At 43.0% G+C, this 72,089-nt stretch overlaps 2 protein-coding genes across 4 annotated transcripts; both read right to left on the reverse strand.

Annotated features, from left to right (window-relative positions):
• Window positions 1–17,547: 17,547 nt before the first annotated feature.
• nup35 (nucleoporin 35) lies at window positions 17,548–39,977 on the reverse strand. 2 transcript variants are annotated; one of them, XM_078551911.1, is made up of 9 exons: window positions 39,902–39,977; window positions 33,708–33,875; window positions 32,936–33,063; window positions 31,447–31,507; window positions 30,184–30,325; window positions 25,016–25,085; window positions 22,541–22,669; window positions 21,599–21,760; window positions 17,548–21,510 (listed from the first exon to the last, which is right to left on the reverse strand). In XM_078551911.1, the coding sequence occupies exons 1-9, from the start codon at window positions 39,912–39,914 to the stop codon at window positions 21,433–21,435; spliced, it is 951 nt and encodes a 316-aa protein (XP_078408037.1). In that variant the 5' UTR covers window positions 39,915–39,977; the 3' UTR covers window positions 17,548–21,432. The 2 variants fall into 2 exon arrangements, with proteins under 2 accessions (XP_078408037.1, XP_078408038.1); XM_078551912.1 differs by lacking the exons at window positions 31,447–31,507; window positions 32,936–33,063.
• Window positions 39,978–56,050: 16,073 nt separating this feature from the next.
• On the reverse strand, window positions 56,051–65,855 carry dusp19a (dual specificity phosphatase 19a). Of its 2 annotated transcripts, XM_078551914.1 has the most exons (4): window positions 65,352–65,848; window positions 63,957–64,003; window positions 61,019–61,171; window positions 56,051–57,735 (listed from the first exon to the last, which is right to left on the reverse strand). In XM_078551914.1, exons 1-4 carry the CDS (start codon window positions 65,572–65,574, stop codon window positions 57,547–57,549), a joined length of 612 nt encoding a protein of 203 aa, XP_078408040.1. In that variant the 5' UTR covers window positions 65,575–65,848; the 3' UTR covers window positions 56,051–57,546. The 2 variants fall into 2 exon arrangements, with proteins under 2 accessions (XP_078408040.1, XP_078408041.1); XM_078551915.1 differs by lacking the exon at window positions 61,019–61,171 and having other exon boundaries at window positions 65,352–65,855.
• Window positions 65,856–72,089: the final 6,234 nt, after the last annotated feature.

The following is a 72,089-nucleotide window of genomic DNA, read 5'->3' on the forward strand; positions in this document are numbered from 1 at the left end:
CTCTCCACATTCCTTCGTCCAGCCTTACTCCCTCCCCTCGCTCCTTCCTCCCCCCAGACTCTCCCCCAACCTCCCCCTACACTCTTTCTTCCCCAGACTCCCTCCCCTCTCCAAACGCTTTCCCTTACACTTTCCACCCCCCCTCCCTTACACTTGCCTCCCCAGTTGCCGTCATCTCCCCCGTTACCCTCTCCTCCCCCCGTATTCCCTCCCCACCTCCCAACACCTTAATTCGCCCCTTCCCAACCTCACACCCCCGATACCATCATTCCACCATCACACCACCATACACGCCCAACACCAGCAGGAACGGAAAATCACGGCCTATGTAAATTTAAATACTGTTAATTTCCTTCAGGCATGCAAGGTTAATATTGGCCATGGCAATGTCTAAGTTCCATTCATAAGTACGTTTCAGAATACTTAAAATGAAGAATAATACTAAAAAAACAGGTGTACAAATATAACAGAGCTGTGTGAAGCGGAAAGGCTCAATTTAATGTGTGAAGTTTACTGAAAACGAGCAACAGATTTAGCAATTTGTAAAGATGGTGCAGGTGTGCCATCTGGTGGGCAAAATATATGGCTGGCTAAGTAACTTCCTGGATTAAAATAACACCCAGGATCCAGTGTCAATCCTCAGTCTAAACCTTGCTGAAACATATGGAATAATTCTGCAATCCTGCTCTCCCAGGAAGCCCAAGTCAGAGATTAAAAACTACATATATTTTTAAATCAAACCTTTGTGGAGTTTTGCATTAGTCACTTGCTATATATCGGCCTCCAACAACTGCAAACTTCTTTGGTATCAGGTCAGCAGCTATTGAAAGATTTTCCCTTTGATCCCTGTTGGCCTCATTGTTCTTTTCTAAGGCTCCATGGTTCCTGTAGGAGGATGTATATAGTTGAGATAAAGGCTTAGGAGGAGGAGTAAAGGGTTAACATCAGAAGCCACCTGATGCTGATGTAACTATGATGTAATAGCATGACTGAGTAACAGAAGGAGGGAGGGAGAAGTTCCAACATCGTACAAACTTCAAGCAACAGCTACACACCTGACAAGCCAACAGACTCTTGAAAGAAGGACGAAAAAAGTTCATCAGCTGATTCCAGTGACTCTGTTCAGTAGCCACCCTCCTTGGGCAGAATTTTAGATCTGGCGTGCAGGTGCATGCCCGACACACCGGAATGTAAAACGACAGGCGATATTTCGTTTGGCGTGTGCGCGCCGGAGTCAGCTGCGCGCCTGCTGGTAATTGAAAGGTCTATTAAGGCCATTAACTAAGTAATTAAGTTGCATTTTACACTGCCGTCCAAACTTACCATTGGCGGGCAGGCGAAAAGGCCAAGCGGCCTTTACATTTTTTAGGAAACCTCATCCACGAGCGGGATGGTGTTTCCTAAAGCTAATACAAATTAAATAAAACCGTCATTTTCAAAATAAAAACATGTCCCATCTCGTGCGACACAGTCATATAAGGGGACATGTTTCATTAAATTTTTCATGGTCTTTAATTTTTTTTTAAAAAGCGCTTCAATCTACGAGGCAGCTCTGTGCCTCAGGGAGAGTGAAGTGCTCTTTCGCGCACATGCGCAAACAGCGCACTAGACCCAGTTCTCCCTCCTCCCCCCCTCTGCCCGCACAGGCAGCGCTGAGCACTACCGCTTATGATCCATGCTGGGCGGGCCTTAATTGGCCCATCCGCATGAAATCGCGGTGCGGAGCCAATCGCGGGCAGCGGTCAGCCCTTCGACCACCCCCACCCACTCCCGCCGAGCCCACCCCACGACTGGAAAACCCTGGCCCTTGTTTCTAAACAGAAAATAAAAATTAGGATCTATCAAGCCGGGTTCCACCCCGGGTTTGACTTGTCTAGTAGCAACATTAGCTGGGATCATAACATTCACAACAACTTGTCCAGCTTGATAGAAAAAGCGCAACTCGTGCTCAAAAAATGAATCATTTTGCAAAAGTGGGCATGTTGTCGAAAAAGACGTCTTCAGTTCTACATAAGGAGGAATCAATTCCCAGAGTGAAATATGGCGTGTGTACATCATCATGGATGGTAAAGCATGAGGTCATTATGAGGGTTACGCAGTAGAGATCGCAGCCATCTCAGTGCTGCCCCTTACTGATGTTGGTATGAAAGCATCTACATTGAGTGACAAACTTTACCATCGTTATTTCCCACAACTTTCTCAATCCTGCGACATTCTTCAAAGGCTCTACTACTCTTTTTGGTTTTGGGAATGATCACAGCTCCGGTGCGCTATAAAAACATCACTCTAGACAAGTTCACGTTCTATGTAGCCAAAGGAAGAAACCTTATGGGGTTAAACCTGTTTGATAAGCTTGGCTTCAAACTTGAAGACCCCACCGGGTACACGTTAATGTGATCGATGACATTGTCTGTGCACAACAGTATCCTTCCTTATTTATCAGATTTGGGGAGACTAAAGGTTACCATTATCTTCAGGTCAACATATCAATTCCGCCAGTTTTGCAAAATTTGAAATGGTCATCATTTGGGATCCATACCAAAGTGTTACAGGAGCAGAAATGACTAGTAGCAGACATTATCATGGAGAAAATTGACTCATTGCCGTGGATATCGAATCTGGTCATTGAATGGCTCAAAAATGGCAAATTTATACTATGGGCAGAATCATCCCAGATTTGCACTAAGCGCAGTAGCGGTGGGAAAAAGGACATTTTACTCGTCGGCCGCATTAATTATGCAGCCACAGGAAACACGCCATCTTGCTGGCAGGTGGCCTCCGATTTGCCCACCATGCCGCTACCTTGTCGCTTCCTCACCATATTTAAACTGCACACTTCTCAACGTTTGCAGGCCTGGGCTGCTCCAGTGAAGACATGGCCCCAAAAACCAAGAAGAGTGCAGCCCCCTGATTGAGTGACGCATCCCTGGGATGCCTTCTGGACACCGTGGAGACCCAGTGCTGGCCACAGGAGGCCCATCAATGTCACCCCTCCAGCTTGAGAGGTGGCGGCAGAGGTGTTCAGTGCCAATGCTGCACACAAGAGGTCAATCATCCAGTGCACAAAACGGGTGAATGATCTCATCTGTTCCGCCAGGGTGAGGAAACATCTCATCACTCCAAACTCACAAGCCTATCACACATTCACTGGCATCTCACTTACCACTCACTCTCTCACAAACACCCTCACATCTCCATCTGGCCTCATCTCCTCTGGAGACTGCCTCCTCAGCCCTCAACATCTTGAGGCCACTTGCACAGATCAACATGTGCCCCTACACGCACCCTGGGATATCCCCCCTTCCCAGTACAGCCCTTGCCCTGCAGCCTCTTCCCTTGCCTGAGGACATTTCTCCACCTTCCCCAAGCAAGCCCTAGCCCTGCAGCAATTGAAAATCCACCGTGCCTTACAGCTGGTCTGGTAGTAGAGACCTGCCTGTGATTCCCCCTAAAAGCGATGTGGTGCTGCCTGTGAAGCCTGGTGCTGGTGACTGCAAGTGCTGCCTGAAGCAAAGTAGGCAAACAAACCTCAAAGTCCCGAGTGAAGTGCGGCTCACCAGGTGCATGTCGCCTATGTACAGTTGTGAGAACATGGGTGTGCAATCACGCCGATGTGCCCGCATGATCCAGCGTGGTGGGGGGATGATTCCGGTGAGCTGGGCTTGTAAAGTATTGGAATGAGGCTCCTGGGGTGGGGCGGCAGGAAACACGGCCCACCATCGACAGGTGGAGTAGATGTTCACAAGCTGGTTTCGCAACGGCGTGAAACCAATTTTTGGCCTTCTCACCAGATTCTCCCCACCCCGCTCGCCATGGTGCCCAACGCCAACGGGGCTGGAAAATTCCAGCCTATGTGTCGACCATAAGGCAGTCAACAAAGCAATCATTCCAAACAAGTATCCACTTCCTATGTTGCAAGAATCATCGGCATCATTTCATGACTCCAGTCTTCACAAAGCTTGATAAGCAATGGAGCTATCTCCAGATACCATTAGCAGAGCAAAGCTGATATTTTACGGCTTTTGGTACTCAAAGTGTGTTTCAGTACCTGCAGAATGGCCTATGGACTAAGTTCAGCACCTAGCTCAGTCCAGAAGATTGTGTCTTCATTCTTGTCAGATATCAAGGGGATGCTCAACCTACTCAATGACATTGGTATCCATGGAAGGGACAAAGCAGAACACAATCAGTGTTCGTACTCGACTCGCACAGCACAATTTTATACTCAACAAGGGAAAATGAACACTGATGGCATCCGAAATTTACTTTCTAGGGTACAGAGTGAACGGCAGCTGGAGTAAAGCCTACACACATCAAAGCCATTCATGCGCCTCTGACCCCATCTAACATGAAAAAGTTGGTATCGTTCCTCTGTACTGCTAACTTTTATATATTCGTTTCTCAGTATGCAGAGATCGGGCAGCCTCTTCGGAAGCTGTGCAAAGATGCACAATGGGGATGGACAATTGCACAGCAAACAATGTTTGATACGTTAAAGGTGAAGATAGCGTCGCTGCCATTCCTTACGCAACACACATGCAGAAATATATGTCACAACAAATGCATCAGGAAATGTGACTGGAGTACTCTCACACTACATTGAAGGAAGCAAATGATCAACCGCTATGCGTCATGCCTATTGAAAACTGAATGCAAATACTCCAATGGAGAGCAGGAAGCACTAGCCTGCATCTATACTTGTCAACATTGGCATGTGTGTCTCTACAGTTGAAGTTAACTCTTTGCATCGGTCGCCAAGCACTGACTACATTAGCTACGTCAGGATCACATCATCGACCTCTACCCCTCTACAGATGGTCAGATCTTCTTCATCAGCACAGCTTCGAGGTCGAGTATCTCGCAGGTTCATGCAACCGAGTAGCTGGCATGCTTAGCCATACTACCATCACAGAGCAATAGTGATAGCAAAGCAACTTGCAACATTGAACACTACATAATTGCAGTGATTTCATAAGAGACATTCATGGGAGATGGGCGTCACTGGCTTGTTCTCGGTCCTTCCACCAATCGGAACGGTTTTTCTCTATCTACTCTGTCCAGATCCATCATGATTTTGAATGCCTCCTCTAAATTAAATCTCCTCTCAACCTTCTCTTTTTCATGGAAAACAATACCAACTTCTCCAATCCATCTCAATAACTGAAGTTCTTCATCCCTGGGACCATTCTCATGAATGGTTTCTGTACTCTGTCTAAAGTCTTCACATCTATCCCAAAATGTGGCACCCAGAACCGGATGCAATACTCCAGCTGAGGCTGAACCAGTGTTCTACACGCGTTTAACATAACTCCCTTGCTTTTACATTCTATGCTTGAAAAAACTTGAATTAGAAAAAGAGAAAGAGAAAAAGCAAAAAATTAGAAAGGGAGAAGTTAGAAAAGGAAAGTGAAAGAGAATGGCAAAAACTTGAATTAGAATTGAAAAAGCTTACACAAACAACTATCTCCATCCATGCCTATGTTTACTTGCAGCTGAAACCCTTCCCCATGCTTTTGTTAACTCTACACTTTGCTATTCCAATGCTTTTCTGCCCAGCCTCCCAACCTCTATCCTACATAAGGTGCTCATCCAAAACTCTCCTGTCGTGTCCTTACTCACACCAAGTCCCCTATTGCTCCTGTGCAACGCTTCAATTTTAAAATGATCATTCTTAGTATCAAATCCCTCCATGACCTCACCCCTACCTATTTCTGTAACTTGCTCCAATCCGACAAGTCTTCAAGATTTCTACGCTCCTGATTCTTGCATCTTGCACATCCCCAATTTTAATCACTCCACTACTGGCAGTTGTTGGCTTATAAGCTCGAATTTCTTCCCTAAACCATCCACCTCTCATCCTTTCGCATGCTTCTTAAATTTACCTCTGACCAAGCATTTGATCATCTGTCCCGTTATCCCCTGGCTCAGTGCCAATTCTTTTTCAAATCAATAATGCTTTTGTTAAGCATTTGGCTGCATTAAAGGAGCCTGTCGTTTTTCTCACACTGTCATGATTGATGATGTAGAGGAAAGGTCACACTTCCACTATTATTGCAGCATTTACATGGGCACTTGTGCCTTCATCAACCTTGACCAGTATGGTGGAGTCATTATAACATTTTTGGCGCTGAATTGCCACTTGTAGGTGGTTGAGGTTGCACTGACCATCCTAGCCACATCCTATCAAACTGACTCAGCCTCCCTTTTCCTGCCTTATCTCTGCCAACAAGACCTCCACTGCAGCTTCACAAAATATTGGGGTTTCATCCAGCAGTGGAAGACCAATCAATAGATATCAAGATTTCCACTCTCAATCCCATGCCCCCAGAACAAGTAGGCTAATACTAGCGGGGTCATGGGGGCCAGTGGCAGAAATCCCATTATTTCTCTGATGGGCTTCAGGAAATTCTTGGCCTAGAGTTTTCAGCTACTGAGAAAGAAAAAAAATTGAATTAAAAAAATTCTGATCAACTTTAACAAATTATCTCAAAGCACCACCTGGTGGCTAAAACTTTGCAACCATATGCAGACTTGATCAAGTGTTTTTAATGGGGGGATTCAATGCACTTAATGAGAAAACCCTGTCAACGGCCAGGCCTAGAGGCAATTGCAAATGTGAGAGGGTGTGGAAAATATTGACAGTGAACACTTCATATAAACTTTTCAAAGAAAACAGGACATACTGTTTTAAATTGTATACTAGTTTATCTTCTATGCCATTGCACATGGGAATTTAAAATAAACATTATTATTCAGGTGAAGCTAACTTAGGGTTGAATTATTTTTGGTGGTGATTGAGGAGGGGATAAAGGTCACCTGCCACCCTTATCTGCTGACTCCAATCTCACAATGATTAACTCAATTCCCTCAGAGTACTAGGAGATGAGTAATAAATACTGGCTTACCAATGCTACCCATGGATTTTCCCCAAAAAGCATTCCTAGGTAGGGAAACCATTCTTTCCACAAGGAGAGATATCCAAAGCCAGACAAAAGAACTAGCAAAAGGCACATTTTAAGTGCCAATTAACACCTGCATGTAGACAGAAAACTATTCCTAAAGTATAGGAGTATCATGGGAAAATCCTATTTAAAAATTGACTGGGCATGCAAAATAAAATGTAACATAGGAATGGGGACAACTCCCATTGAAATGTTCATAAAGAATGCTGGCATGGCAGGACATACAAATGTTAATATACTATTTGATCTCCCATGACATTGTACACAAGGAGTTACATTCAATTGCAATATTGGAGGACTAGATGATTAACAAACAATAGTGGGAGGAAGAGGACAAGGTGGTGTAAGGAAAGAAGAACGCAAGGCAGACAGTGTATGGGGAAGAGCAGAAATCAATTGTACTGCCCCACCCCTCAGTATTGGAAGTTAGATAGGAAGAAAAATCTGTGGCTAGAAAGATGGCATTGGAGAGAAAGGTTTAGATTCTGGGAAATTCTGGGCAGGAGTGGATGAGTTTGCCAGAGCAAGATTAGGACCAAAGTCCTCAGAGAGAGTAACTTATTGACCCTTTTCACACAGCATAATATAATGACAATGTAGGACTGATTAGAAATGAAAGTGGAAATCATCTGGGGATGAAAGAATAGTAGAGATGCTACATGAATTGTTTGCCTCAGTTTTCACAAATGACAATAGGTGCAAACAGCAAAGGAGGAGATAACAAAAATAAAAATAAAAATACCTGGAAAAACTCAGCAGGTCTGGCAGCACCTGCGGAGAGGAACACAGTTAAAGTTTCGAGTCCGTATGACTCTTCAACAGAACTAAGTAAAAATAGAAGAGGTGAAATATAAGCTGGTTTAAGGCGGTGGGGGGGGGGGGGGCGGGGGGGTGGGACAAGTAGAGCTGGTTAGAGGGCCAGTGATAGGTGGAGATAACCAAAAGATGTCATAGACAAGAGGACAAAGAGGTGTTGAAGGTGGTGATATTATCTAAGGAATGTGCTAATTAAGGGTAGAAAGCAGGACAAGGAAGGTACAGATAGCCCTAGTGGGGGTGGGGTGAAGGAATCGAAATAGGCTAAAAGGTAGAGATAAAACAATGGATGGAAATACATTTTAAAATAATGGAAGTAGGTGGGAAAAGAAAAATCTATATAAATTATTGGAAAAAAGGGGGGGGATCGGAAAGGGGGTGGGGATGGAGGAGAGAGTTCATGATTTAAAATTGTTGAACTCAATATTCAGTCCGGGAGGCTGTAAAGTGCCAAGTCGGAAGATGAGGTGCTGTTCCTCCAGTTTGCATTGAGCTTCACTGGAGCAATGCAGCAGGCCAAGGACAGACATGTGGGCATGAGAGCAGGGTGGAGTGTTGAAATGGCAAGCGACAGGGAGGTCTGGGTCATGCTTGCAGACAGACCGAAGGAGGAGATAAGGTGGTATAATCAGATAGGGTAACAATGTACAGAAGCACTGAAAGGAATTGGTGAAACTCAGTAAAAAGGCACTAGATCCTGATCGCATATCTACTACAGTGCTGAGGGACATCAGGGAGAAACTAGCAATAACTGCCCACAATCTTTCAAACATCTTTAAATATGGAAATTATGGAAAACATAAGAGCTGTCAATTAACTTTCTTTCCTACACTACATTAGTGACTAGACTTCAAAGAATACATCATTGGCTGCAAAGCACTTTGGGACAGCCTTAGGCCTTGAAAGGCACAATATAAATGCTAATCTTTTTCTTTCTCTGATTAGAAAGGGAAAAAGGGATAAACCAAGTAACTAAAGACTAGCTGAATTAACGTTATTAGGGGTAAGGTTCTAAAGGGCACAGCACAGGATAATCATCTAAAAAGATGTGGCTTAATTAATCACAGCCAGTGTGCATTTGTAAAAGACAAGATTATAAACAGTGATTTCCCCAGGGATCAGTATAAAGGCCCATTGCATAAAGAACACTATCAGAACACAGAAATGGAGGATACTGTTAGCTGTGAAGAGGGCTGTTACAATTACAGATTGGGCAATTAAGTAGTGTAATAGGGAAATGAGAGGTAATGCATTATTGGGAAAAAGAGAGTCCATACACCTGAAATGGTAATATTTTTACAAGTAGTTGAGAGTATGAGGTTCATATTTTAAAAAGCTGTAAAAAGCAAATCGAATTCTAGGTTTTATAGAGTGCAAAGACAGAGGTAATACAAAACCCATGTAAATCAATAGTTTGGATGCAACTAAAATATGACATTCAATTTTGGGAATCTTATTTTGGGAAGGATGTCAAGGCTGCAGAAAAGGTGCAGAACAGATTCACTGAGATGACACTAATCAAGATGAGAGGCCAAGGAAAGCCAGGCTCTGTTCATGACTGGAGATCAGATATGTCTTCAAAATTGAGAGGATCTGATAAAGTAAGTTTGAAAAATATTTTTCACTGGTTGCTGAGTTGATAGCTGGCAGAATTAGCTAATCATTTAAAGAATGAAGTGGGAGTTTAGAAGAACGTCTCTGTGCAGATGTTTGTTAGGACGTGATTGCCCTACCTGCAACAGTGGTGGAACTTGTAAAACTATTATGTAAACTGTCACAGGAAAGTGTAGAAATATTTGAAAAAAAGGAAAAGGAATGAGAAAGCAAAGTGCAAACGATTAAATGGATGGTTGTTTCAAAGGTCCAGCATGGGTGCAATGGTCAAATGGCCTCCTATGATTTCACATACTTACTTGTGAGTTGTTGTTTTGGAAACAGGCTCAGAAATCACATAGCAAGATTGTAGGTTTGTGAATGCACAATTTCATTCATTTATTTTTCACATGTTTGTGAACAAAATAATATCTAGCCCTTAATGACTGCAGTATGCAGTTTATATTTTACACTTTTCTTTCTGAGGCTTGGCACAAATCTTTAAATTTGATGCCATCTGCAAGGATTTGGCAGGGAGAGAAATTCACTTAACTCTGCTTTCTGCTTTCCTTTGCTGGTATAACATTTTCTGTAGGTATCAGCCAGTCACCATATGGTTCTCATATCACTGCAGTATCAACAAATAGTTAATTTTAAAGTAGCAAACTTTTTAACGCAAATACCGAAAGTTTTAAAATAAGCATTAAAATGTAAAGCCTTTGCCATACAATTAACATGTGATAAGTGCTACACTGGTGTGGCTGCTAACAGTGAATATAAAGCAAAGCTTCAGATTCTAGGTTCTTTCAGTTGGATCACAAGTTGTAGCCTGTGCACTATTTTACAATTATTCATTCACTTTGAATATCTTGAACACTTACAAATAAACTGTTTTAATTTCCTAAATATAATGAATTAAACACCAATTCGTGTATATAAACTGAAATTCTGTCCCATTGACTCCTTGCAGCATCATATAGAAGGAAATTACTTTGGTGGGGAGAGGTGAAAGGTTATGAAATAGCCTGCTTCAATTAGTTTTACTATCAGTCGACTGACATGCAGCACACCTACGTGTCATGAAAATCTCAAACTCTCTAAATGACTTAACTAAGCCCTGCAGCATAAAACAAGGATAAAGGTTTGGCTGCTGTCAGGTCCTCATATACAATATATTGCTCATCTTTCCTTACAAAACACACTTCCCCCTCGCCACCACCCCTCCCCCACCTCCCCCCAAATAGCAAAATAAAAATCAATACTTTGCATAACCACTTTTATTTTAAATGTTGGTGGCTCTGCACTCAAGTTCTATGGAGCACTTTTGGCATCCAATGCAGCGTCAAGCATACAATGAGAGGTAAATTATAACAAGGTGAACAACCTACCTATGTGGCTTAATCCACATTTCAGAAGGCCCTCTTCAGACTAACCTAGTAGCTACTCATTCCAAACATACTACCCTGCCCTCCCCCATCAACAGCTAACAAGGAAGCCATCAAATCAAACAACAGATTAATGAGACAGGCAGAATAGAAGCAGGGATGGGCAATAAATGCTGGCCCAGCCAGTGAAGCTCACATCCCATGAATGAATAAAAAACAAGAATTGCATGATTTGAAAATCCTTAATTGCATCCCCAGGAGAGTGGTATCAACGTAAAGGCTCATGTTGGGAGTTATGTAGATTGTCTTCTGAATAATCTGACTTGTCATTGAAACACTAATCAGTGTTTCTGTGATTCACAATTAGCTTAACTTCTGGCTAGTTTCTGTTATACAGCAATGTGATTTTATTCCATGTGCTGTAAATGAACTGCAAGTAGGCTTTAATGTGTCACAGTGGGACACACTTGAGTGACACTCAATCACCACAAATATAGATGAGGAAAGCCGTTCAGTCCACTAGTTTATCCATTCAGAAAAACCTTACTGTCTCTTCCTTCCTTTTCCACTACCATTGTGGATGCAATGATTTAATTTCACATTCTTGTTCACAACTGTAACCAAAAGTTCATAGCATATCTGAACATTCTCATACCAGTCCTAACTTCACCGTAGGTTGAACCTACGTTCTCTTGTCCTACTATTGAAAATGCAAAGCAATTAATTTTCCAAACCTACATTTTCCATCTTGAACACCTCAATAAATTGCCTTATTTTAGAACAAGCTTCTGCACTGCTCTCTGAATCTAGGAATCAACCTTGTGGCTTAAACAGCTACACAAGGTCTTCCTGAACCTCATGTAATAAAATGTCACAAGCAACTTAACATTAAAGACACTATATGAATACAAATTAGTTGCAGACGTGGTGGGGATGATGCTTTTCAGCCATCTGTATAAAGTATCCAGTCCAAAGCAGATTTTGCAGCTTTTGCCTGAATGCTTGTAGAGCTTGCTTCAAGAGGACGCTAGTGTTTGTTTGATGGTGCTCACATTGAATGCGAAGGAAGCAGCACTGCTGCTGGAATTTCTCGAGCACTCCTGTTGCTAATTCACCAGTCCAGGTCTCACTACAGTACAGGAATATGATGACAATAATTGCTCTGTACATTAGGACTTCTGTTAACAAAGATCTTTGCAAGATGAACACTTCATGCCATAGTTTACAGGAGGCTGAGCTAACCACAGCTGCTCCAGTGTTGGATCTACTTGTCCATCGTGGCCTTTTGAGAACAAAAACAGAATTACCTGGAAAAACTCAGCAGGTCTGGCAGCATCGGTGGAGAAGAAATCAGTTAACGTTTCGAGTCTTCACGACCCTTCGGCAGAACTGAGTATAGTTAGGAGAAAGGTGAAATATAAGCTGGTCTAAGGTGGGGGGGCGGGGAGAGAGAAGTTGAGGGTGTGGTGATTGTGGAGATAAGCAAACAATGATAGGAGCAGATAATCAAAAGATGTCACAGACAAAAGGATCAAAGAGGTGTTGAAGGTGGTGATATTGTCTAAGAAAAGTGCTAATTAAGAACGGAAGACAGGATACTCAAGGTACAGCTCTAGTGGGGGTGGGGTGGAAAGACTAACAAAGTTTTAGTTTTAGGTTTAAAAATAATGGAAATAGGTGGGAAAAGAAGAATCTATATAAATTATTGAAAAAAAAGGGAGGGGGGAGAAACGGGGTGGGGATGGGGGCAGGGGGAGTTTAAGATCTAAAGTTGTTGAATTCAATATTCAGCCCGGAAGGCTGTAAAGTGCCTAGTCGGAAGATGAGGTGCTGTTCCTCCAGTTTGCGTTGGGCTTCACTGGAACAATGCAGCAAGCCAAGGACAGACATGTGGGCAAGAGAACAGGGTGGAGTGTTAAAATGGCAAGCGACAGGGAGGTTTGGGTCTTTCTTGCGGACAGACCAGGTATTGGAGGGGGGCGCGGGGAAGCCTTGTATGCCGTTTCTTGTATGCAGAATTGAAGAGATCGAGAGTGGCTTGAAAATCTGGTGCAGAGTGGTTGCAGTCATCGCAAATGTAGATCATGTATGTCTACAGTGGTCGGTTTAGTTTTGGCACGGAAGCAACTGAAGTTAAAGAGTTTTCCCATGCAGGCGGTACTTAATACTGACACCACAGGGCAGTTGATCTTCAATGAGGTGAATAGCCATTGTCAGGTACATTTTAAATAGTATGGGGGCTATTACGCAACCTTGCTTGACCCAGCCTGAATTTTGAAGGCGCCTGTTTCAGATCTCCCACTCAAGACAGTTACAGTCATATCATCATGAAGCCTTTCATCAGAACCTAAAACATTAACTCTTGTTTCTCTCTCACAGATGCTGCCACACTAAAGTATTTCCAGCATTTTGTTTTTCTTTCAGATTTCCAGCAACTGCAGTATTTTGCTTTAGCCCTACAACATTGAGTTTAATTAGTAACCTTTTCAAAGGACTTTACTGGATGCCTTTTGGAAGGTTAGTTATGCCATGTAATAGGGCTTTCTACAGGCCATTTGGGATGACATTTTCACAAATTCAAAGTTAGTCAGGCAGGGCTTCTCTCATCCAACTCTTTATTAACTGTTTTTAGATTATTGTACAGTTCATTGTTATACTTATTCCAGATAATCTGTGCCATTATTTTACATGGTGCTGAAATTTGACTAATGAATCTGTAGTTGGCTGTACTACTTTTGAAATTTGGCACATTTCCAAACTATTTGCAGTCCCTCCAGGCGCATTCACCCAAATACAATTTGCCAGCTAAACGTGGCCAATGACATTTAACAGATTTTATGTGAGCATTGTCACTGTTGGCTTTTATCACATATAAGATGTCTTTAGTGTCAGCAATATAAAATCCCAAAGCCTGTTAAAATATACGTATCAAATACTGAAGTCATAAAATTAATACTGATTTATAACAAATGACAGAATGCAAAATATTAAAACATTTCTGTTGTGGTTGCCTGACTAAAAGGTGAAAAGAATTAAATTAAAATGGTAACTTTGTTAGCACATGCAGCAATTTGGCTATTAGCCTCATACCATGTTAACCTTTGATCTCACAGAACAGTCAGAATCTTGAAGCTCTGTATTCCTATGCACTTTAACCATTTGCAGTAACATCTATTGACTTCTTAAAATAGCTGAAATTAAGAAATCACAAAGCAGCTTACATTCCTGCTCTAGTTTGGATTTAATGTGGTAACAGTTGGTAGTTCCAATATAGTGGGTTGATTATTGCTTGGTTGAGCTTGGTTGGACTAAGCTGTTTCTGCCCAGAATAAGTGGAACACTTCATTCTAAGATTGCTAGTTATATCTTATGTCAATGCAAATGAGAAATGGTTAGCATTTTTTTGCTGATAAACCCAATTGCCTGTTTAAAGTGGCGAGGTCTACATCTATGTTCGCAAGGTCAATGACCAGATTCCCCTTTCTAATCACATCTCAAAACATATGAATAAAGAGGAACATAGTCTCAACTTCATGCAGTAATAAGCCATTAACTGAAAGCTTCTGCAGCCCATTGATTGCTTGTGGCACATTGACTTGGTCCACTACTTCTAAAGACAAATCCAGTGGATCCTTATGACCTCTGGGCAAAAATGAGTTTCTATCAAATTATGGGCACAAGGCACAAGGGACTTCCACAGACAAGAAACCTTACTGAGTCCAATTCACATGTTACAAGTAGAGCCTTTACAGATGGGGATATTCTCATCAATAGTGGGATGGACTTACCTGTGCTCCCAGTGCCAATGACAGAATACCAACTCAAATCACTACCCAGTTTTCACTAATATGAGGAAATTGTATTAGTATATATTGAATAAGTGGTCAATAATTCAATTTTATATTGCAAATAGCTACTTAAAGGCATCCAGTACTATTGCATGAAATACAAATTTCTCTTTTAAAAATATAATTTGGATTTTGAAGTGTTCAAGACTAATGCAAGGGTTGGCACCTTAATAACAAGTCAAAGAATTGTCAAAAACGCATATTTTAAGAGCCGCAATGCTGTTACTCAAATTCCAAGTGATAAACAAGACCAACACATTTCAACATTTCAAAAAGTTGTTAGTTGAATGATACTTTCTCACAAGAACAACGGTAATAAGAGTTTAAAAAATAATCAAACAATTTAAATTACCAAATTGGGCTCAATCGATGGAGGTTTGCTGCAGTTTGAAAACCCAACTATGGTGTATCTTACAAGTTATAAAAAAAATAGAAAAAATTTCTAATTCAGTACACAAATCATCACTTAATTCAAGTACATACTAGTCTCATGCTACATTTCCATGTATAAAATTATTTTCTCCCTCTCAATTTATTAGAAATGTATGCCATGTATACATTCCAAGTCAAAGATATTTTGGTGTTTTTTTTAAAATTGATTTACAGGATGTCAGTATTGCTGGCTAGACCAGCATTTATTGCCCATTCCTAATTGCCCTTGGGAAGGTGGTGGAGAGCTGCCTTCTTGACCCGCTGCAGCCCACGTGGTGTAGCTGTACCCAAAATGCTGTTAGGGAGGGGGTTCCAGGTTTTTGACCCAGTGACAGTGAAGGAACAGTTATATATTTCCAAGTCAGGATGGCGAGTGACTTGGAGGGAACTTCCAAGTGGCAGTGTTCCCATGTATCTGCTGCCTTTGTCCTTCTAGATGAGTTTGGAAGGTGCTAAGGAGACTTGGTGAGTTTCTGCAGTGCATCTTTAACTGCTACTCACTGCTGCCACTGTTAGTCAGTGGTGGGAGTGAATGTTTGTGGATGGGGTGCCAATCAAGTGGGCCTTGTCCTGGACGGTGTCAAGCTTCTTGAGTGTTGTTGGAGCTGCACTCATCCAGACGAGTGGAGTATTCCATCACGCTCCTGACTTGTGCCTTGTAGATAGTGGGCAGGCTTTGGGGAGTCAGGTGAGTTACTCGCCACAGGATTCCTAGCCTCTGATCTGCTTTTGTAGCCACAGCATTTATATGACTTGTCCAGTTCACTTTCTGATCAATGTTAACGCCCAGGATGTTGATAATGGGGGGCTCAGCAATGGTAATACTATTGAATGTCATGGGGCATTGGTTAGATTCTCTCTTGTTGGAGCTGGTCATTGCCAGACACTTGTGTGGCACAAATGTTAGTTGCCAGTTGTCAGCCCAGGCCTGGATATTGTCCAGGTCTTGCTGCATTTTGACATGGACTGCTTCAGTATCTGAGGAGTCACAAATGGTGAACATTGTGCAATCATCAACGAACATCCCCACTTCTGACCTTATGATGGCAGGACGGTCATTGATGAAGCAGCTGAAGATGGTTGCGCCTCAGACACTACCCCTGAGGAACTCCTGCCATGATGTCCTAGAACTGAGATGATTGGCCTCCAATAACCTAAACCACCTTCCTTTTTGCTAGGTATGACTCCAACCAGCAGAGAGTGATCCCTGATTCCCATCAACTCAAGTTTTACTAGGGCTTCTTGATGTCACACTTGGTCAAATGCTGCCTTTATGTCAAGGGCAGTCGCTCTCATCTCATCTATGGTGTTCAGCTCTTTTGTTCATGTTTTGAACCAAGGATGTAATGAGGCATGCATGAAAGTCACAATTTTGCTTCCAGGAAGCAAGAGGCTTAGCAGTTATTTAATTACTTCTCATGTAAATAATTGTAACTCATACTTTAGCTGGGTGAATAAAGTTTTACCATATTTTTAGCTGGGTGAATGAAAGTGTTTTATCATTGGTCCTACACTAGCATTAAATCCATTTTATTATAAACAAATCATTTTTTTTAAAGTCAAATGCAAATATGATTTAGCTTATCCATAGAGACCCAGGTTCAAGTACATAATATCCCATTTCAGATTTCCAGAAACAAAAATATTTTACATTGTACTGCAAAATACTGTTCATGGTATTAAACACAAACTTAAATCAAACAGATGATATTTATATTGCAGAATTAATTTACATTAATACAATATAATTTTCCACCCTAAAAGGTCCTGACCAGTTGCAATGGAATACTCCTATTGTTCATAATTAAAGCCCCATTTGAATCTAAAAATTTCCATCTGTGTAGAACAATTTACTTTGATTACAATTTGAAACCAATGGAAAATACAAGAGAAGGTTTAATTCAATAGAAGGGAGAACACATTTGAGAATGCTACAAAAAATATAGTATGCAGCATACCTACAATATCAATAAGAATTTTCAAAACTAAGATCAATAAATTTGTTGGATAAGGATATCAAGGAATGTGGCAAAAAGTTGCACAAATTAAGTTAAAATACATATCATTCATGATCTAATTGACTGGCCGAACAGGCTTAGTGGGTGGCAGGGAGGGGTGAATGTCTATAACTGTTCCTGTGTTCCATGTATTAGGTTTTGATGCCCTTGAAAATTCTGAGTGGTGCTTTTAAAATCAAATCATGGAAACCCTTCCCACTATTACAGCGGCTCAAAGACATAATAAACAGCAACAGATCCTCATGTAGGAGCAGACAATACATAGAGAAACTTGCAGAATAAATGTGCGTTAAAATACTTAAAAATATTATTGAAGTAGATATGAAATTACCTATTTAAAGCAGATTTGATTATGCAAGGAGCATCTAGTGCTTATGCAATGTAATGCTATCAGTACACAACAGCTGTTTCTCGAAGTTGGTCATACATGTAAACATTAATTTTTGTATTCCTTTGATACTATAGCATTCATACAGAAAAAACTCAAAGTATATTTAGGTTCCAATTGTTTATTAATTCAAATACATCAAATTAATTTAAACATGTGTTTCTTCCCTCCATTGTTAGTTTGTAGTCTGATACAAAGTTTCTTAAATGCTAGGATAACTGTAATGTAGATTAAAGTTTCTACTACTCAGATAAAGCGCTCTGCACACGACAAAGAGCAGCATTGTGCCACCTTGAGAAGTCCATTTTTTAAAAAATGATTAGTTAAGTTGGAATTTCAGTGCCATGTCAAGCTCCTCAGTCTTTGAGAGGGTGTAGCAATTACCTTTCACGAAACCGTTTTCCATTTATGAAAATAATTTGCTGTTCCAAAAATAAATCGTTCCAAACAATTTGTCAATTCTTTGCTTCTCCTGGGAAAGTTCCACAGATGTCGTCAGTCTTTCAGAACTGCAACATGGCCGTTTTTTCATATATACCAGACAGCAATAATTTAAACAACAATATGGTATGGAGGGCAACAACTCCATCTTCTCCTCACCCCTCGCCTTGGTGTTCACTGCCCTCCAATCTTCCCTAAATCCTTCCCATGTAAATTCCCCAACCCATATTCACGGCTGCCTCCTTGACCCTGCCATCTCTCTTGGTCTTGCTAGTCCATTGTATCAATTAAAGATAAGTCCATCTCTGCTCACTTGCTTGTATCACTCACTAACCACATCCCTCTTACAGGCCCCAATCTTACCTCCTCCTGTAATCGCCCCTGGAAAAAGCTATCCCTCTATTTACTTACAATTGCATTTTCAAAATCCCAGCTGTCTGGCCTCTGGTCTTCCATTATCATAACATCTCTGCAGCTACTAGGCTGGATTTTGTCAGGGCAGCCGTGGCTTCGACCACAAGCCAGAAAGGGGGGAGGGGGCAATACCGCCTCAACTGTAAGTGGGAGCCACAAACAGACCCTGTGACAATCAAGCAGCTAATGAGCAGCCGTCAGGGCTCCTGTCCCTTTAAGGGATGAGATCCCGCCTCCAAGAGCTGCTGGCACAATTTGCACCTGGGCAGGAGGGCCACCCTCTACCTTTCCCACCACTACCAGAATGCCGTGGTGGAAGGCGATATCCCTATCCTCCCAATTTCCTCACCCCCACCCCACACACACCTCCCAGACTATTCCTGCAGGCCCCATAAAATTCAGACCACCGAATTTGCTCTGCACCTTCACCTCCACCTTTGATGTCATGGTCCCCAATAAAACCATTACTCTCCCACCCCGGCCATTTCCTTGACACAGGCCTCATCTCTGCTCCCTCAAGTCCATGAAATGCAGACTTGAAAGGCTGTGTTGGAAAACTGCTTTAGACGTCCACTGCCAGATCTGGCTGGACAACTTAAAACACAATTTGGTTCTGCACTCGTATGCCAGAGCAGTTCACTATTTCAGGATCATGCGGGAATACAAAAAACAACAAACCCCGGCTTCTTTTCTCCGCTGCAAACAGTCTTCTCAAACACCTCTCTCATTAAAGAGAGTGTGTGGAAGGGACATGTGTGAAGAGCTCGAACGTTTGTCACCAAGATCAAGGTCATTTGATCAACTGCCTGCTCCACACCTCTCCCTTTCACTAGCCCACCTGGCCAAACTTGACTATTTCAACACACTTCGAAGGTCGCCCAGAACTCTGCTGCCCTTATTTAACTTGCATTAAGTCTTGTTCAAGTCCTATATTCCAGTCATGCAACTTCTTGATTTTAAAATTTTCATCCTTGTTTTCAAATCCCTCCATGACCATGCCCCTCAATATTTGTAATCTCCTGTCGCCCTCAACACTAAGATGCTGTAATCTCCTCTCATCCTGCAATGAGGTATCTACTCTCCTCTAATTCTGAGCATCCCTGATTTTAATCACTCCACCACCAGTGGCCACAACTTCAGTTGCCTAAGCTCTTGAATATCCTTACTGCTTCTCTACCTCACTTTCCTCCTTTAAGGCACTCCTTACGTCTTTGACCAAGCTTTTGGTCATCTGACCCAATATCTCCTTATGTGGTTCAGTGTCATATTTTGTTTTATAATGCTCCTGTGAAGTGCCTTGGGACATTTTACTATGCTAAAGGTGCTTTACAAATATAAATTGTTGCTGTTTCTACCAATCTCACAAATGTTGAGTTTCCAGCAGCGTTCACTGGATAAAGGCTACATGTGCAAAGCCTCCCTGCCACCCAATTTTCAAGGGGCACTGAGGTCAACTGTTCTACTTACACTGCCCAGCAAAGATTTGCCAACCACATACCATGTTGACTTGCGTGCAGTCTGGAGGCTTAATGCGTAAAGAAACATAACACATTGCAATAATTCACAATGTGTGTCAAATTAATACAACATGTTGGAAACTGAGGATTAAATGCACGTAAAACTTTTTTGGAAACTTGTTATACTTGTCTTTTATACAAATGCATTTTCCTTTTTTTTAGTCCTGTGAAATATAGGGTAGCGTGACTTTCCACAAATCACTTGCAGACAAAAACTGTTTACACAGGCAGTAGTCTCTCTAACCCCATCCAATTATACTGGTTATTGAAGTATAGATTGCCATGTATCTACTAACCACTTTTTCCAGAGTGACAGTAATATAGAAAGATATCCCAATGCATAACTCATGCATTCAAATATATCAATGATGCACCACAGCAGTTAGAAACCAACTTTGCAATGTTTTAACAATGCTTCCATTACCATGCATGGTATAACTTGTGTAACTGACATAGTACTGAAAATTTACACCCAAATATTTAATCTCATGTACTCAGAAGCAATTATTCTTTGGGTTTCCATGTGGTCATGTCACTCATTCTCCACAACAGATTTGACACCATGTAAGTTTCTGTAGGGGGGGGGTCTTTGTATTGACAACTTGAAATAAAATTGTTGGCCAGACTAAGAGTGGTGGAACATGACCACTTGATGCATCCAATTTTATTTTCAAACGTGGTAATGTTTCCATGACACCATTTTATATATGCGAGTGTTATTTTAATTTGTGACTGCCGCCGGACAATCTTTTTAAAACAGATTTTTGGAATATAATGAACTATTCCATAAATACACAATTCTGTAAAATCTAGCTAAGTTAGAAAAGTTTCATACACAAACTTCATTACCTATCTGCAAATCCTGATACACAATATCATAATATTTGCTTTTAGAAAAATATCAATCTTTTAAAAATGTGTTTTACAAAACAATGAACACCAAAAATTACTAATAACACTTAGGAATCTGCAATAATAGGGCTCAACATTTAAAATGTGGAACTTTTTGGCATTAAAAGAAAATCAGATTAACCACCGGTAATTTTAACAGTTTGAAGCAACACTGTCAGTTCAGTATGGAAAGACAAATTATAGGACAGCATATCATTTATAATACACATGGTCATGGACTTCCCTAAATGTACAAAGATCATTTATTTTTACTTGATAATGTAGATTAAAATTACAATGGGAGACGTCAGGGACATATTTCAGTTCAGAGAGATAAAGAACATGATCAGAAAAGTATTCCCCCCACCCTAAAACATTTTCATACTAGAGAAATGCATGCACCAAAAAATTAAAAAGGCAACAATTTGACATTATAACGCTTGTTACCAACTTTATGTGGCAACCCACCCTTGTAATCACACTTCCTGTAAACTTATGCATTAAGTCAAATTTTAAAGTGCAAACTATTTACAGGTTACCTGGTCTTGATAAATGCACACCCTTGTCCCAATAACAGTGGTTATACAACTAACCAACTGTATTAGTGGTAGAGTTTTTTTGCTGTCAATTACTAGAGCAGTCTGCGCAATTGCACACTAAGTGTTTATCTGCAACTGGAATTGTCAAAAAAAAAATCCATACTCCTCAAATTTCCTCAGTAGGAGCACTACCAACCAAACATGTACTCCATGGCTTTGGAAACAAGGCTCTCATCTTTTCTAGGGGTCTGCCTGTCTGAAATCACCTAAAACAAAGAAAGGGAAGGTATTATTAAATTTAGCTCAAACTACACATTAAACACCAGCAGTAACTTCCAGTTTTTTCTCATGTACCTGATAGTCACTGCTAGAAGCTTTGTATGCTGCAGCCAGAGGCCTCATTGTGGTTGTTCGTGGTGTGCTTGGCGACTGTATAGGTGTACCCACAGCGTTGCTAGGAGGACTAAAGACCGAGAAGGGTGTTCCATAAGCTCTATCAGCTATCTCCATAACACTCTGCAAAACAAAAAAAGCTACGCATTTGTCACCATTTTCTAATCTCGTTTCTGTCTGTATCTTCAAAATTCAACCATTAAACTTTAGACAAGTTAGCTGTAAGAGACATTTTTTTCCATGTACCCCCTACTACCAGGATACCATAAGGTAGTCAAGAAATTTGACTACTTTCCCATCAGCAAGGAATGGGCTGGGAATAGACACATTAAAATATTTTTCTGTCAAAGATCTCTAAACATTGAGTGTCACGAAGCGATTTTTGATTTCTCCTTCTTTTCCCCTTCTTCACCTGAACATGTTTCTTCTTTTACCTGAATGGTGAACAACTAGGAAACTTCCAAACCCAAACAAGTTGATGTAATATGAAGAACTAGGAATTACTGATTACCTATAAGTCCTTTACAAAAACAAATTCCGAAGTAATCAGCAGCCAGTTATAGACGAATGCGTAGTCAAGATGACTTTGACAAAAAGGCTTCTCATTATCAATGCTCTTTAAACGACAACACTTGAATTTATTTAAGGCCTGTGACATTGTAAATCCTCCCATGACACTTCACAGGTGAGCTATCAGGCAAAATTAGCCATCAAGCCAAAGATTTTCAGACAGGTGTCCAAAAGGCTGATTAAAGATACACATCCAGTGCAGCAGCAACATTTTCCCCAAAGCCTCTTCACCATGGGTTTCATCAATAAATTGTCCGAAAACAGTGTGACTTCAGTTTAAATTTTCAGAGTTGAAACTTTATACTATCAGGACCACCAATTTCAGCAACGCACCTTATCGATGCACGGCTTCACTCCAACCATGATAGCTTCTCCAAAAATCTTCCCATCTTTACTTAAAGCTTTCCTGGCCTGCAGTTTAGACTGATACTGAATATGCATCCAGTTCCCATTGTTTGACATCTGCATAATATTCCAGTAAAAAAGAAAAATCAGATTTAAATATAAAATTACTTTAAAAAAGGAAGATAGCTGTAAACAAGATGTTTTCTCTCAGTTTTACTTTGGATTGTGTCAGACAGGTAAAAATCCCATATATAAATCAGAAGCAGAATCAGCAAAATTAAGAGGTTTATAAAGGAAAACATGTGAAAGAAATACAATGTCAAATTGTATATTGACAGGGTAGCATTCATTTGCTTTGTTCCAATATATGCACAGGACTAGGGAAAAACCAATTGGGTTCATTTATCATATTTTATATTTTAATAAAAATCAGGATCCAGTTTCAGAATATCTTAGTTTCAAGCACCTAGACTGCACTACTATGCTAAAGGTGTTAGACTGAACAATGATTCTGTCTAGACTGAATCCAATGACTGAATGTAACCAAGTGCTGAGACTCTCGTGTTTCCATTATGGAACCAAAATGGTTTAAATCTTTAATTTCTGGATCACAGCACTATAATTGTTTAAATGAATGGGGCAGATCATATGGGTGAATGGGAGTATTTAGAGAGAGGATGAGAGGGTAGCACAGAATGAACAGAAAAGAATCATGGCGGTCTGTACAGTGCATTTTAGCAATGAAGCTAATGCTCTGATCCAGATTATTCAATTGAGTGGGATACATTGGTTGAATGCTTTATTTTTGGAGGAGAGCAAAAGGGGATAGGAAGGCACAGGAGGGTGAAGGGCACTTTGTGATGACTTAAAGACAACAAACAACAGTGGAAAGAAATATAGTCGATGTTATTGCCAGTCATCTACAAAAATGCAGAATTTTGACAACCTCACAAAGGGTATAAAAAGGCCTTTTTCCCCCCCACAAGTATGGAACATAAAATTACTAGGCAATAGAAAAATAGTACTGAAAATCAGCAACAGAAAGATTAATATTTAACAATTTAGTGTTTTACTGAATTAATTTCTGACAACAATATAATTAATTAATTATCAATTTCTGGCTTCAGTCACTAAAAGAATCAGCATCGGTGTGCACAGAGAAACAGCTTCAGAATTTAATTAACAATTCAAGGAAATTACTATGTATTTTGCTGACACCAGCAAATCTTTGGCTTTCTGTTACCGTCGTCACAGGAATAAAAGTTTGCCAATGTGGGGTACTGTGCAACATGTTCAGCTTCATAGTAAAGCTCTTTAAAGTAACTCAGGAAAATGCATAAACATTTGCTGAATTTTTCAATGGCTAAAATGTCAATGGCTTCAGCCTGGCTCATGTGAATAAAAACAGTGTAGCAGTCTATTGCAATTAAGCTCCCATTATGTTCAGTTCATTGAATAAGGGCACCAATTTATTAACTGAATCCACAAGGAATGTTTTCCAAATATGAATCCAGTTTCTAAATAGAAACTATGAATAATGTTAAACATAAACATCCACACTTTCCGAAATCCACACATTAAACTGTTCGCATGTGTGTCTGTGCGGGGTAGGGCAAGAGGGGTCGATTACAATGGGTCTGCAGGGTGGGGGAGGTGAGAAGCTACATTGAGTTTTCTGTCACTAGGGAATATGGAAAGTTTGGCTGCCACCTACATCAGTTCATAAAATAACATTTTTACTAAGTGCTTTAAAACACAGATTTCCATATTTATATATTATATGCTGATCTATAATACACAAACTTCAATAATTATACACTGAACGTTACTGTGCCTGTTTCTCACTGTGTTGTTTTTGCTGGTAGCAGGAATCACGTTAAATTTCAGGTGTTAAAATAGGGTCATGTTGGAAAATAGTCTGGGAAGCACAGGACTAGTGCACACAAATGAAACTAGTAAACTGCTCAGCATGGTTATTTTAAAGTCATTTTCAGTGATTTAAAATAAGGTCGCTCACAGATGATGGACAAGACACTTATTAAAAAGGCTTTTTTGTGATAAACCGAATTTCAGCTATACTAATGAAACCACCAGGTTACCACTTAAATAGATCAAAATTTTTTTTTAACATAAGGAAAATGAAACAATTTTGTACTACGCTGGTTCATGGGAGATCTTACATTTGTGATTACACAAATAAGTTTGGCAGAAACTCGAGCCATAACTTCACTTCAGAAAATCAGTGCAATTGCACTCAGTCTGCTGATTGCACCCGAAGTGGAAACTCCACCCCACTAAATTTCAGAATCAAGGGCTCCTAGAGTTCACAGAAAAGTTCATTCATTTTACACCAAAGAAGAAATTTGCCTGTAATGTTTAAGCAATATTTAGGGAAAATACACTGTCCCAAACAGCAATAACCTTACAGCAACTAGAAAGCTTAATCAGTTTGCAAAGCCTTACCACATGCTTTAAAATGTTTCCATATTGTGCAAACTGTAGAAGGATATATGAAGCAGATGCTGGTGGAAACCTGCAATGAGATTTTTCTTAGCATAATTAATCTTATTCCCAATGTAGGTGAATAACAGATCAGACTCAAGTTAAAACCACAAGTTCAGGCACTAACAATGACTAAGTTCTTGTAAGAGCAAAAAACAACTTCCAGCCACTAGAATGTGATTCTTTTCGGAATTAAATACCTCAGCTTTTCTTTTTGCAGTTATATATATACTCCACCCAGGCAGGTGATCTGCTTCCAATACTAAATCAAGGCAGCTGCTCAGTCTCCACCTGACATCTCTCAACAGAAATGCGGCAAAGATTGGAAACTAGTTAGTGAAAGAAAAATTATGTAGTCTACTGTTGTCATAGCAACACACATGCTATGCCAATCTTTGGCTGGATTCTAGTTAGCACTTAATGGCATTTCTGAAAGGACCAGATATTACTCAGTTATAAATCTGCATTTAAAAATGAGCTCATTCATTGCAAAGCATATACCTACAGCCTAAAATATTGGGTTTTCTAATTCAACATCCCAGAGTTAGAACACTGCTGAAATTACAAGTCTCAAATTTAAATGGATAAATCCTTGGTGAAATATAAGGATCAGAATGATTCTCACATAAAATAATTAGGAGACAGGTTAACAATTTATAGAAATCCTCACTGAAAATTTAGTCAAAAAACTGCAACAGTTGAAAGTGTAATTTTGTAACAGTAACTTAGTTAAGGACCATCAAGAAATCTTTCACTTCTTCCACTCATCCTCCAAAGTGCCCTTCAGACAAGACGGTAATGCTAGTCAATTCAGCTATATGATTTGAAATTGTTACCTAATCATGTAATCCACGCACATGTATAGAAAGGAAGGTTGGTTCACTTCCAATGGTCCACCAGTAAACCAGAGGACGGAAAATTTCCACAATGAAGTCAATGCAATTGGGTCTGATCAGTAACCTAGGGATTCCACCTTAATCTACCAGTTCAAAATATTCTCACCATCGAAGCCAGGAGAATACCTAACAAGGATTTTTTTTTTAAAAAGGAGCCAATGTAACCCTACACATACTGACAAAAAAAACTTTGTGAAAAAGCAAGATATCAGTTCACCACAAGCAGCTTGTCAGCAAAACCGAAGCCCATGGGATAAAAGGGGCAATAACATGGATACAAAAACCAGCTAAGGGATAGAGTTGTTCTAGATGGATATTTTTAGACAGAAGAGAGGATTACAGTGGTGTTCCCCAAGGATCGGTACTAGGACCACTGTTGTTTATGATTATACAAAAATAACTTTGAGATACAAAGCACAATTTCAAAAGTTGCAAATGATATGTTATTTGGAAGAAATAGCCTGCAAGACAACATTGACAAGCAGGTGAAATGGGTGAACACATGGCAGACGAAATCCAATGTAGAAAGCACGAGGTGATATATTTTGGGAGGAAGAATGGAGAAAGACAATACAAACTAAATGGCACAATTTTAAAGGATACGCAAGAACGGAGACACTGGGGCGGGGGGGGTGGAGCGTTTGCACACAAATCTTTGAAGGTGACAGGACAGGTTACAAAGCAGTTAATAAAGCACGTATGATCCTGACTTTTATTAAGTCAGGATGTTATGCTAAACCTATACAACATGCTAATTCAACCCCAGCATTGGGCACAGTGTCCAATGTCGAGCACCACATTTTAGGAAGAAAATGATGACTTTGGAGAGGGTGCAGCAGAGATTTACTAAAATGGTTCCAGTACTAACAGATTCCAGTTACATGGATACACGAGACAACTGGGGTTTTTCTCTTTAAAGTGCAGAAGGCTAAAAGGACATGTGATCGGTGTTTAAAATCATGAAGTGTAAAAAAGAGAAACTGTTACCAATGGCTGATGGGTCAGAACGCAGAGATTTAAAGTGGCTGGAGAAAGAACCAGAGACGACATGAAAGTAGGCTATATTTTTTTTAAAAACATGGTTGGTTAGGGATTTGATGTACACTGCCAGATAAGGGAGATGGAAACTGATTCTATAGTAGCATAAGGAAATTGAATAAATACTTGAAGGAGAAGGAATTGCTGGGATATGGGAAAGACTGGTAGAATGGGGCTAAAGCCGGTGCAACAAAACAACATATCTATACAGCATCTTTAAAGTAAGAAAACATTCCAAGGTGCTTCACAGGGGAATTAGGAAACAAAATATTACACCCAGACATACAAGGAGATATTAGGAGGTTAGATGCCCAAAGGCTTAGTCAAAGAAGTTAGTCTAAAGAAGGGTCTTAAAGGAGGAAAATGAGGTACAAAGGTGGAGGGGTTTAGGGAGGGAATTCCAGGCCTTTGGTCCTAGGCAACTGAAGCATGGCCACCAAGTCTAGAGCAATTAAAATGAGAAAAGTCCAAATATTTTGGAGGGTTGTGGGGCTGGAGATTGGAAGGGGCGAGTCCATGGAGGGATTTAAAAACAAGGACAAGAATCTTAAAATCAAGACACTGCTGTACCAGGGGCACAGGAGGAGGAGTAGGCCATTCAGATCCTAACCAACTGCACCCAACGTGGGGTCCACCAGGAGCCAATGTAGGTCAGCAAGCACAGGGGCGATAGGGGAACGGGACCTGTGCAAGGTAAGACTCGAGCAGCAGAGTTTTGGATGGTCTCAAGTTTACAGAGGAGAGAATGTGGGAGGTCAGTCAAAAGTGTATTGGAATAGTCAAGCCTAGAGGTAACAAAGGCATGAACAAAGGTTTCGGCAGCAAATGAGCTAAGACATGGGTGAATTCAGGCAATGTTACAGAGGTGGGAATAGGCAGCCTTAGTGATGGCATGATAATGTGGTTGAAAGCTCATCTCGGGATCAAACATATCATCAAGGTTGCGAACAATTGGTTTAGTCTTAGTGTTACGAGGACAAGGATGGAGTCAGCACCCACGGAATCGAGTTTGGAGCTGGGACTGAAAACAATGGCTTCAATCTTCCCTATATATTTAATTGGGGGAAATTTCTGATCACCTGTACTGGATAAGCAGTCTGATAATTTAACAACTGAGGAGGTGAAAGAGGTGATGTCAGTGAGATAGAGCCGGGTGCCATCTGCATACATGTGAATACTAATGCTGCACTTTTATGGATGACGTTGCAAAGGGGCATTATGCAAATGAGAAATAGGAGGGGGCCAAGAACAGGTCCTTGGGGACACCAGAAGTAACAGTACTGGAACAAGAAGAGAAGCTATTGCAAGGGATACGCTGGCTGAGATTAGATAGATGAGAACAAAACCCAATGACAGCAGTCCCACCAAGCTGGATAACAGTGGTGAGGCATTGGAGATGAATGGTGAAGTAAAACTTGTCAAAGGTTGCAAACATGTGGAGGATGAGGCAGGATAGTTTATCTTTATCACACTCACAATGGATATTATTTTTGACTTTATTAAGAGCCATTTCAATACTGTGCCAGGACAGAATCCTAATCAGAGGTATTCAAGCATGGAGCTCCAGGAAAGAGGAGCACAGATTTGAGAGGTGACAACACATTCAAGGATTTGGGAAAGGGAGGCTGCAGATTGGCTGGTAGTTTGCAAGGACAGCGAGGTAAGCAGTTGTTTTTTTGAGCAGAGGGGAGAGGGGTCGTGCTGGAGGATTTAAAGGAGAGGAACAAAACCTGAAGAGAAAGAACCATTAGTATGATGGGCCAGATGGCCTCGCTTTTAAGCTGTACTTGTCTTGAACAGAAAGAAAGATGCTGCACAATTTTAAATGTCACTGCAAACAATGTAATCTTAGAAAACATGCCAAAGATAGCTGACAAAAATAGTACTACACAAATTGGCATTCCTTGTGAATTAGATTAATTGCTGCCAATACTATGTAAACATTGCAGTTCACCTAATATATGTTGTGAAAAAAAATGCTTTATATCAAAAAAATGATTTTTGAATTTACTGGCTGGAAACCCCCAATTGATTTTTAAAAAGACTAAAGCCACATTCCAGTGACTCCTATCCCATTAGCAAAGCATCCAGACAATCATCTGGGTATTCAACTGGGTGGATTCAAGCCATTAGATATAATCATGTGGACAATGGGACTCAGGCTGAGAGGGGAATTCCCAGCCATGGTCTAATCAAGTTACAACTGGAATAACTAGCCATGACCATATTTGGGTCACTGGGCAGCTGGAGAGGGGGCCATATGACAAGACAGCTACTCTGTTTAAGCAATCTTTTTTGTGCAGAACAGAACAAGCAACTGAAATGCCGAAGGAGGATTCCCTCTCTCTCTATCCAACTTGCAAGTTTTGAACCTTGTCTGCTGATTTTGACTATCCAGGTTCCGCAGAGATTTTAAAAAGAATTTAACCTCACAGCTGCTATATTCAGGAGAAGACATCAATCATCCATCTACATCTTTAAACCACCTTGACACTGCCCAGAAGGACCACAAGTTCAGCCTGAAGCCAGCTAAGTCTCCAACCTTCAAGAAGTGTATATCCTTTTAACTTTACTGGGCTTTAAATTGCTTAATCTACCCTCCCAGCACGCGCACACAAGTCAGGGTTTTGTTATTTTTTTTCTTAGACTGGGCTAAACACAATAAAAACTATCTTTTCTTCTGGAAAAGCTCAAGAAAACCTGTGTGTCCTTTATAGTCACACCATGTAAATAGTTAAGCACTCACTGAACTGGAAAGCATATCCTTTGTATCCTTTTCAAAAGAGGACCTGTTATGGTCAAACAAGAAATAGGAAGAGAGAGGAGCCATACGACTCCTCCTCACCTGATTGTAACATATACATTAAGCTCTCTTTATATATGCACATGCTTTTCCTCAAAAACTGTGTTACATGAAACTTGCAAACTTAATTACTTCAAGATTTAAACATTCTCAGCAAATAATGAAGCAACTCCAAATTCAGGGCTATTTTATGCTACAATATGGTGACATCTGGAATGTCTTTGGGTTTTACAAATTCTGAAGGATGCAAAGTCATTTGATATACAATCTATACACACGCAAGTAAATCTCATTCCATCGGGAACTAAAAAGTTGAACAATTTGATTCTCATCTGTATGCCCAGGCAAGCAGAGTTTCTACAATTCTAGGAGAGAATACAAATCGTACAAACCCAAAAACTGTAATCCAAGTGTCATCTAAGTGATCATCAGATGTAAGAGATTCGCCTTGAGTGTAGAAGGGATCTGCCTGTGCAGGAGAAAGAGTGGCCTTTCTGTGTTGGCCAATAGTGGTTGGACTAAACATACTAGGACCTAAGGTAGAAAGGAAATGTTTATTATTTAAGTGCACCCTATGGAAGTAATTTAACCGTGCTCCTATTCGCAACATGAATTATCGAACACAAATATAAAACAAATGCACTGTTCCTTTATTCAGCAATAAACAAAATTGAGCTTTATGGAATCAACTATCACATCTGTCATTTGAAAGCACAAGGACCACAGAAAATTTTGAAGAAAAGGATCTTGGACTTGGGAAAATCCCACCAATTATCCTCAGCATTTGAACTCCATCGGCAAATTTCAAGTCCTAAATTCTTGCACATTATGTGCACATAAAGTGTATTTCCATTCAGAAATGGATTTAAGACACTTTCCTTATGGTTATGATGTGAGATGTTGCAAATTAATATGTTCAGAGGTACACCTTTGTAAACTTAGTCATTAGATTTGTCATTTTAACATTTTACAATCAGCAACAGCGCACACAATCTAGAGGACAATTTATTGAACAGGAGATACCATGTCACTGGTAGATGTGATTTGAAACATTAGGCAGCAAGTCATCCTGGGGGATTTATAACCTCAAACATCTAATGGCATTAGCAGAGATATCTACTTCCAACACCAGATTGCCTTTTAGAAGTCTCCTGGTCCCACAGTGTTGCCCTCATCCAGGGCAGTTGCTTTGGCTAATAACTATTTGAGGCCCCTAAAAAAATGGAGAGATCCTAGATTTGCCAAAGCCCCTTTCAACTGACAGCTCTTTGGGCAAAGGCTTCATCTCACAGGCTTAAAGGGTCAATTAACAGAGAAGCGGTCTCAGACTGGATTTTCATTTTGCACCCAGCAGAAAAAGGCTGCGTATACATTAAGGAATAAGCCAGCAGAACTTTGAAGGGTTAAACTATTGGAAGGATTTTGTGTCTACGGAGCCAAAGGTACAGAGAAGGCAAGTTATATCTATTATCTTAATATGTCAAGAGTAAAGAATTCTACATATTTTCACTGTGAAAATTGTGCACTCTTTGCTCATATATTGTTAGTAAAGAAACCACTTATAGATTTGATGAAGACTGCAAACCAGTAAGACTTGTGTTATTTACCAAGAAACTAAATGTCTCAGTGAATAACTACACTGACTGTAAACATACCCGATCCAGGCGTTAATAAGTTATTTCCAGAAAGAGGAGTTTGAACTTTTGAAACATTAGCCTGCAATTAAAAAGAAGTCCAATAAGAAATTATCTTAAGTAATCTTAAATTTAATTCACAGGCAATCATGATTCACACTTCTGGCAATTTCTTACGTAGAACTACACAGTGCTGTGGCAGGAAAAAGAAAGACAAGAAAAAGTGGAGTAATTCCTTGCAACATCCAGGTACACCAAAGCATTGGAAAACAGCACTGCCAGAGATTTGGAAGCAAGGTGTACATCCACCTCACCACATTCAATATATGGCATGGAGAGTTTATGCAAAATGAGGAAGAAACAACTTTTGAAAGAGTAGATTTGTTGCCTTAAAAATCACTGCAAAAGGACATTCAAAAGTAGTGAATGATGGCAGAATGATAACTGAAAAACACACACCTTTCAGACATTAAAACATTATCAAATTGCAGTGTTATTCCAAAATCTATCTAATAGTAGCCAGAAAATTCCCTGCAACAGCTGTCGTTCACAGCCCCTAACCATTACCTGACAAACTCCACACTTCAATTGTTGACTCTATCCATCTCCCTGGTAATTGTCTGAGAACCAGGCTGTTCACAACTTGTGTGTCATATTTGGCCCCCAGGAGAGCTCCCAACCCCAAATCCAGACCATCACTAAGGCCGCCCATTTCAAACTCTAACGTCACCTGACTTTGCCCCCTCTCAGTTTATCTGCTGCTGAAACACTCACCCATGCCTTTGATATCTCGTGATTTGACTATTCTAATGCACCATGAGCCAGCCTCCCACATCCTATCCTCCGTAAACTTGACATCAAAAAATCTGCTGCCCATGTCTTGACTCACAATAGATCCCATTCATCCATCACCCCTGTGCTCACTGACCTACACTGGTTCCCAGTTAAGCAATGTCTCCATTTTAAAATTCCCATCCTTGTTTTCAAATCCCTGCATATTTCTTTAACTTCGTCCAGCCCTACAACCCTCCAAGATATCAGCATTCATCTAATTCTGGTCTCTTAAGCATCTTCAGTTTTAATCCTGCCCTACTGGTGGTCATATCTTCAGCTGCTTGGGGCCCCAAGCCACTCCACCTCTCTACCCTGCTTTCCTCCTTTAAGAGGCTCCTTAAAACCTACCTCTTTGGCCAAGCTTTTCTGCAATGTTCCCTTTATAAATTAAAATGCGGCATGTGGCCAGTTTTTTTGAGTGTGCAGTCCCTTTAAATTTTATGCAACCACATCGCCTAGCAAGGCCTGTATAGCATCTTCCGAGTTGCTATGCAGCCGCACACACTCAGTTTAGTGGGAACATTAGTCATCTGTCCTTAAGCAGCTCATCGTCAAATTTTGCTTTAGGGGTTTCCTGTGAAGCATGCTGCTCTAAACTCCCCTGAAGATATAGTCACATTCAATACAAATGAGGTACAGAAAAAGGGTGAAAAACCACTTGTATCTAGCACCTTACCAGTTGTCGTGAATTTAAGGGTGAAAGTCCAGCTCTTGAATTTCCCAAATCATCATATAAACTACGAACTGGTGGTGCGCCACACTTATCTTTTGGAGTGGGTACAACTGGTTGGGGAGGAGTGCCTCCTGAATTTGAGTGAAAAACAACGATGCTTTTAATTTAGAAGAAATCTTTACTATGGCAGGTCTTTTAATAACAATATAAAAACTGAGCAATTTAAAGCTGTTATTCATATTTATAGATATGAAAAGAATAAACCCCACTGCAAAATAAAACCCAATAGATCTGACCTGAAATTGCGTAACCATATCCAATGTCACTTCCCAAAACCTGTACACTTCATTAGGTGTAAGATTGAGACATAATCAAAGCCCAAAGTTTTAATGGAACATTTATGTAATTTCAAAACTCTAGATCCAACCATTACTACTTAGCCATTCCCAATGTCAATGCCAGCTTGAAAAATTTGCAGATCACAGCTTAGTGCCTAAGCGCCATATTATACAACCCTATGAAAGCATGCAACTAGAAGCACCACTTTTGTTTAACAGAGCAACATGCAATGATGATAACTGCAAATCATCAGTTTGTTCATATAAATACATATCATTAATTTACTAAAAAAACTGTTAAATATCCAAACATGAACCCACCCACCACCAGGTATGTATTAAATAAAAAGTAAAAATGAACTTTCCAAGTACAACTGAAAAGTTTGACTCAAATGTCAGGATCATTTTTGTCAATTATGTTGCTTCAACCCACTTACCTCCAAAGGGAGATCGCACATCTGTTATTCCTGCCAAAGTGCCACAAAAGTTCCGTGGCTGAGGAGTTACAGGGGATGGTAAATCTCCCATTAAGAAACCAGGTAAAAACTGAGCACCAGCACCTGGCTTAGGAGATGTTGGAGATCCCAATGCCATTGGTTCAGATCCTATAGTTAAAAAGAAATCACGAAGTGTGTATGTGTTTGTATGTATATTATATCTCTTAAGAGATCAGAAACAGACTTGCAAATGTTACGGAGAGAAGATTTCAAGGAGGAAGAGAATGTTAATGTTGGATGGCTTGAAAATTGAAAGAAATTAATGGCAAATGAAAAAAAAACTGACACAGGATGGAGAGATATGGAAAGGCTACTCTGAGCCAAGGGCCTGCCTTTGGGCACAGTACACATAATGATGATGATATACCAGTACATGTATTACCTGAATGATTTAAACATTTCATTTTTGGGAGGGTTGGTGTAAACAATTCTATCAAACAGTCAGCCCAATGCATAGCTAGAGTGAAAAAGACAAATAAGGTCCTTGCCAATATCATCAATGGACTGAAACCAAATCAAAAGTTCCAGGTTGGGTATAAAAGTATTATTACCTTTGATTCAAGTTACAAGAGACAGCAACTTGGTTGTTCACATGAAAAGGAATTCAAGTTACAAGAAAACTGCACTTGTTTTATTTTGAGGGAATCCAACTGAAGTTGGAGGTGAAGAGAAATACAAAAGCTGATCCATTATTTGGGTGGGGGGGGGAGGTGGGAGGAGGGCCAATGGTTCAAGAACATGTTAAAAATAACCATAAGAAATGCCATGGACAATCGTGAAAATAAGCAAATAAATACAATTCTCCAAAATGTTAGAAAGCAGCCAGGAACTGTTCAAAAAGTTTTCTATTCAATTTGCTTCTATCAAAATTTCCTCTCAGAATTCACCACTTAGCATTCACAGAAGTTGTAAATTTGAAAACAAGAGTCCTATATGTGGCTCCAAAGTACAACTTCATTTTAAGCAATCCATCCCAAGGAACTAATTATAATTCCCTTCCTCCAGACTCTTGCACAAGCATCAACCTAACGTAGTGCATTCCCACATAGCCAGAGGCCAGTGATTTAAGGCGGATGTGAAGAAAGTGGTGAACTACATATTAGTCTAAAGAAAGCCACTGTGTATCACAGGAGTAATTCAAACCTACTCGGCAACTCGTGACGCAGATTAAAGTCTGAATACACCTAGTAGCCCTACCGATAACTCTAGGGAAGTTTCTGTGTTGCAACCACATGTTCGACTTATTAAGGCCATCAGTGCTATTTCTCTCCCAACTCCTCACCCATTTCCCCACTCGTTGTGTGTCGTGGACCTGAAACCATTAACAATTTGGTTTGGATTACCTAATCTTTATGCAGAGCGATTCCGCCGGTCTGCTTTCGATTCAAATTCCTGAACAGGAAGTATGTTTGGTCCAGTAATATACCGCAGGAAGTACTTCGTCTCATTAGCTATGCACACTTTTAAAAAAAGAACCTGATAGCTGACCCTTGCTTAGAAACCAGAGGCATCACGTGGTGGCCACTTAGTCCCTGAATTTGCTGTTTCAGTTCAATTTATTTCTGAAGGGGTTTATGTTGCAGTAACAGCCTTTGGTTGGCCACCCGCGCCTGAAATGTTCCGCACCGTCTCCGTGCCCCATGTGCCTGGGATTGAGGCTCCCTCACCAGCCAGGAGCCCTTCCAGCCCAGCCGCCCGGGGTGAAAGAGAAGCGGAATAATCCGTATGAAATATTAGAGAATTGCAACGGCCACAACCACTGCAGGTTATAATTCACATTAAAGACACTGTCAGTGTTGATTCACATTCAATTTAAACTCTCCAGAGAGGGGAGAACATTACCTCGATTCAGCACCGAAATTCCAACTGCAAAAAACTGGACTCAACTAGGCCCCAGTGAACAAACTGTAATCCTCACAAATTTAAAAAAAAAACCCAAAAATAACAACCGCGTAAACCAATTACATTAGAGAACATTAGGCCGCACTCTGGGCCCTGCTCCTACCTGGAGTGTGCAGGGTTTTATTGGGTGAGAGGTGGGGAGCTGCCCGGCGCCGCTCCACAATCTCCTCACTTCCCCACATCCATGTGAGCGTGCGCGGAGCGGCTCACCCGCTTCACCCGGCTCAGCTCCAGCCTCGGCCTGGGCCTCAGCGCCAAACAGCAGCCCCGCCACCTCCCCCCCCCCCCCTCCCCCTCCCCCAAATCCGCAAATCGCCCCCCCAAACACCGCCAGAATCGCCTCTCAGTCACCCACCCTCCCCATCCCCACCCCCCATCCCCACTCCCCCCACAATCCCCGCTCCCCATCCCCCACAATCCCCGCTCCCCATCCCCACTCCCCCCCAATCCCCGCTCCCCATCCCCACTCCCCCCACAATCCCCGCTCCCCATCCCCCCATCCCTCACAATCCCCGCTCCCCATCCCCCACAATCCCCGCTCCCCATCCCCACTCCCCCCCAATCCCCGCTCCCCATCCCCACTCCCCCCACAATCCCCGCTCCCCATCCCCCACAATCCCCGCTCCCCATCCCCCACAATCCCCGCTCCCCATCCCCATCCCCTCACAATCCCCGCTCCCCACCCCCCCCAATCCCAGCTCCCCACCCCCCCCAATCCCCGCTCCCCACCCCCCCCAATCCCCGCTCCCCACCCCCCACAATCCCCGCTCCCCACAATCCCCGCTCCCCACCCCCCCCAATCCCCGCTCCCCATCCCCCCCCAATCCCCGCTCCCCACCCCCCCCAATCCCCGCTCCCCATCCCCACCCCCCACAATCCCCGCTCCCCACCCCCCACAATCCCCGCTCCCCATCCCCCACAATCCCCGCTCCCCATCCCCCACAATCCCCGCTCCCCACCCCACAATCCCCACTCCCCCCACAATCCCCACTCCCCCCACAATCCCCACCCCCCCATCCCCACTCCCCCCACAATCCCCACCCCCCCCATCCCCACTCCCCCCACAATCCCCATCCCCACTCCCCCCACAATCCCCACCCCCCCCACAATCCCCGCTCCCCATCCCCACTCCCCCCACAATCCCCGCTCCCCACCCCCCCATCCCCACTCCCCCCACAATCCCCACTCCCCATCCCCACTCCCCATCCCCACTCCCCATCCCCACTCCCCATCCCCACTCCCCCCACAATCCCCGCTCCCCAACCCCCATCCCCACTCCCTCCACAATCCCCGCTCCCCACCCCCTCCCCAATCCCCACCCCCCCGCAAATCGCCTCCCCAAACACACCGCCAGAACCCCCTCAGTCACCCCCCATCCCCACTCCCACCACAATCCCCGCTCCCCACCCCCCCAACAATCCCCGCTCCCCACCCCCCCACAATCCCCGCTCCCCACCCCCCCCCACAATCCCCGCTCCCCACCCCCCCCACAATCCCCGCTCCCCACCCCCCCCACAATCCCCGCTCCCCACCCCCCCCACAATCCCAGCTCCCCACCCCCCCCACAATCCCAGCTCCCCACCCCCCCCCACAATCCCCGCTCCCCACCATCCCCCCACAAGCCCCGCTCCCCACCCCCCCCACAAGCCCCGCTCCCCCCCAACAATCCCCGCTCCCCACCCCCCCCACAATCCCCGCTCCCCACCCCCCCCCACAATCCCCGCTCCCCACCCCCCCCCACAATCCCCGCTCCCCCCCCCACAATCCCCACCCCCCCATCCCCTCTCCTCACCCCCCCCACAATCCCCTCTCCCCAAACGCACCTGTGGAATCCCCTCACCTCACCCCCACCCCCAGATTCCCCTCTTGCCACACCTCCCCGAATGCCCTCCTCACACACCACCCACCCCGCCACCCCGAGATCCCCACACACCACCAACCCCCCACCCCGAGATCCCCACACACGACCAACCCCCCCACCCCGAGATCCCCACACACCACCAACCCCCCCACCCCGAGATCCCCACACACCACAAACTCCCCACCCAGAGATCCCCACACACCACCAACCCCCCCACCCCGAGATCCCCACACACCACCATTCCCCCCTCCGCCCCGAGATCCCCTCCAATGCAAACCGGAATCCCCTCATCCCCAGAATCCCTTCTCCCCATTCACAGCCCCACCCCCAAGGATCCCCTCACCACCTCAGGATCCCCTCTGGGCACCCACACCCCCAATACCACCCGGGAACCCCTCTAGTCACCACCACCACCACCCACCCGGGAACCCCTCTAGTCATCACCACCACCACCCATCCCAGGAACCCCTCTAGTCATCATCATCACCACCACCACCCACCCCGGGAACCCCTCTAGTCACCACCACCACCCACCCCGGGAACCCCTCTAGTCACCACCACCACCACCCAACCCGGGAACCCCTCTAGTCACCACCACCACCATCACCCACCTCGGGAACCCCTCTAGTCATCACCACCATCACCCACCTCGGGAACCCCTCTAGTCATCACCACCACCACCCATCCCGGGAACCCCTCTAGTCATCACCACCACCACCCACCCACCCCGGGAACCCCTCTAGTCACCACCACCACCCACCCCGGGAACCCCTCTAGTCACCACCACCCACCCCGGGAACCCCTCTAGTCACCACCACACACCCACCCCAGGTTCCCCTCTCCCACCCCCCACACGCCCGGAATTCCCTCTCCCCACCCACCAGAATTACCTCTCCCCACCCACCGGAATTCCCTTTCTTCCTGCCCCCGGAATCCCCCTTGCCCACTGCCCCCTGAATCACCACCCCCACAAACACTCACTAGAATACCCACACCCCACACACACACACACCCAACCCCACCAGTAACCCCTTCCCCTTACACACCACACCCAGCAAAATCCCCTCCCCCAACACACGCACCCCCCCACCACCAGACTCACCCAACACACGTCCCCCCACCACCAGAATCCCCTTCCCCCTACGCACACCACCCAACAAAATCCCGTCCCCCAACCCACCACCAAAATCCCCTCCTTCCCAGCACATGCACCCCCGCACCAGAATCACCTCCACCCCACACACACCCAGACCAGAATCCCCTCCCCGCCATTGCAATCCCTTCCCATCCCCATTCCCCCACCAGAATCCTCCCCTCGCCACCCCCCCCATCGGAATCCCCTCCCACAGGCCTCCAACCCACTCCAGAATCCCCCTTCCCCATGCCTCCTCCCCCCCCAGCCCCCCCACACAGACCAACCCCCCCAGAATCCAACCCCACACTCATCCTCTACCCCTCAAACCCCCCCCACCTCTCCTTCCCCCCCAAACTGCCCCCAACTCCTGTCCACCCACCCCCCCTCCTCCAGCCCCCACCTCCTCCACCCCTCCTCCAGCCCCCACCTCCTCCACCCCCCCCACACCCCCCACCTCCTCCCCTCCCACTCCCTCCAACAAACCCAACCTCCTCCAACAAACCCAACCTCCTCCAACAAACCCAACCTCCTCCAACAAACCCAACCTCCTCCAACAAACCCAACCTCCTCCAACAAACCCAACCTCCTCCAACAAACCCAACCTCCTCCAACAAACCCAACCTCCTCCAACAAACCCAACCTCCTCCAACAAACCCAACCTCCTCCAACAAACCCAACCTCCTCCAACAAACACCCGAGGAATCCCCCACCCACCCATGAATCCCCCACCTACCCAGGATTCCCCCACCTTCCCCGCCACCCCACCGAAGGAATCCCCCACACCCCCTCCACACCACCCCCCCAGGAATCCCCCACACCCCCTCCACACCCCCCGCCCCAGGAATTCCCCACACCCCCTCCCTCACCCCCCCCCGCCCCCCAGGAATCCCCCACACCCCCTCCCTCACCCCCCCCCCAACAGGAATCCGCCACACCCCCTCCCTCACCCCCACCCCCAGGAATCCGCCACACCCCCTCCCTCACCCCCACCCCCAGGAATCCCCCACCCCCCCAGCCCCACAAATCCCCCACCCCCCCAGGAATCCCCCACCCCCACCCCCCCCAGGAATCCCCCACCCCCCCCCGAATCTCACCCCCCACCCCCCCCAGGAATCCCCCCACCCCCCCACGAATCCCCCACCCCCCCAGGAATCCCCCACCCCCACGAATCCCCCACCCCACACATTCCCCCTCGTGAGAGCGCGCGCTCCACCCCCCGGCAAATCCGAATCTTACCTTGGAACTCCATGACAATAGGTTCGAGAACGTGGGCGACACATGGACCTGGGCAGCTTCTTCCTTCCCCAGCCCCGTCTCCCCCACCCCCTCACACCCCCTCCGCCCGGCCTCCAGCAGCAGCAGCAGCTCCTTCCTTCCCCCAGCCCCGTCCCCACCAGCAGCAGCTGCAGTTTCTTTCCCTCCAGCAGCAGCAGCTCTGTCCACTTTCAAAAATGGCGGAAAATCTCCAATTGCAAGAGCGGAGCTGCACGATGGGAAAAGCGTCACTCACTTCACTCGGGTGTATTTCTTTGCAAGGGCTGGCGCTGAAAAGACGTTCAGCCTCCGCTTCGCTGACGTTGTTGCAACAACACCTCCTCGATCAGTAGGCAAAAAGAGCAAGCCAACATATCGGAAGTACATGCGGTAGTATTTATAAATGAGTGACAAAATGGAAAAGGGGTTAAAATGATCTCCCATGGTGCTGTTCCGTGATTTAGAATTTGTGATGAGCATGGTGCTATACAAGAAATCATTTGAAAAGTTGAACGAAAAAGGAGCTATTTGGCCTGGAGAATCACGGAACAATCCAGTTAGTTCCATTCCGCATTCTGTCCTCATCCTGCATCTTTTTATTCCTAAATTCTCTCCAGTTCACTTTTGAAGGTTACTATTCAATCAGCAGTACATTCCAAATGCTAACCACGCATTGCATAAAAAGATTTTCCTTGTGTCACTTCTGGTTCTTATGCCGACCACCCTAAATCTCTGCTCTCTGCCACTGAAAATACTTTATTTACTTAGACCTCTAGTTTTGAAATAACTCTTATCAAATCTCTTAGCCTATAAGGAGAATAACCCTAGTTTTTTCAATTTATCCACATGCCTGATCTCACATCATTTCATGTTCTTCAAAAAAAGTGTCGCCCAGAATTCGATATACTCCAGCTGGAGCTAAACTAGTTTTTCAATATAGGTTTAGCATTAATTTCTGGCTCTATGCTTCTATTTATAAAGCCCAGGATCACATATGTTTTGTTAACATATATGCCACCTTCAAAGATTTGAGCACAAACACTCCCAGGTCTCTCCTTGCACAGCCCCTTAAAAATTCTACAAGAACAACTTGCATTTATATAGTGCCTTTGAAATAATAAAACATCCCAAGATGCATCATGGGAGTGTTATAAAGCAAAATTTGAAACTGAGCCACATAAGGAAATATTAGGGCAGATGGTCAAAAGCTTGATCAAAGAGGTTGTTTTTAAGGGGCTTTTTAAAGGATGAAAGTGAGGTAGAGAGGCGGAGAGGTTTAGAGAGAAAATTCCATAGCTTAGGGGCTCGGCAGCTGAGTGTATTTTCACAAATAAAATCAAGATGCTCAAGAGGCCAGAATTAGAGGAGTGCCGATTTCTCAGAGGGTTGTGGGACTGGAGGAGACGACTCATAGGGAGGAGCAAGGCCATGAAGGGATTCAAAAATGATGAGAATTTAAAAATCAAGGCATTCCTTAACTGGGAGCTAATGTAGATCAGTGAACACGGGAAATGAGTGAATAGGGCTTGGTGCAAGTAAGGGCACTAGCAGCAGTGCTTTGGATGACCTTCAAGTTTACAGAGGATAGAATGTGGGAGGACAGCTAGTAGTGCGTTTGAGTAATCAGGTCTAGAGATAACAAAAACATGAATATATGTTTCAGCAGTGGATGAGCTGAGGCAGGGGCAGAATTGAACGATATTACTGAGGTGGAAGTAGGCAGTATTAGTGATGGCATGGATATGTGCTCAGAAGCTCATCTCATGGTCAAATGGAGTGGTAGAGCTGGGTGTTGTTAGCATTATGATCCCCATGAGGGTGAACTGTAAACCAAAATAACCAAATTTACTGAATGACCCTCAAATGAATAAATTACCAACAAGATTTCACTTTGTGCAGCTTTTGCTTTACATGAATCAAAATAGAGGGTGCTGGTGAGAAGTGACTGAAGCATTCTGGGAGAAGTCACTGCAGACACCGCGACTCAGGAGGGAATTGAGGAGGACCCACTGTCAAAGAACGGAATAGCCCCAAACATTACATTGCTGTAGTGTTTCCATCCCTCCCTCCCCCTCAAACCTAAAAAAAAAAGAGAGGAAGAAGCAGTGCCTTAAGGAGTGCACCAGACCTGTGAGGGACACTTTTCTGAAAGTGGATTTTAAAGAAAAAGCAGCTGATTGGTGAGTAAATCCTGGGAGCAGTCTAGGAGGGAGGAGCACCGGGGAGGTGAGTATAAATCTAGCTTACCTCGGGGATTCGCGGCCTTGTCTCCAGGGAGCAGACTCAGAGGGAGGAACACTGGAGCGGTGACCTCGGGGCACAGAGTAACTGAAGCCAAAACTGAAAAAGTGACATCACAGGAAAGCTGTGACCTGATTGGTTGGTAGGAAATCTGCACCAAATTTGAAAAAAAACCACTGCAAAGCTAATTAATAAATTAATTATCTAAGTCGAGATGGCTGGGCAGGTGATGTGCTGTAGCTGTATGATGTGGGAGCTGGCAGATCCCATTGCGAGCCGCAGTGACCACATCTGCAGCAAGTGCTGGTTGCTGGAGGAACTCCGGCTCAGAATTGATGAGCTGGAGTCCGAGCTCCAGACGCTGCGGCACATCCAGAAAGGGGAGAGTTACCTGGACGCTTTGTTTCAGGATGCGGTCACACCCGATAAATTAAGTACCTCAAGTTCGGTCAGTGGTCAGGGTCAGCAGGGTGTGACTGCAAGTGAGGTAGGTAGAGGGATCCTGTGTTCAGGAACAGAGGAGCCTCAGCTCTTGACTGTGTCCAACAGGTACGATGTACTTGCTCCCTGTGTGGGTGAGGAACAGGGCTATAGGGAGGATGAGCCAGCTGACCACGGCACCGTGGCACAGGAGGCCATTCAAGAGGGGGGAGCAAAAAGACAAGTGGTAGTTGTAGGGGATTCTATAATTAGGGGAATTGATAACATCCTTTGTAAGCAGGATCGAGAGTCCCGCATGGTATGTTGCCTGCCCAGTGCCAGGGTGAGGGACACCTCTGACCGGCTTGAAAGGATATTGGAGAGGGAGGGGGAGGATCCAGTTGTTGTTGTCCACGTCAGGACAAATAACATAGGTAAGACTCAGAAAGAGGACCTGTTTGGGGATTATCAGCAACTAGGAACTAAATTAAAGAACAGGTCCTCAAGGGTCATAATCTCCGGATTACTACCCGAGCCACGTGCAAATTGGCATAGCGACGCGAGAATAAGGGAAGTAAACACGTGACTAAAGGAGTGGTGCGGGAAAGAGGGGTTCCATTTCGTGGGGCACTGGCATCAGTATTGGAACAGGAGGGATCTGTACCGTTGGGACGGTCTCCACCTGAACCAATCTGGGACCAATGTTCTAGTGAAAAGGGTAAATAGGGCAGTCAACAGGACTTTAAACTAGAAACTGGGGGGGAAGGGAAGGGTAAAACTCCAAGAACTATGACTAATGGGAAACAAAGCAACAGGTTAGTGTGTGGGGGGGTGGATTCAACTTCATGGAAAATTATGAAAAAACTGAAAAGAAAGGAGAGCCCAGGAGAGGCTATTAAAGTCTCCAGAACACAAAATAGGACAGAGTGTTTGGAAAGGGCTAGGAATCTAACTTCAAGCACATCAGATAAAGGGACGACAATGCAAAAGGGGACGGGAAATACAGGACTGAAGGTGTTGTATCTGAATGCACACAGTATACGAAATAAGGTAAATGAGCTTGTGGCGCAGATTGAAATTGACAGGTATGATGTGGTGGGCATCACGGAGACATGGCTGCAAGGGGATCAGGACTGGGAGCTAAATATCCAAGGATATACATCCTATCGAAAAGATAGGCAGGTTGGCAGAGGGGGTGGGGTTGCTTTGTTAGTAAGAAATGAAATTAAATCGATAGCAAGAAATGATGTAGGGTCAGATGATGTAGAATCTGTGTGGATAGAGTTGAGGAACGGCAAAGGTAAAAAAAGCATAATGGGAGTTACGTACAGGCATCCGAACAGTAGTCAGGATGTGGGGCACAAGATACACCAGGAGATAGAAAAGGCGTGTAAGAAAGGCAAGGTTACAGTGATCATGGGAGATTTCAATATGCAGGTAGACTGGGAAAATCAGGTTGGTAGTGGATCCCAAGAAAAGGAATTTGTGGAATGTCTACGAGATGGCTATTTGGAGCAGCTTGTGGTGGTGGTACAAAGACCAACAGAGGACAACCAAAAAAGAAATAAGGAGGGAGAAGATTAAATATGAGGGTAAACTAGCCAGTAATATAAAAGAAGATTGCAAGAGTTTTTTTAGATATATAAAGGGTAAGAGAGAGGCAAAAGTGGACATTGGGCTGCTGGAAAATGACGCTGGAGAAGTAATAGTGGGGAGCAAAGAAATGGCGGAGGAACTGAATAGGTACTTTGCGTCAGTCTTCACGGTGGAAGACACGAGTAACATCCCCAAAGTTCAAGAGAGTCGGGGGGGTAGAGGTGAGTATGGTGGCTATTACCAAGGAGAAGGTGCTAGGAAAACTGAAAGGTCTGAAGGTGGATAAATCACCTGGACCAGATGGATTACACCCCAGAGTTCTGAAGGAGATAGTTGAAGAGATAGTGGAGGCGTTAGTGGTGATCTTTCAGGAATCACTGGAGTCAGGGAGGGTCCCAGAGGACTGGAAAATCGCTAATGTAACTCCCCTGTTTAAGAAGGGAGTGAGGCAAAAGACGGGAAATTACAGGCCGATTAGCCTGACTTCGGTCGTTGGTAAGATTTTAGAGTCCATTATTAAGGATGAGATTTCAGAATACTTGGAAGTGCATGGTAAAATAGGGCAAAGTCAGCATGGTTTCATCAAGGGGAGGTCATGCCTGACAAATCTGTTAGAATTCTTTGAGGAGGTAACAAGAAGGTTAGACAAAGGAGAGCCAATGGATGTTATCTACTTGGACTTCCAGAAGGCCTTTGACAAGGTGCCGCACAGGAGGCTGCTCAGTAAGATAACAGCCCATGGTGTTAGAGGCAAGGTACTAGCATGGATAGAAGATTGGCTGTCTGGCAGGAGGCAGAGAGTGGGGATAAGGGGGTCCTTCTCAGGATGGCGGCCGGTGACTAGTGGAGTTCCGCAGGGGTCAGTGTTGGGACCACAACTTTTCACTTTATACATTAATGATCTCGATGAAGGAACTGAGGGCATCCTGGCTAAGTTTGCAGATGATACAAAGATAGGTGGAGGGACAGGTAGTATTGAGGAGGCGGGGAGGCTGCAGAAGGATTTGGACAGGTTAGGAGAATGGAGAAAGAAGTGGCAGATGGAATACAACGTGGGGAAGTGTAAGGTCATGCACATTGGTAGGAAGAATAGAGGCATAGACTATTTTATAAATGGGGAGAGAATTCAGAAATCTGGAGTGCAAAGGGACTTGGAAGTCCAAGTCCAGGATTCTCTTAAGGTTAACTTGCAGGTTGAGTCGGTAGTTAGGAAGGCAAATGCAATGTTGGCATTTATTTCGAGAGGACTAGAATATAAAAGCAGGGATGTGCTGCTGAGGCTTTATAAGGCTCTGGTAGGACCACATTTAGAATATTGTGAGCAATTTTGGGCCCCGTATCTCAGGAAGAATGTGCTGGCCCTGGAGAGGGTCCAGAGGAGGTTCACAAGAACGATCCCAGGAATGAAAGGCTTAACATATGAGGAACATTTGAGGACTTTGGGTCTATACTTGATGGAGTTTAGAAGGATGAGGGGGGATCTGATTGGAACTTACAGAATACTGAAAGGCCTGGATAGAGTGGACGTGGGGAAGATCTTTCCATTAGGAGGAGAGACTAAGACCCGAGGGCACAGCCTCAGAATAAAGGGAAGACCTTTTAGAACAGAGATGAGGAGAAACTTCTTTAGCCAGAGAGTGGTGAATCTATGGAATTCATTGCCACAGAAGGCTGTGGAGGCCAGGTCTTTGAGTGTATTTAAGACCGAGATAATAAGTTCTTGACTGGTAAGGGGATCAAAGGTTACGGGGAGAAGGTGGGAGAATGGGGTTGAGAAACTTATCAGCCATGATTGAATGGCAGAGCAGACTCAATGGGCCGAATGGCCTAATTTCTGCTCCTATGTCTTATGGTCTTATAAAACCAACACCAATTAAACATGAACAGGTAAATTATATTTCAAATAAAATGGGGACATTCCCTCACAATATTTAAGAAGTATTTCGATGAACACTTGAAACGCCATAGCATACAAAGCTATAGGCCAAGTGCTGGAGAATAGGATTAGAGTGGATAGGGGCTTGATGACTGGTGTGGACATGATGGGCCAAAGGGCCTCTTTCTATGCTGTAAAATTCTATGACTATGACTCTAAGTAGTCGATACAACAAAAATATGTCTTACACAACCACAAGCATTCACCTTCAACATGTATGCCATTATGTAGCAATACAGTTGCACAATATGCTGCTCTTAATTCACACAGGGTAGGTCAGGAGTCCTATCTGACAACAGCTTTCACCTTCAATTTTCACAGGGACAATTATCATCAGCAAGGCACACCTCTACAAACCCTCACTCCTTCAAGTCACAATGGTTCTGATGGTGCAGCTTTCCAGAGTTCCTTCTCAACCAGTCAGCGTATAACACTGGGGTTCCCCTTTGGCCACTTCTGAGAAAACACCCAGCTCTTTAGCATCCCCCAGCTATTCACACAGCTTTCTATGTTTTAGACCTTTTTAGCAAGCTCACATAGTGTCTGCAAGAGATCCTGTCTCCTTTTCTGCCAAACGGAAAGACTGACATCTCCCTGAGAGTGATTTGCTTCTTCTCCTCATAAGGATTCTCTGTGTCCCTCCTTCTGTCACTTTCTACTTTCTCTTTGTGTCTGCATCTGTGCACTGGTCACTGTCACCCTCCAGCTCCTCTACCTGTAGCTCTCCTTTGTCTGCCAGTCACACAGCTTCTTTCTTAACTTCCTTCATGTTAGTACTACTCCCAAATCAAGGGTCACCATGTCATCATATCCAAGAAAATTACAATTGATCCCTTTACAATTGATGCAAACTCTTAAAAATCCTTTTCAAACACTCTTAAAAAAGTTACAGATTCTACTGACCTTTTACAGAAATTACCTATTTCTGCCTTTTTACTGTGTGTCTGGAGGGTCTCCTTTACCCCATGATACAACACTTCTCTCCTCCTTTCCAGCTTCTCCACCAAGACATCCAGCCCCCAGTGCTGTGGCTGAAAAACCTTGGAGACTTCTCTCCCCTGTTGTGCCATTTTTCAGTCTTTCCCAGGTGAGAATCTCCTCAACTATCTCTCAAAACCTGCTCCAGCCATAATGCACCTCCCCTTTAAGAGATGCAGGGATGCAGACCAGGTTTATGCAATGCTGGCTAGCCAGCCTGATACGCCCAGCCAACGAGCCACACGTGACAGGATGCAGAGATCACACAAATGAGCCAGTGAGTGCAAAGTTAGAATGCTGCCCGCATTGCAATTAACAGGCTTGGATTAATCACACATCCCGATCCCTCTGCCCATATTAAAGGGCAACGTAATTTAGCCTCCTAGGTGTCTTACCTGTCAGCATTGTTTTTTTGTTAGATTTCTCTTGGCCACTCATTCGCAGTATCAATATTTGGTTTTTCATTGTACGGTCTGGAGGTCTTCTACATCTGTGTGTCTGTCTTCTATTGTGCTTTCATCTTTGTTGTGTTCCCTACCTGGGTTTTCTGCTTCTCCTGCTTATTCCTTGGTGAATATCAAACTGTCAGAATTCCCTTGCCCCTACTTCCTTCCACTCCATCACTTGCAATCTCTTCCCCTTCACCTCATGCATTGTAGACAGGTGTCGAGGATCAAGGAGTCAGGCCGTAGCAGGAGGGCAGGAGCCTGGGCTGAGATGGCAAGTCCTGCCCAGGAAGAGTAATTTAAAAAAAAAACTAGTAAACCAGAAAAGGAGAGCCAGTAGGCCAGAGACTGGCAACAAGCAGGCCATACATACTGACATGGGAAACCTTGGGGTGGTAGGTAGAGAAAATAAATTATTAGGCCTGGGTTGGTAGGAAAGAGAGGTAGCATTCACAGAGAACAAATAGCAGGAAAAATAGAACAGCAAAACTTAAAAAAACAGTTGGGGAAAGTTGAACAGAAAAATATTACTTAATAGGCCTGGGAAACAACATTGTCACCAACAGATGTGAGGAGTAGATCTGGAAAATATCAATTAGAAGTGTTTTAGGACTCAAAGATGAGTATAAAGAACACATACCTTACATTTAAAATTAATGTCCAGCTACTACACCCCTGGCTTGGCAAAATTCTGGAACAGAAAGCAAGGTTTTGCTGGAGATGCAGTAGAGAGAATTCCCCTGACCCACCCCCAACTTGTCATGGATTTAACAGCAGTGGGCCAATTTTTCCAACTACTGATAACCTTTTTTCAGTCTGTATCGACATAAAATTAAGCTCCTAAGTGCAGTATTTGTGTGAAGCAAAGCTGTTTTGCACCAACATTGCAGTTGTAACGTAAATGCAACCTGAATGAAAGTTAGGGCCCGAAATTACACTAATGCACAGTGTGCTGGGAGTGTCTGGAGGAGGTCATCTCATTCTGCTTCACTTTAGAGTTACTTTGAGCCTGACACTCTAGAGGTTTAGCATAGGTACAAAGTCTAAATACAGCATAGCCATTCTCTAGCAATATCATTTCAGGATTTATTTTACAGAAATGTATTCTCAACAAAGTCATCACTAGTATTGTTGTGTGAAGAAACATGGCAGCATGTTTCAAGGTTGTACTGCAAAATCAATAATGTTCGAAACCTAATCAATCTTTCCACTAATGTTTTGATACAATCCAGCCCTGTCATAAACCACATATGAGCGATTTGTGATTTATATCATCTAAACCATTTTTCTTTTCATTTTTGCCAATGACTGTTGACCTTTCAGTCTTCAGTTATGATGAAGGGTATATAACTGAAACATAATAAATTGTCTTTTTCTCTAAAAAATGCTGACTGACCTGTTACATATTTCTAGCATTTTCTCTTTCATCTGAATTTCTTGGTTGAATTATAGCCTTCTAACACATACTATTCTGGTCAGGGGTTACTGTTCAGAATAGATACATTTTGGATTTGAAAGTGAATCCCTGAGGTTAGTGACAATTGCAGTGACCTAATCTGATTGGAAGGACAATGGGACGTCTTTATGATGTAATCATTGTGTGTAATTGAAAAATTTGGTTGACAGCAACTACTTTGATTTGTTCTGTATCAGCATCTTGTCTACCTCCTAATACAAAAGTTAAACACTGCAGATGCTGAAAATCTGAAATTCAAACAGAAACTGCTGGAATTACGCAGTGGGTCAGGCAGTATTAGTGGAAAGAGTAACAGAGTTAACATTTCAGATGGATGAGCTTTCATCAGAACCAATGTTCTCTGCTTCCTAGCTTTGTGTTGCAGAGAATCATTGATAAAGGGCTGGAAGTCACTCACCTATCAACCTTCTTAGCTGCAGCATATTGTCTAACATTAGGGAATAGAGCAAATAAATGAAGGTAAAATAGGATCAGAGATAAGCAACAAAAAGGTAACCATTGCAGGAAGTCTAAGAAGTAATGAGTGCAGTACACATATACAATAAATTAAGTGTTGTAGACATTTTTGGGTAAATTCTTAACTCACTCAAAACCTATTCACTTCCACAAGTTAAAATCAAGCCCAAATTTTTACTCAATTAATATTACGTAGAGTGAACTGTTCTGTAAAAGTAATAATTTCATTGTGGCTTCTAACTACATATATTTAATATATTTTTTGAATTGCGTGCTTCTTTTCTACAAACTTTACTTCTAGTTGTCAATGTTTTGATCATACTTGATGCAGCTTTTCCCTTTGTAAATTCCTATGTCCACAGTTTCTCTTTAATTTAGTAGTATCAATCTTCATCAACATGGCTTTCCAAAGAACTGATCAAATTACTCAAAACACTTATCAAATAACTGTGGCTGTCTACCCAGTAGTGAAACTTTCTGGTGTCCAAAATTAAGTTTTAAACATAAAAAAAACTGAGGCTGTGTCTCTCTGCTCAAGTATACAGAAAAGACCCCGTGCACTATTTAAAGAAGGGGAGGGGAGTTCGCCCAAAGTTCTAGACAACATTATTGCTCAACCGATGCCTGCAAAAAACAGATTAGCTGGTCTTTTATCTCATTACATTTGTGAGACCTCAGGGGAGCAAATTTGTTCAATGTTTACCCACATATCAACAGTGACTACATTTCAATCGTAACCCATTGGCTGTGAAAAACACTATATAAATGCAAGTTCTTTATTTTTGTCGGAAAGCATATTAAGCTGCTTGAAAGAGGAAGGTAAGTTGCTGCCTTTGGAAAGATTCAAAATGACATTCAACTGACTGGAAATCTTTGGAAAGACCAAAGGGTGAAATAAAAAAATAGGTACCCAACAAAATGAAATAAGCCCCATTTTGAAAATGGAGTCTTTGGGCATCTCTACACCTGACTATGTCAGATTCTACCGCACAGACTGAATCACTGAGTGATCAGGGGACAGGGTGCTTCGTAGACAAGGTGCTAAAGTCAGGAATTTGGTGCAAATGGGATTTCGCTTCAGAAAGTGAAGGAGATGCTTGTTTTTATTCTTTTCATATACACAGCTGGTGAGTGTTTTTCTTTTGTCTCTGAGCTAGAAGACTGTAACAATGGTGTGCCATAACTACAACGTGTGGGAATTTATGGAGGGCATTGCAATCCCAGAAACCATATATTCAGTGTCAATAGCTCAAGCAACAGAGCTGTTGAGCTGGAGCCTGAACTGTAGACATTGTAGGGCACCAGGGAAGGGGACATGTTACCTGGACACTTCACTCCAGAAGGCAGTCACACTCCTTAGGTTAAGTAGATCTTTAAAGTTGGTCAATGGTCAGAGACAGGAGAGTGTGATTGCAAGTCAGATAGTTATGGGAGTCCAGGATATAGTGGTAGAGGAACCTTGGCCTTTGACTTTGATCAACAGGTGTGAGGTACTTACTACCCGTGTGCATGAGAACAAGGACTGCAGAATGGATGAGCAAACTGACCATAGAAACATAGTGCAGGAAGCCACGTATGTGGGGGGGTGGAAACCTGGACAGCATAGTACTGTATTCTGCAGCCAGGAGTTTCAAAGGTTATGTTGCCTGCCCAGTGTTAGGGTTAAAGACATCTTCTTGTGGTGAGAGACAACCTTGTAGTGGAAGGAGGAGTACCCAGTTTTTGGGGTCCACATAGGAACCAATGACATAAATAGAACTAAAAATAATGTTCTGAGAGAGTTTGAGGAGTTAGGGTCCAAATTAAAATGCAGAACCTCAAAAGTAATTGTGACCTCAGCTCAAGCAGATTTGAAAACTAAATACGTGGCTCAAGGAAGGGTTCAGGAAGGAGGAGTTGCAATTCATGGGACACTTGCACCAGTACTAGAGAAAGAAGGAGCTGTTCCATTTGGATGGGTTCTACTTAAACAGTGCTGCGATCAGTGTCCTGACGAATCGTAAAACTAGGGTTGCGCACAGGGCTTTAAGCTAAAAGAGCGGGTAGAGGGGTCGGGTGGAAGGAGATGTAGGAATCCAAAGGAAAAAAAGTGAAGGCAACAGAGCGGTGTAGTGATGTGGTTAAAGAGAAGCAGGGTGGGAATGGACAGAGAATTTAACAATAATAGTGCATCAGCAAAAAGCTCCAGGCAAAGGATACTAAGAAAACAATAAAAATAAAGGTGCTTTATCTAAATGTGCAAAACATTCATAATAAATAACTAGAGCCACAAATAGAGATAAATGGTTTAGATCTAATCTCCATTATAGAGACATGGGCTGGATTTTACAAAGCACAGCGGTTTCCGCCTCCTACCACTCTGATACATTCCTGCACTAAATTTCATCTGTATCAGGTGATGCATTTTGCTAGTGACAAGACACAATATGTGCTAAATAGTATAATCTTAAAGGGGCTGCAAGAACAGAGAGATCTGGAGGTGCTTATGAACAAATCTTTGTAGCTGGTAGGACAGTTTAACAAGCAATTGATGAAACATATGGGATACTACCTTTTGTAAATAGAGGGATGAAGTACAAAAGCTGCAGATTATACTAAACCTTTATAAAACACTAGTTCAGTTTCAGCTGGAATATTTTGTCCAATTCTGGGCATCGCACCTGAAGAAGCGCTTTGAAACCCCACCCACCTCCGCCCCACTCCACCTGAATGATTGGCGGCAGCTTTGGCCATTGGACTGCATGCTGTGCTCTCAGCTCAGGCTCAGGCATTCCCCTAACCTGCACCACAGGAGCTCTTAGCTTGAACCATGAGGGATACTGGTCCAAACCTTAATAAAGACATTGCAAGGGGCTGTGAGCGCCTCCACCAGTGACTGCATCATGGCTACTCTTCACAAGAGGATTCGACAACTTGCCCAATCGGCCAATTGTTCTGCTGTCCCCTAAAATGCTCATTAATTTGCAGCCTGTGCCCAAGGTGTGAACAGTTCTGGAACATTTGGTGGCACTTTCACACTGTTACATTGCTTGAGCGGGCAGAAAAGCTTCAGAGGCCCAACCCCAAGCACGACGATGGAGCTTCTGCTGAACAGTCTCAGCTGCAGAAGAATGCTCACTTTTGATAAGCTTTTCCAAGTGCATGGCCAATTCCCTCACCCCCCCCTCCAGTACCCCCACCTCACCCCGGCCTGACCCACATTGGAGCCCTTGCCCTGGCACCATACTGAAAGCTAAGTGGGTAAAAGCGATTGCCTGTGCCCTCCTCCCACCCCGAATGCACAGTGCCTCTTCCTTGACGTCCTTAGAGTGATGCTCGCAAGCACAAGGTTGTTTGCACTCACCTCTGAGTTCCCCTTGAATTTCAGGTCACCAGGTGCACGCCTTTTAAAGGCAGTCATGAAGCACGCCATTCTGAAGTCAATACAACATGGGGGGATGATTTTGGCGTAAGGACACAATAATGAGATGCAAATGCATTAAAACGAAGGTGCCGACATTGGATGGCAGGAAACGCGGCCGGCCATTGACGTGCGGAGCAGACACTCGCAAAATGGTTTCACGATGGCTTGAAACTGTTTTTTGCCCTTCACGCCATAATGTCCGCTCACGCTCGCCATGAAGCTAGATGCCAACAGGACCAGACGATTCCGACCTTGGTATTTTTGATGAATAAAAACTGAAACGAAAACGAGGAATTTGTAATGCAACAAAACTGACTGCTCCAGCAATAGGCTTAAAATCAACAGGATGACTCAATAACACAAGTGCTGTAGCGTCACTAATTTAAAAGCAGAATATTGCTGGCGATCTGAAATAAAAACAGAAAATTCTAGAAATACTCAGCAGGTTTGGCAGCATCCATGGAGAATCAGAGTTAACGTTTCAGGTCGATGACCAGAAATCTTCGATTTGAAATGTCACAAGAGCAAAATACTGGAAATCTGAAATAACCTGAAATGTTAATTATGTTTCTCTCACAGCAGATGCTGCAAGATGTGCTGATTATTTACGGTAGTTTATGTTTTCCTTGATGCAGTTTCAGATAGATCTGGCATTTAGAAGGTTAAAGAATAGTAAAATAATCTCATATCTGGCAGTAAATATTATTGTACTGTTTATGTAGGTTTGCTGCAAAATAATATTCCAAGTTAAACTACTTTGTATTTCTTTAACAATTTGTATTCTATATCAAACGTATAGAGGCCTGTTTTCATTCAAAACATTTTCCAATCAGCCTCAGTTTAATTCCTCATCATAAATAAGACTCAGTTCACTCTTAACATTTCTTTCCTGTAGGACACTGTGCACCAGGTTGTAGTTAAGAATCTATAACATTGATGCTTAGATGGCTGAACTGCCTTTGCAGACCAGAATTTAGTTCCACCCACCCCAGGAGCTGGATGGAATGACACGAGGTGGAGAGCCTGTCACCTTCCCAACTCTCCCCGATTATGTTAGGAGCGGGAAAAGTCAAGGACAGCCTTCCTGCCTAGAGGTCAACTAAGGCCCTTAAGTGGCAATTTAATGGCCTCATCCTGCCACCCTGGTATTCTAACAGCAGTGGGTGTGGGGGGAGGCCTTACACCATTTGGGAAGACTGCCAGGATCCCTGCAGGCTCAGGGGGGCCACTCTCCTGATCGAAGACCCTGTGCCTCACAAGGGCCACCCCCTGCTTAACAAGCCCTCTCCACCTTCAATAACAACCACTTCCCCATCCTCCTTTGCAGGGGCCTGCCTGACTGGCTCCACCAAGCCCACTCCACTCACCTGTCTTCTGAGGCCTCCTTTATGGCTGCTACTCCCGGGCCTGCTGCATTCCCAACAGTAGCCACCGTTCCTGGCAGCACTGATAGGACTGAAGAGCAATTGGTCCTCTGATTAGCCAGCAGCTCTTAGAGGTGGGATCTTTGCTTTTAAAGACGTAGAATCCCTGCTGGCAGGCAGTTAACTGCCCGATAGACATTTAATCCTATCAGGGCTCACAGAAATGGTCACAGCAGGGCTGTCACCAGCTTTCCAACCAATGGACAGGGCCATCACCGTGGCCATTAAATTCAGCCCTTAATGTTTCCAATGACTATTATTTACAAAGCCAAAATTTTAATTGTGAATGAAGTATCTCTCAAATAAATTATTGTGCATATTTAATTGAGCAATTGCATGTAAAACTACAAAGTTTGTTGGTTTCTGTTTGAACTATCAGGCTTTTCTTGATGTGGTTCTATACATTTAGAAGTCCAAATCGCTCAGTATAGATACAATTGTGCTCCTAGAATACCTGATGCAACCTATAGCAGCAGACATATTTAGAGGGCCTAAAATATGTATGATGTTACAGTATATGCACCAGACGGTGTTAAACATAGTAAATATGTTTCAAGATTAATAGTAGCTTTAAAGGTTTATGTACCATAATTGTCAGCTCACGTGGCAGTCTGTTTTAACAACGCACTCATACAGGACAATGATATTTGAATCTAAAGTAGCTTGCCTTAGTATTCATAGTTTGCTGAAATTCTCAATTTAAACTGATCCAAAATGAACAGATTTGTTGCCAAAAGCGAGAACCATGTAAAAACCTCCAAAAAAGATGAGCAATTAGATGATTAGTATATTCCGTTTAAAAAAAAGCAAACTATTGTTGCAGGAAAGGGCAAATGAAACCAAGTAGCCATTTTATTAGTTATACACACATCATTTCACTACATTTTAATACGTTTTTAATCATAATGCTCCAAGCTATACTCGTGAAGAGAATGAAGTTCGAGTGCTTTTGGAGCATGTCTGTCTTTTCATATCCATTTAAAATGATACAGGTACTTGTATATGAGAAGATCCCTGGAAGCAAATTAAGAATCCAATTGGAAATATATTGTATGATCAACTTATTTTTTAAAAAAATGCGGAAATAAATAAAGGACACGATTTTAAGGCAGGATTCCATTGTACATACTGATTCTAATGGCAGAAGCAATCTGAGCAGATATTCCTGCATCAGAGCTTCTGCACAGCATTTAGGCTTTTTAGCCATTTCTACTGTACAACTGATATTATACAATTTCTTAAATATTAACAACATTTGATACATTGGCCTGGATTTTCATCCTCGAGGCGGCTCGTGGGAGTCAGTAAAATTCTCGGCTCAGCCTTCTCACCTCAGGAGAAAGTGCCCACAAGGATGGGATTTTGATTGTGAGGTGGGGTGGGGGTGGTGCAGGGGTTGGACCAGCCAACCCAGGAAAAAAAATTTGGTGGCAGCCACAGGAGCTGCTGGGTGCGGAGCTGGGCAGTTTAAAAGGCTCGCCTCAGTGCTGTGTGACTTTGTCCCAGTTATAATTAAGAAAATAAGGCCCTCTAGCCCCCACCCCTCACACCCACTACCCATGCCCCATCTATGCCACCTCATGCCCCCTCACCCACCCCCTATGGCCCCTCAGGCACCCCATGCCAATGTATTCCCCTCAAACAACCACTATGGCCCCTCATGCCTCACATGTCAAGGTATTCCTCCCACCCCCTACAGCCCTTCATGCCCCCATGCAAGGTATGCCCCCCCCTCCCAAACAACCCCCATGGTTCCTTATGCCCCCATGCCAGGCTATGGCACTTCCATCCCCATTCGCCCAGTATGCAGTGTATAGAACCAATGAACTCTATAGTGACAGTAGGATGTGTAAAAAAAGCTTTAAAAATTAATTCATAAAAATAGCTTTTATTACAGCCTATAAAAGTGTCAATTAAGGTGTTTTAGTACTCAAATGAATATCTGGACTCTCAGCCAATAATAGAAAATGAGATTGGCTGAGAGCCCAGAAATCCATTAGCCTGATGAAACACCTGAGCTCCAGAGAAAACATTGTTTGATTGGCAGCTCTAGCTCTCTGATCTCTGCTGTCAATTTCACAATGTTTATTTACCCAAGATAAAGAGGTTTCAAGTGCTTACAGTTTCAGCCATTAAAACTGTAAAGGATCTGGATGATTGACGCCTTTATTGGGCTATAGTGAAAATGAGTATTTTTATAAGAAAGTGATGTTATCAATGAATGACTTTTTTAAAGCTATTTTTACACATCCTACTGTCACTATAGGGTTCATTTGTTCTCTACATTGTATAGTGGGTGAATGGATGTGGATGTGACGTCGCTTGGGATAGGGGGCATGAGGGGCCATAGGGGTTGTTTGGGGACGCACTTTGGCATGGGTGACATGATGGGGTACATAGGGTGGGTGGCAAGGCATACCTCTGCATGGGGGATTGAGGAGGATCTTCTGCATTAACCTTTTAAAAGGTCCTCTCATGCAGACTATTAAACATGCATCTCTGAGGTGCTGTCAACCACGACTCATTGAAAACCTGGCCCGATTCCATGAAAATTGTGGAGGACTAGGACATGTCTATCCATTCCCAGGCAGGTAGGGAGTGCAGGGTGCAGGTTACAACCCGAACCACCCCGCAACCCTAAAAGGCACTCCAGAAACCCCGGGAAGTGGCTAGGGAATCCCAGAATCAGGTCCCAGCCACCATTTTTAAAGGACTGTTGAGTCATCCCAAGTCTGAAAATCCAGGCCATTATGTTTGTTTTTCTTCAATGTAATGTCCTTTGCAATAGTTCCATATCAGAATATGTAATGTCCAAAGTATTACACAACATATAAACACTGCCTTACAGCTAGAAAGTTTTTGTTTTAAGTTATAGTAATCCAAAATTAACTAATACAAACCACTGCATGCACAAAAAAAAATCCTAGAACATGTTTGATCTACATCAATAAATATATCTACAGCCTCATGGTTAGGACACAGTTTACAAAAGAGCACAACTTCCTTGTAGTCGATTAGATTTTCACTGGTTGCAAATGAGCAGCATCCAAATTAGCATCCCATTAATGCAAATACCGCTACTAATATTCACTTTTTATGCATATGATAGTATTGAACATATTACCAATCAGGAATAAAAACTGGATAATCAACAAATTAAAAATGTATAATTCACCATAGCTTTCCTACTGAAGGTACATAGTATCCGTAAAGTTATCAGTTCTCTGTATTCAGGCCCATTTTACTTTATTCATTTCTTTGGCTGGTAGTTCCTCAGTTGCTCCATAAAGCCAGGATTAGGGTTAATAGTCTGCCTTGCATTCTTCACAATTGAGAAAGCATCTTTAAAACTAAGTCCATTTTCCCACATGAGATAACCTATGGCGATAGATGCAGAACGCGACACTCCAGCATTGCAGTGAACTAGCACAATCCCATTCTTGAAAAGGAAACATGAAAAACAAGACAAAGATAAAAGTGTTTAAAAATGGTCAATTCATTCTTAATTCTACAAGGACAGAAGCAAACTTTTTACAATAAAATATATATTTATAAATATACTTCTATAAAATAAAAAAAATACAGTAAATGTTCAGTTTTCAAGCAATGCCAATGATATCTAGCATCTTCAAAATAAATTTTCCTAAATTGTGTATGATTTTAAAGGATGCAAAGGATATTTATTCTACAGCGAATAACTCAATGAAAAAGGAATAATTAAAAATCTTTACTTCTGAACATCATAAAATATATTGAAGCTATGATATTCCTCTGTATGTGTTATTCAATTAATTATTGATGCTGTCCATCAACTTATATAATTTAATCATGAAATACTGTCATTTGATAGCCTCACATCAACCCACTAAAAAGAAAGGAGCTTCTAATTGCTTTGTGCTCAGATTTTGGGCCTTTGGGTTTATTTTTTGATGTTTAAATCTATCATTCCAAAGCACACCTCTAGGATCCTTGGAGTGGATAATACTTATAGATTTGTGTCCTCTATTTCTATTTGACATTTGTGTCCACAAATAATATTTGTTTTCTAGGTTAATATATAAAACATTTGTACCACAAGCACCATTGTGCCAAAATTAACTGAAAATTAAAAGGCAAAGTAAACAAAAATAAATCTAAATTTGTCATTTCAAAAGAGCAATGGAGTAGCATGAATGCCGATTTGAACACTCCTGTCACCTGGATTTGAATCCAGCCCAGAATGAGGAATGGGACTGAGGATGGGTGGTGGGGCGAAGAAATGGGGGGCACTCCTCTGCTTTCGGCCTGTTTCCAAAATAAGATTACTTTAAGCAGACCCAACCAGGTTTATAGTGGGTGGTGCTTCCCAGAACAAAAGTTTCTCCAGGTCGTGGTCCGTTTCCATCTTATGGCTTCTTCCCTGGTCTTCATCAGCCTCCCCTTTGCCTTAGCTGCTTCCTACCATGCAGCATCCTTTAGCACTGATCTCCCCCAACCTTGTTTTTGTCTACTCCCAGCATGTTTTCAACTGCTCACTATCTCACAGGCTCCTTCGAGATATCCAGCAATCTTTGGGGCCTTTCCCTGCCCAGCATACATCCTCACTGGCTGAGGCTGCTTTTCTGTCATTTGACAGCTTCTGGTGTCTACTAACTGCACTCTCCACTCCAACCATAGCCAAGTTTGAAATTTCTTGCCACATCTCTGCCTCTATGCATCACCCTCTGGCCCATTCTCCACTACTTTGCAACTTGGTGATTATTGTCACGTGCTGCATTGTCCCCTTCACCTCCTCCCAGTCATGATCCAACTCACTTTAGACTGTTTTAAAGGCTACAGTCTAATCAATGCTGCCCGTTCCAGAGCCCAGCAACAGATTGGTTATTCTAGCAATATATGTTTCGCATTTTGTTTTATAAAACATTCAAGTCAGGCTAATAGGAGGTATAAGGAGGGCATTACGATGAAGGGAACATCTTTGGGCATGAGGAGTGGGATGTTACAAGATGGATTTTGAGAGGAGGGGAGGAAATAAAATGTAAACAGGAATAGAAGATACCAAAGGAAAGTGTTCAGGGATGCAAGGGAGCAGAGGGGAATGCAAGGGGATGGCAAAAAGGGAATTTCAGTGGTCAGAAGGTATTACTGGAGGCAATGGGAGTGTTAGGGTTGGTCAAGGGAAAGCAGTCAATGAAGATATCAGTGGGGAGGATGGCGGGGGTGAAGAGAAATGGAGCAGAATTGGAAGAAGTGTGGAGTGACTGCAAGGAAAGGCAACACAGGTGTCTCAGGAGGGGGACAATGCAGGAGCCATGGAAGGAAGGAAAGAGAAGTCATTGGAGAAAGGAAGGAAACAGGTGTACAACAAACTGCTTACAGTTCCTCACACTGTTTTCTAGTACCATCCAGTGACCTGACAAGGTCTCTTTCCTTCAGGATTTACTACAACCCTGTCTGGATCCTCTCCCAAATCCATAACCCAAAGGCCGAGCTGCAAATTTTGTCAACAGTTCCTGTACCTACCTATCATCATCAGCAGTTCAATACTCACCCTGCTACCAGTTAATGCAAGGCAGTTAATGCAACCATAGCTTTACCCAATTCCTGCCCCACTCCACCCATAATCCACAGCCCTGTAGCCTGGCTACATCCCTCTCTTGACTGGTGCCCACTTGAAAATGTGCCCTACGTCCATCCTCAATGTGCTTCCATACCCAACCAACGCACTACACCTGTTAATAAAAAATATCACCTGCAGCCCTGCTCACTTCCCTGTCACACCACCCAATATCCCATACACACAAAAAAACAGACAAGCAGAATATCAGACAGAATGGAAAAGAGAGCAAGAGAAAACCAGATGGAAGCAGAATGGAAAGAGACAGGGAAACAGTGCAGTGGGTAGACACACACAGAATAACACAATCATGATAGATTCAGATATGTGAGTGAGCAACAAATGCCACAGGACGTTCACTAGTTTAAATGAAAAACAAAATGTTACATTTACACTAGCCTTGGTCAGTTTGTCACTGCAGAATTTATATTTACTGCTGATAAAAGCTCTGAAGAAAAGTCATACGGACTCGAAACATTCGCTCTGTTTTTCTCTCCACAGATGCTGTTAGACCTGCTGAGTTTTTCCAGCATTTTCTGCTGTTGTTTTATATTTACTACTAATGGGTATTTGCATCCTATTAAATGAAGTACAATCATCATATTATGTGGACATTCTGGGTATCTGTAGTGATTTTTGCAATTGCTTGTTTTTTAAAATTTCTAACTCCAGTGTAGCCACTGCAGAGTGGCCATCATATTTAACTTCTAATGAAGGTTTTTAAACTGCTCCAGTAATTTTGAATCTGAATGATCAAACTCGTTCCGAGCAGTTTCATACTGCCAGTCATGATGTCTAAAGGTGACGAGGTCATTGTATAAAAGAGCAATGGCTATTACTGGAATAGTCTTTCGTGTGGTCTTCAGTAATAAATAATAAAAAACAGTTGTTCACTACTATGTATGTGTGGAGTCAGTTTCTTCCCGTATACATTCCTTTGTCAAAGGAAAACTAAGTCTAGTTCAGTGGAAAAAGGAATAAATTATTCATTGCAAACACATCAACAATTTAAAATATTTGTATATTTTATTAATAGGTCACCCAATTTCTTTTATCTCAAACGTTCTTTAAACATGTTCTAATGACAAGGAATTAATATTGTCTCTGTATTACTTGCACTTCTCACCTGTGCCTTTGCTTGGTCAATAAATTCAAAGCATTCGTGGAAGTATGAGGTGATAGAAGTCTCAGGGAGGTCCAGTATTAAAATGCTTTTATAAATGAATTCACATGGAAAGGCACTTTCTACTCCATAGCCTACATTCAAGATGTGTGAAATCTTGAGAGAGAAAAGCAGTTAGAACTAATTGGCACAAAACTGTCCGATTCACATTTAAATTCTATCTATAACAATTCTCTATGGAAAAGGCAAACTGGTTCAAGTGCTGTGTCCATACTGTGCTTTGGCTGATCACAACAGATGCACGTAACTCACACAGATCAACTCGGCCTCTGACTTTTTTCTTCCTCAGTGAGGGAAAGTGCCTCGGAACTACTTACATACAATGTGATCAGGTACTTGCAGTGTAGGAAATCATGAAAGAGAACATGTCCATGGGTAGTAACACCATTTGTATAGTACAATTCATGTAGAAAAGCATCTCAAAGTGTTTCAGAACAAAAGGAAGCAGGCATCGAGTCTTTATGGAAGGTTTAGAAGGAATGGCCAAAAGCTTGACCGAAGGTAAACATTTTGAGAATGTTTTAGAAGTAGTAGAGCTAGGGCAGCTGTAGTTTTATTTATTCTTTCATGGGATGTGGGCACCGCTGGCAAGGCCAGCATTTGTTGCCCATCCCTAATTGCCCTTGAACTGACTGGCTTGTGAGGCCATTTCAGAGGCAGTTAAGAGTCAACCACATTACTGTGGATCTGGAGCCACATGTAGGCCAGAGCAGGTAAGGATGTCAGGTTTCCTTCCCTAAAGGACTTCAGTGAACCAGATGAGTTTTTACAATAATTAATGATAGTTTCATGGTTACCATTACTGAGGCTAGCTTTCAATTCCAGATTTTTTAAAATTGAATTCTAAATTCCACCAGCTGCCATGATGGGATTTGAACCCATGTTCCCAGAGCATTAGTCTAGGCCTCTGAATTACTAGTCCAGTGACAGCACCACTCTATCACATCTTCCCAAAGTTTCTGCCCCTGAAGGTAGAACAGGAGGAGGAAGAGAGAAAGAACAGCAAACAAGATTCAAGGAACTAAAGAAAACAAGAGGTCCAGGATGCAAGGTTGGAGAAGGTTGTAGATGGATGGTATGGCAAGGCCAGGGAGGGGAATGAAGGGAATGACAAGATTGGATGTAGTCAAATTCAGCTGGAGCGGGCAGCCAAAGCTGGAGTTGATATTAAGATGCAGTTTTTGGCAGAGGCTGAAAGCAATTTCTCTAGGCTTCCCAATATTCAACTTAGGGAAATTTGGCTTATGCGCGACTTAATGTAGGACAAGCTGCCTGACAGCCCAGAGATGTCCATGCAGTCTAGGGAAGTGGTGGAAAGATAGAGGCAGGCGTAATGCTCCCTTAAGCTGCATGGCCATGTGGTCATGCAGGAACCTGAAAGTTTCTGCACAATCTACGTACAAGTTGACTCTTTTAGGTTACCTTGCATGAACAGCCATGTAAGATATTTTCAAGGGTCTATGCAATTAAACAAATCACCAGCGCGCTACAAAAAAAAGAGGGTATGTTGGATGGGTGTCATCAGTACACATGTGGAAACTGACTCTGTGCTTCTGGATATTGTCACCGAGGAACAGCATGTAGACAAGGTGGAGCGAGGCCAAGGGTGGATCCTCGAGGAAATTAGGTGACTGGGTGAAAGCAGGAGGAGATGCCACTGCAGGAGGTGCCCTGGCTGCCCGGGGAGAGGTAGGTGTAGAAAGTCCCACTCAGGTATAGCATAGAGGAAAAGCAGGGAAGGACAATGATGAAAACACGCCACCTCCCCAATATGCAACGACTCCCTGTTGGAAGCCTTTTAACCCAGATTCCTTCTTGCATAGGGAAGGGGATTGGAGGAGGCAAATTTTTCATAGAGAAAAGGAGGTGTGGGTTTTTAACACTTCAGCATAGTTCCGATGTAATAGGAGGGTTGGACCATGGAAAGAAAACGCAGGAGTGTTAAACATGGTCCAACCAAATTTTGTGCTAGATGCACGTTTAAATGTGTAAGCTTAAAAGTGAAAAGGTGAGAGCTGCAACAAGTAAGAAATGAGCGTGGGGGCTGGTGAGTGACTTGACAAGGATGAGATGTCAATGGCAGAGATTGGAGAGCTGTTTAACAGGACAAGTTTCATGACGCGGAGGGGGGAGTTAAGTTAACTGGGGCAGTTTTCTTTCCAGGGGCCAAGGGTGGAGGTAAGCTGGGAGTTTGAATAGTAATGGAAATAGAGAGAAAGGTCATTGACCTGAGACATTGTTTCTCCCTCCAGAGGTGCTGCCTGACCTGTTGAGTATTCCCAGCATTTTGTGTTTTTATTTATGGGAAATAAGGAAGTGGTCGCAGACAGTCACTATTCAGCAGAGGTAACTGATTTGCAGTCAGGGGTGGGAGTCCTGGATATTTTTCAGCTCCTTAGTCAAACAGTGCTGAGATCCATTCCAGTACCTGAACTACCACTTCAGCTAAAATCGCCTCAACCTCAGCATTGATCAATAACAGAACCGAGACCTACTGGTCTGTATGACAATACTACACCAGGCAGTACCTCTACATACTAGGCTTTAGAGGAGCCAAGGTTATCCATTTAACACAGCATTTCCTCTTTTTGACTGAGGGTACAAACACTTTTAATTCCCTCTTGACCCCCAGGCTATTCAGCAACTGCGGCTGAAATAGCAGACATCACAGGTGCTGAATTGCATTGACTGCTCAAAGATATAGCGGAGAAGCCAAATGATTTCACCAGCAGTTTTACATCTGTACCAGCCCCTGCTAACCCACAGCAACCCACCCTGCACAATCCTACAACACTTGTTATGTGGAACCACTTTGCTGCTGACAATCTTAACATTTTTTTAACTGAAACGCTATCTAATAATCTGAAGTAATTCATATTACCTTATTATCTTTTAGTTTCTCATAATCATGGGCTACATCTTGAGATGCTGGAAGAAAATTAAATACAAAAAAAAAATCAGCAATATTCTTAATGTTGGGGAATCATGGAGAGGGGCAGAAGATGCCAATACCCATACAGGAACAAAATTTGGATAAAGTCATTCAGGCTAACATTTGAGCTAGCCTCTGCAACTTTCTGAAACATTTTGGAGATCAATTGATCTAAACAGTAACATGACTCCAAAAGGGCTGGATGGGAGAATGGGCTTCTACCTTGTAATTTTATGCTCTGAAAGTACTTAATACCAACAGGATGAAGTACTGGATAGAATGTCTATCCACAAATCAAATCATTGTGCACCAGCTGCAAGTAGATCCAGTTGAAAATAATGAATCTACCATGGGTGGCACAAATACTCCTCACTATTTCCAAAGGCAGATTGTCCTGAATTTTCATATGATCTAAGAATTATTGGTTTACATTAGGACAGGTCACCAAGAATCAGTCATTTTTTTAAATGAAATTGTATAAATGAAGAAACTTTTAGAGTAATAACTGAAAAATCATTCCGAATGCTGACACCAACAAAGGGACTTAAACTACAGGATCCTTCGAAAGTTGTTCTGTAAATTATTTCTCACGTTGAAATACTATAACACCAGTTATTTCATTCAGGCAAGTGTGGTAAACTAAAAATAAATCAGATAAATTCTGACAATAATAATCTCTGATCGTACGTGTAATAAACAGCACGAATTGGTGAAAAGTGCAGCATCATTTTAAATAGATGACCCGATAGGAAGAACAAAGGTGCGACCGTACGGCCTCCAAGTTCTTAGATTACGGGAGAACACTGAAAGAAGGGAAATAAAATCCTTCCATCACAGACTGCAAGATAATAATAATAAGCAAAACAGTCTATTGATGCAGTTTTGGCCCCCTCAATCACGTATGGAAACAACCACAGGTGCACACCTCATTTATCTTAGTACTTATATAAACTACAAAGAAGCACAGCTATGTGGCACCGTGAAAAATAAATTAGTTTGGGATGTCAGCACGGCACCCCCGGTTCAGAGTCTATACCTGTACAGAGACCCTGCTTTCCGTAATGTGTATGCATTTTCTATCCTGTTATGTCGCATATGTGTTATGTGGCAGCAGCTGGAGAAATTTTTGACCTTTTTTGATCAACATCCTTATTCTTAGATAACTTGACAGTATTGCTATTGTATTTTAACTGAATGACAAATTATTAAAAAGAACAAAACTTTCATTAAGTTTACTTTCCCCCTTTAACAATCAAAATAGAGGTAGCAATCCTACAGTCTGCAAGAACGGTGCAGTAGTCAGACCACAGAACCTTCAGCAAATGTTAGTCAAATTTAGCTCACCGAGCATAAGCCATGGTTTGACAACACCAATTTTCAGATCAAGGCTGGTGTCCTCGACATATCCACAAGCTCCGTCCATTTGATGCGCATCTTCCACTATCTGCACTCGAGCGTCTCTCAGTGTTTCAATAAGTCTTTTCCCGGTTATGGTTGTCACTCTGGTGCTCTGTTTCTTGAGCGAAGCCTTTGAGAAAGCCTTGATTTCATCGGCAAGTGAATGCATCGCATTTGAATGACAGAAACAAGCCAAAATAAAAACGGTGGGAAAGAAATGCAGTCAAATGTTTAACGCACAGAAATGCAAAATGTCAACTGTCTGACTTTAATATGTTGAAATAAACAACACTGCAACCCACTGCAGGCCGAATTGATGGATTCAAGGCTACTTTTAGACTGATCCACTCATTCAATCGCCTACTTTTAACTTTCCAAGATGCTTGTTGGAGCACAATCGAACGTGCAACCACCAACAACATCTTTAACATTAGAGCAGCATAATGAAAGCAGAACCTCACTACTCCAGGGGTATCGCCACCTACACCCGGAAGATCACAGTTTGATGCTTCGCGTTAGCATTGTGTCATACATTCGCTGCTGCAAGCTTATTGGAAAACTCCAGCATGATGATGTCGATGCATATCCCATTGTGGCTAGATCAGTAATTTGTGGGATTGGGAAACTCACTGGGACAATCATTACCCCCTTTCCCTTCACACGGCTCATATATTCAAGAAGGCTTATCTATTCAAATAACTTATAAGGCATTCAATTTTGTAGAAAGTTAAATTATATCAGTGAGATCAAGTGCAATTAAAACGCAATGGCCTAAATTCAACCACAAAAAGTCTAATTTCAGGCACTAAATGGGGGCATAAACCAAGCAGGAAATGAGTGCACAACATGATGGGCCGAACGGCCTCCTTCTACAGTGTGCACACCCTGAACATATTGGATCAGGCTTCTCCGTAGGCATTCATAAACGCACATCAGAACTATTTAAAACAATGAATAATTTAAGTGAATAAGGTCCTATGCTTTTAGGAGAAATCCTATTCCGATTTTGGTACTGTTTTGGGCACTTTTTAAAAATTAGGGATCACCCTATTAGGACAGAGATGAGGAGAATTTTTTTCTCTCAGAGAGTTGTGCGACTTTGGAATTATCAGCCTAATCAGGTGGGGGAGGCAGGGTCATTGGATATTTTTAGGGCAGAGGTAGATAGATTCTTGTTAGGCAAGGGAATCGAAGGTTATCAGGTTTAGATGGGAATGTGGAAATCGAAACACAAGAAGGTCAGCCATGATCTTATTGAATGGCGGGGCAGACTCGAGGGGCCAAATGGTCTACTTTTCTTATGTTCTTATGGTCTTATGGTATGCCTCAGCAGCTGACTCGCACAACACTAAACTCACGCAGTAATTCATGGTGTTAACATGGGGCAGCGCCTCAGCAAAGGTACAGCACTGATAGAGAACAAAATGTGGGACTGCAGTGATGTTTTGGAAGCCTCTGTCAACAAGTGCTCACAAAGATGTCAGCCATAGCCATGATAGCAAAGCTATCAGTATAAGGTCTTTGATAGAGGGCACCACTTGGTCCATTTCGAACAGAATGGTCCCCATGTTCAGCAGGAATACTTGAATAACGGCAACAATTTTTGTTTATATAGCACATTTAATGTTGTAAAACGTCCCAAGGCACTTTGCAGGAGCTGAAACAAAATTTGACAATGAGCCACAAAAAAAGTTATTGGGCAGACACAAAGTTTACATACGAATATACAAACTAGCTGCAGGAATAGGCCACTCAGCCCTTCAAGCCTGATCCACCATTCAATAAGATCATGCCTAATCTGATTGTAACCTCCCGCCTACCCCCGATAACCTTTCATTCCTTGTTAATCAAGAATATATTTAGCTCTGCCTTAAAAATATTCAAAGGCCCTGTGTAATAAACTTGGAGAGTGCAGGATGGGTTTCTTGTAGAAACAGTAAACTTTATTTTCAGACTTCAGAGGAGGCTACATGCTTCTTCCACAACCAAGGCTAAAAAACTCCGCCCCCAAGGATCCCCACGCTCAGGACTGATTGGTCTATACAGTCACATGATTTCCCATAACAGTAAGAAATAGTTTAACTTACAATCATTACATTCCTCCCCCTTTACTTTTGTTTTATCTGCTTATTTACAAAACATCTGAACCCATCTTATATTCAATTATGTACAGTTCATGCCATTATAAATTTAGTCTTTGAGGAGGTTTTCAGTTTCGGGTAGACTGACACAACTCTACAACTGACGGTTCTTCAACTGAATCAACTTGCACAGGAATAGCAGCTTCAGGGACATCCCTAAACAAAGGCAGTTCAGAATTATTTACTTCAACAGAGACGCCTGGTATGTCTATTCTTTGTCAGTCTGGCACCTCAGGGGTCGAAGGTGCGACTTCGATTTCAGATGGACTAACTGGTGGAGTGTTTCTCGACGTCTGAGATGATCCGTGTATTTCCTAACAATTCTGTTTTCCACTTCTAACTGATAAGATGACAGTCCTGTTTCAGAAACGATTGTATCAGGGACCTATTTCGGTCCAGTTGCGCAATTTCATACGAAAACTGTCTCTCCTATGGTAAACTCTCGACCTTTACTGTGAATGTCGTGGTATACTTTCTGACTCCCCTGGTTTCTCTCCACCTTCCCCTCTAAATCCCCTCGGTACTTCATTAACAATTCTAAAGGTGTTAAACCAGTGGTCACATTAGTTGTGCCATAGCTGAACAGGAATCTTGAAATTTGCAATTCTAATGTTCCCTCTGATAGATTTACATGTCTGTTTTAAAGGTTTGTACCACTCTTTCTGCCAAGCCATTAGATTAGGGATGGTACAGTGCTGTTCTGACTAGTTTAATCCCAATTAGATTCGCAAATCTTTGAAATTCAGTGCTAGTGAAAGTTGTGCCATTGTCTGACATGATAACTTCAGGTAAACCATGAACACTGAAACTCTGGTGCAGTTTTTCAATGGTTGCAGATGAAGTAGGTGATCTCACTTCAAACACGTCCATCCATTTGGAATGTGCGTTGATAATCACGAGAAACATGGTACCTAGAAATGGACATACAAAGTCTGTATGTAGTCTAAACCAGGGTCAACCAGGCCACTCCACGGATACAGTGGGTAACCTCTGCTATTGCTGGCATTGTAAACAGTGTTTCACCATTTTTTCTATATCACTGTCTATACCTGGCCACCAGATATAACTTTGTGCGAGCATCTTCATTTTTGAAATACCAGGATGCGCACAATGAAGTTCTAATAATGGTTCTCCTTCCTTGGACAGCTATTACAAGTCTTGCTCCCCATAATAAGATACTGCCTTGATAACTCAGTTTGGATCTATGTACAAAGGGTGGTTTCAATTCTTCAGGAACTTGTGCATCTGACCATCCTTGTAATACTTGTTCACGGACTCTTGCTAAAATTGGATCTTGATTCGTCCAATTCTTTATCTGTCTCGCACAGACTGGTGAGGAGTCCAGGAAATTTAATGTAAGTACTACCTCTTGAGGTACTGGTACATGCGTAATACTATCAGGCAAAGGGAGATGACAGAGGGCATCTGCATTTGCTATATGCAAGCTTTATGCAAGCCCATCTTTGAATTCTAGCAGAAGTTTTGATGGGATTGCCTTATCTTCACTAAACAAGCCAAACAGTGGTTTGTGATCTGACACCAAGATGAAGCGTCAACCGTGTAAATATAAATGGAACTTCTTTACCCCAAATACGATAGATAAGCCCTCTTTTTCAGTTTGCGAATATCCTTTCTCAGCTGCAGAAAGGGTTCTGGATACATATCCTATTGGTCTTTCAGACTTGATTTCTGTTCTTTCTTCTTGTGTTTGCCACAGGCTTTTGTCTCATCTTTCATTTTGATTTCACAGTCGGCCACATTTCTCTCTGGTGAAATCATAACTTGGTTCGGTACAGTGGTTGAGTTACCCATTTGCACCTTGGAAAGTTCCATGACTTTTCTTTCTAATGTCTCTTTTGCCTCAATCAACTGATTCTTCAGTTCTTCTGTCTTTTGTTTTGTATCTTTTGGTTTCCTCTTGGAACATTGAACACTGTTGGTTTGTTTCTTCCGACTGTTTCTTCAGTTGCTTCAGGGTGACACTGTATTCGTTTAGCCTCTTTTCGTGATTCACTTGGGGAATCAGCCCTGACCTGAGGGATCCTTGCTTCCCGTGAAGATCCTTCGGTTCTTCTATCTCATTCCAAAAGACACCATCATATTCCCTTGTCAACTCAGGATTTCTCCTTGTCCTGACCTGAAAAATTTCTGAGCAATTCAGTTTGATTTCCTTCAACCATTCACAGTCCAGAAGGCTAGGTCCTTCTCCAGTTACAACAATTATTGGCAGCTGAACTCTGTTGCCTGTATGATACAGGTACAGAGGTGATGCCTTTCACCTGTATCACTTCTCCTGTACATGTTTTTAACTGAGCAACGGTTTTCACCAAACTCAATGACTGAGTACCTTCTCTGAGATATTTAAAGATGTCTTCTCCCACCACTGTGGGTGATGCTCCTGTGTCAACCTCCATTGGCAGAGTCTTTCCATTTACTTGAAGCGTAACAATGATTGGTTCAGTTTTCCTGGCCTCCAGATTGTGTAGGGAATAAACATCAGCTTCAGTAACTTCTGGCTCATCTATATTATAATCTATAATTTCATTTAACTTGATCTGCTGTCTGAATGGCTGCCTTGAATCAAATTCCGCACAATTTAACAACATGCCCTTTTTTGTGGCAGTCGTGGCATTCTGCCTCTTTAAGTCTACAGACTTTGGGTGTTGATTTCCCCCATAATGGTAACATTTTAACTTCTGGGTTACTGGTGAGCTGCGACCAGCATTTCTTTTTGCTTTCCTAGTGACAGGGACCATGCCCCGCATCACTGTAGCCTCCCTGACCTTCGCGCCATGCCCGGCGGCGGGTTCCCGTCCTTGCTGCAAAATGGTGCCGTGTTGCATCCTCTGCAGAGTCTAAGAGTTCCTCTCTGCACTCTCCATTGCTAGTGTTATCTCCATGGTGCGCTTCAGGTCTATCTCAACTTCTGCAAGCAAATGGTGCTGAATGGTGTCGTCGTTTATACCACAAACTGAATGGCAACATGTCGTTTATAGTATCACTGAAGTCATAGTGCTCCGTTAACTATTTTAACTTCGCAATGTACGTTGCAATCCACCCACTGGGGGCCCTTACTCAAGAATTAAACGTGAATCTTTGCATGACCACAGGGGGTTTAGGCTGCAAATGTCAACTAGCTCAGTGAAGGATCTGGAATTTGGCACGCTCAGAGCCGTCAAGCTATGGATTGGGTTATAGGTTTTACTCCCACAGAAACTCGAGAGAATTGTGTTCTTTTTCTCCTCCGCCGTTATTTCGTTGGCTACAAACTAGAACCCTAATCGCTCATTGTATTGACTCTGGTCCTCGACGGGTGAGTCATATGGGTCAATTCTACCAAAGTGAGGCATTGCAGGTGAGTATACTTCTTTGCTTTCCCTAAAAATCGAAATACTCACATTGCAATCCACCCACTGGGGGCTCTTACTCAAGAATTAAACTTGAATCTTTGCATGATCACAGAGGGTTTAGGTGAGGTGCTGTGTCGGCGCTATTTTTTAACCTCGTCGTCAGTTAAAATAAACTTGGAGAGCGCAGGACAAGTTTCATGTAAGAAACAGTAAACTTTATTAACAGGCTTCAGTGGAGACTACATGCTTGTTCCAAGACCAAGGCTAAAAAGCACTGCCCCTAAGATTCCCCGCACTTAGGGCTGATTGGTCTATACAGTCACATGATCTCCATAACGGTAAAAAATGGTTTAACTTACTTTCAATCACGGGGGAGGCAATAGCACAGTGGTACTGTCGCTGGACGAGTAATCCAGAGTCCCAGGGTAGTGCTCTAGGGACCCGGGTTCCAATTCAATAAATTCTGGAATTAAAAGCCTAACGATGACCTTGAAACCATTGTCGATTGTTGTAAAAACCCATCTGGTTCATTGATGTCCTTTAGGGAAAGAAATCTGTCGTCCTTACCTAGTCTGGCCTACATGTGACTCCAGACCCACAGCAATGTGGTTGACTCTTAAATGCCCTCTGAAATGGCCTAGCAAGCCACTCAGTTGTAATAAACTGTTACAAAGTCACAAAAAAGGAGTGAAACCGAACGGACCACCTGGCATCGACTTAGGTGCTGGAAAAAACAACGGCAGACTCAGCCCTGTCGACCCTGCAAAGTCCTCCTTACTAACATCTGGGGGCTAGTGCCAAAATTGGGAGAGCTGTCTCACAGACTAATCAAGCAACAGCCTGACATAGTCATCCTCATGGAAGCATACCTTACAGATAATTCCCAGGCACCACCATCACCAACCCTGGGTATGTCCCGTTCCACCAGCAGGACAGACCCAGCACAGGTGGTGGCACAGTGGTATACAGTTGGGAGGGAATTGCCCTGGGAGTTCTCAACATAGACTCTGGACCCCATGAAGTCTCATGGTGTCAGGTCAAACATGGGCAAGGAAACTTCTTGTTCATTACCAAGTACCTCCCTCAGCTGATGAATCAGTGCTCCTCCATGTTGAACACCACTTGGAGGAAGCACTGAGGGTGGCAAGGGCATAGAATATACTCTGAGTGGGGGACTTCAATGCCATCACCAA

This window comes from Cetorhinus maximus, chromosome 11, assembly GCF_964194155.1.
Source record: "Cetorhinus maximus chromosome 11, sCetMax3.hap1.1, whole genome shotgun sequence".
NCBI lineage: Eukaryota > Metazoa > Chordata > Chondrichthyes > Lamniformes > Cetorhinidae > Cetorhinus > Cetorhinus maximus.

Bases quoted from the DNA above. Each gene is read 5' to 3' on its own strand.
- nup35 (XM_078551911.1), bottom strand. The intron at 25,086-30,183 runs GTTTGTACGATT...ATCTCATTGCAG, and splicing joins ACTTGGATTACAGTTTTTGG to GTTTCCACCAGCATCTGCTT. The intron at 21,511-21,598 runs GTACATGAGAAA...TCTTTGTTTTAG, and splicing joins CTTCTAGCAGTGACTATCAG to GTGATTTCAGACAGGCAGAC.
- dusp19a (XM_078551914.1), bottom strand. From the start codon at position 65,574: ATGCATTCACTTGCCGATGAAATCAAGGCTTTCTCAAAGGCTTCGCTC. The intron at 61,172-63,956 runs GTAATATGAATT...TTCTCTCTCAAG, and splicing joins AGAAACTAAAAGATAATAAG to ATTTCACACATCTTGAATGT. The intron at 57,736-61,018 runs GTGAGAAGTGCA...TTCCTTTTCAAG, and splicing joins TTGACCAAGCAAAGGCACAG to AATGGGATTGTGCTAGTTCA.